The following is a 72,089-nucleotide window of genomic DNA, read 5'->3' as shown; positions in this document are numbered from 1 at the left end:
GATGTTGAAGATTATAATTTTGAATAAAGCATAATATATAATACAAGTTGAGGGCAAATGTCCAACATCGTAAAGTTAGTAATATATGAAATAATTATTCTCCTTATTTGGATGATGAATTATACTAGTATGTTTCTGTTTTCATTATTAAATTTTTGAGTAGGAATTTTGAATAATACTACGTAGAACTTAGTACTATACTTGGGTGTAGAAAACAAAAACTATCAATCTTGCCATATGAAACTTATTGCGATGTAATTAAAAATTTAGGCGTAAGAAATAATAATAATAATAATAATAATAATAATAAATATAATAATAATAATAATAATAATCTAACATGGTATCACATCTTAGGTTATAGATTTAGCTTCCACAAAAATTATTTGTCGATCTTGGAAAGTGTTCGTCCATCACCACCCTTCCGCCTAATATTGTTATTTACCACACTTTTGTGCGTACATGTTAGTCAACCATCACAAATAATTTCTCATCCTTTTTGCCTAATACAAATAAAAGTGTTATCTTTAATCTCTTAGTTGTATTTTTTCTTTTGCTTGAATTTCATACGAGCAATGGTACTCCAGTAGCACTAATATCGTCCCAATGGCTAAGGATGATGACGTTCCTCCGCCTGCTGCCTCTTCGGAATTTCACCCTGTTTTGGGAGTCACCAACATCAAAAACACGATCTCTTTGATTCTTGATCGCGAAAAGGTACAATATTCCAATTGGGTTGAACTATTTGAATGTCATGCTCACTCTTTTAATGTTCTTGATCATATAGATCCATATACTCCTAAACCTACAGACATATCTGAAGCTTTGTGGAAGCACTTAGATTCGATTGTGAAACAATGGATTTATGGAACAGTTTCTCATGATTTGTTGCAAACAATATTATGTCGCGGGGATTCGGCCCATCAACTATGGAATAAGCTCAAGGGGATTTTTCAACATAATAAAAACACCCGGGCTGTGTATCTTGAAAATAAATTTACTACCTTGCACCTAAATAATTTTTCTGTCGTTAATGCTTATTGTACTCACTTGAAAGTTTTGGCAGATCAATTGGCTAATGTTGATCAACAGGTGACGGAACAAAAATTAGTCTTACGTCTTGTTGCAGGTCTTGTGAATACTGATTTTGACATTGTGGCCACCATGATCCAACAAACTGACCCTCTTCCTACCTTTGAGAATGCTCGAAATCGCCTACTTGCTGAAGAAGAAAGACGTTCCCATGATACTAGTGGGTCACACAATGCATTTTTTGCTCAACCACCACAACCGGTGGCACCCCAGCCCAATCACCAGCCGGCACAACCACCGCGCAACCCCGGCAGTGGCGGCAGGGGAGGCGGCGACCGTGGCCGCAGCCGTGGCAGGGGGCGGGGCAGAGGGCGCGGCAGGGGTAATACTAATGGCAACAACAATGGACAACAACATGCCTAAACTCACCAACCCAATGCTCAAACCCATCAGCTACAATCTTGGGCCAACCCACCACAATATGTACCCATGCAGCAACAGTGGGCCTCAACATCTTTTCCATACCCTCAACATCCTGCCCAGTTCCAGCATGGCCCACACCATGCAGCCCAGCAGTACCAACAACAATATAGGCCTACAAATCAGCAACCTTCACTTCTTGGGCCTAGCCCAGGCCCACGACAGGCTTTCTTTACACAACAGGGCCTACCCCAACAGCAAGGCTACGTAACCGAGCCAATGACGCCAACAGAATTAACTAATTCTTTGCAAGATAAATCATGGTACATGGATTCGGGTGCAACATCTATCTCATATGACCAATAACGGAGGTACTCTCGTGCCCTTATTTAATATGAGCAATAATAATCATATTTTAGTTGGTAACGATCATCGCATTCTAGTTACAGGTTATGGTCATACTAACTTACCTCACCCGATACCGCCTTTAAATCTCCGTGACGTCCTTCTTGCCCCACAAATAATTTAAAATTTAATTTCTGTACGAAAATTCACCACTAATAATAAAGTTTCAATTGAGTTTGACCCAACTGGTTTTTCTGTGAAGGATCTTCGTACGGGGAATATAATCACGAAATGTAATAGCTCATGGGACCTGTATCCAGTCACCACCACCACACCATCCACTTGTCTTGCGACCACTCTCATGGCCTCATCACCAACCACTTGGCACAGTAGACTTGGACATCCGGGACAACAAGTTTTAAACTTTCTTAAGACTAATAAACAATTTATTTCATGCAATAAGGATCATGATTCTAATTTTTGCAATTCTTGTCAATTAGGAAAACATTATCGTCTGCCATTTCGTAATTCATTAAGTACTACTTCATCTGCTTTTGATATTATTCATGTTGATTTATGGACCTCCCCTATTCGTAGCAATAAAGGCCATAAATATTACTTAGTACTTTTGGATGATTTTAGTCATTTTGTTTGGACAATCCCGTTACAATATAAATCTCAAGTTTTTCAATCATTTTTGAATTTTCGTCAATATGTTCTCACTCAATTTGAACGTCCTATTAAATGTTTTCAATGTGACCATGGGTGGGAATTTGATAACGACCCGTTTAAATTGTTTTGTGTCAAAAATGGTATGATCTTTCGATTTTCGTGTCCTCACACCTCTTCCCAAAATGGAAAGGCCGAACGCATGATTAAGACCGTAAATAATATGTCTCGCACACTTCTTTTTCATGCTTCCATTCCTCCATCATATTGGGTAGACTCCTTAGAAACGGCGACATACTTAATTAATATATTACCCACTAAAACACTCACTAATAAAACTCCCGCCGAAGTTTTATTCCGTAAAATTCCCTCTTACGATCACATTAGGATTTTTGGGTGTCTTTGTTTTCCTAATTTATCGGTCACGACCCCACATAAGCTCTCCCCTCGGTCTACTCCATGTATATTTTTGGGTTATCCCACGAACCATAGGGATAAAAATGCTTAGACATCTCTTCTATGAAAATTATTATCTCCCGTCATGTCACCTTTGATGAGAATACTTTCCCGTTCCGGAATTTAGGTCAATTTAAGGATTCTGAATACTCTTTCTTAGAGTCAAACGAGCCCAACCCAATTTTCACACACATCTGGCGCCAAAACGTGACTGATGGACCAAATCAAGGCAGCCCAAGACTGCATCCTATGGGTGTTGATGGCCTGTCTCAACCGCGGTTGGGCCTTAGGCCTAAGCAATCCGCCAGGCCCAACCTACGTGCATCATGTCAGGTTATGATACATATGAACAACATAAATCATGCGGAAAAACCTTAATGCCAGGAATCATATTAATTGCACATAATCATATAATTAGTCTAGGATGCATACACTTTGCAGCGTGCCCTCCCTAGCTGCGCCCGAACCGAACAAGAACAAGTCTTTAGGACTCCAAGTGTCGTCCCTCCGTAGAAAGTCCACAGCACATCCGGATCCGCCTTAAGCTTGACCAACTAGAATCGCCCTTAAGGTACTTAGAATTTTCGGCTAAATAGGGCAAGTGTTTGGCTGATTTTTGCTTGAAAATCTTACCTTTGAATACTTGAATTCTTACCCATAAATTGTGAACCTAGGCACATATTTATAGAGTCATGGAAAGGGATTTAGAATCCTATTAAGATACCAATTAGTTTAATTAGAATCTCGTTAAAACTCTATTAAACAAATTCTATCTATTAGGATTAGGATTTAATCATAGAACGAATTCCAATAGTTTTAGGATTCGTATCGAACACAAACGTCGTACGACCACGAGCCTACCGCACGACCCGCGCAGGCCTTGCGGCCAACACGAGCATGCGTAGCTCGCAGCCCACGAGCGCGCGCGCCATGCCTTGCTGGGCCTGGCCTTGCGCTGGGCCTGGCAAGGCTTTGGCAGCGTGTGTGTTTGGGCGCTTGGCTTGCTGGACACGGGCCTGGCTTCGTGCTGGGCCTTTGTCTAGCAAGTCTCGTCCGATGCTAATTCGTACGATGCGCTTCCGATTAAATTCCCGATTCCGGAATTCTTTTCCGATACGAACAATATTTAACATTTCCGATTCCGGAATTAATTTATGTTTCGAATAAATATTTAATATTTCCGTTTCCGGAATTATTTTCCGACTCCGATAATATTTTCGTTTCTGCAATATTTCCGTTTCTGGCAATATTTCCGATTCCGGCAATATTTCCATTTCCGATAATATTTTCCGATTCGTACCATGTTTCCGTTTCCGGCAACATCTACGACTTGGATAATATTTATATTTCCGATACGATCCATATTTCTGTTTCCAGCAATATCATCGTTTCCGGAGTATTCATTTACTTGCCTTTGACGATCCCAGCTCCCACTGAAACCAAGATCCGTCGATTCCGAATATTCATAGATGGAGTATTTAATGCCATTAAATACTTGATCCGTTTACGTACTATTTGTGTGACCCTACGGGTTCAGTCAAGAGTAAGTTGTGGATTAATATCATTAATTCCACTTGAACTGAAGCGGCCTCTAGCTAGGTATTCAGCTCACTTGATATCACTGAATTATTAACTTGTTAATTAATACTGAACCGCAGTTATTAGACTTAACATTAAATGCATACTTGGACCAAGGGAATTATTTCCTTCAGTCTCCCAATTGTCCTTAGGGACAAGTGTGCATTTCCTAATTCCTTTGTCACTCGATGCTTGCTCTTGAACATAAGGTAAGAGTTGTCATCCTTATTATGCCCAAAGGTGTTTCTCGGTTTCAGAGTTCAACTGATCAAATAAACAGATAATCATAGCCTATGATTCATCTGAGCACGGCCATGCATTTTACAGTTTCTAGCTCTCCGAGTGGCCTTGTACAACTTTCAGCATCTCATCCCGATTTATGGGAGGACAATCAAAATCTTGCGATCTTGAGATTAGACTTCGTTTGATAGGTGATTACCTGAGCGTTGCCTTTATAGCCTCCTTTTACGGTGCGACGGTTGACAACGTCAAAGTAAGAAGTTCTCAAACAAGTAATCTCAATGACGTCAGAGGATTAGTGTCTAATAATTTTAATGAAATTTACTTATGACAGATTTTCATCTCTTACAGTAAAGTTTCATAGGTCTGTCCGATACTAGTCTTCCCAAAGTAAGTATCTATGCAAATGATTACGACATTGCCATGTCCACATAGTTTAAAAAATAGAACTACTAGTCATCTTGCATTCTAGTCGTCTAACGTTTTCTATGCGTCCATCTTTATAGAAAACTCCGACCAGGGACCATTTTCAACTTTTGACATTCAAGTTCACTTAGTCACAGGACTGGTCCTGACAGTCTATCTTGAATATATCGTCAATTTGAAGGGACTCATCATTTAATACTAAACCAAGATTAAATGGAATATGAAAATACATTTCATATATGATAAATGTTCAACCCCAATGTTTTACAACCATGGGGCTCGAACCCATCTTTAAAGAAAACTATGCTTGATTTCCAGTGCCACAATGTGAGTGTTGTTTCTCACTTGTTGCATAGGTTTAGTTATCATGCTTTGCCAATCTTAATATCCTTTTCATCGAATGTTCTTCGAGATAGATGATAAGATCTTTTGAGTTTTGTTTATTTTGTGATCTAGTCTTTCTTGCTACAATAGTGGTTCTACGCATTTTGCAATGAAAAACCATCAAGTCAACAGACATGTGATCTACCCAAGTTCAATGAAGAACTCTTTAACATAAACAACCCTGTTTTATTGCTTCTTAGGCAATAAGTACTTTTACTTCAACTGTATAGGTTGCTAGTGATGCTTTGTTTGGATTTACCTATCCAGGCAGTTCATAGATATGTGGAAGACTTTCCATCTGTATCTCACAACATAGAAATTAATATTTAATTTCCCACGCAACAACTCATGGTCTCCAATCCATGTTGCCATTTCAAAACACGATGCATATAGCTCGTTCTTGCCAATGGTTAACTCCAAAGGGCTCTCTCTTGATCCTTTGCAAGTGTTTATGCGTGTAGCATCAATGTTTAGCATATCTTTATTTCCTTGAATCAAGAACTATTCTTATGTACCTTTTCAAGTACCATAAGTTTTTCTTGATATCAATCTAGTTGATCTTCACTTAGATCAATAGAGATTGGTATATTTTTTTCATGCCTAAAGCCATACGATACATTTTTGGCGATCCTCATATTATATCATACATGATAAATTCTTTTGCAGAATAATTCCCAATTGAATTCTATTCATGTAACTTTAGCTCATCTAGTTTCAGTAGATACTAAATCCAGCTAAATTCTTTGACATATAATATAGGTTAAGAATCTCACTTAGATCCTTTGATGTTTAACTTAGTAAATGCTTATACATAGTTCAAACATCCTTTACTTAGATTTATTCATATGGGTCGAATGTCTCCAATGGAGTCTTTCGTGTTTGATTTAGTAAATGCCATTACTTAATCCAAAACAATATTATAAGATCTTTGTAAATAGATCTCAATACCCAATATGTACTAAGTTTCTCCTTGGTCCGTCATTGATGAATAATTTTCAAATCTAAGTCATTAGCATTTGAATGTTATTTCACAATAGAGAGATATGTGTATGATACACATAGGACCAATTAAGTTTTACGTACTCCCACTAAACTTCTTATATATCTATAAGAATCATGTACATTTTATGAAACTAAAATACTTATTTGCTTTACTTAAAATACAGCCCCAATTCCCAATTGCTTGCTTAAATCTGTACTTAGATTTCATAAGCTAGCATTCATTTCAAGCATTATTTGGATCCACAAATCCTATGACATGCCATGTACATAGTTTCTTCCAACATTTGATTGAGGAATACGTTTGTCATCCAATTTCCATATGTACCAATATGCAATCATTGCTTGATTATAGACTTGAGCATTACGATTATGCATGAGGTTTCAACACAATTCATGCCATGAATTTTCTTGTAACCTTTAGCAACTAATCTAGCTATGTGTGTGAACATAATTCCATGTTTGATGGTTTTTATCTTTAAAACCAATTTGCAACCAATAGATGTAAATCATTCTTGCAAATCAACAAAATTTCAATTTTGTCATCAGAACATTGAGTATGTTTTTATGGCCTTTAACCAATTAAACATTAAGTCTATATATGGCCTCTAACCATTTTAGGGAATCTATATTTCGTCATAGCTTTCTTACAAGTCACATACTCATTATTATCTTGATAATAGTTTGACTGTAAGTTGTAGGTTTCTTCACTATCTAATAGAAGAATCTCATAGTTTCAATGACCTGAACTCTATGTCTACTTGGTTATAGAACATCAAACAATAGAATATCAACAGGCACTTCGAGAGTCCTTTGAATATTCTGTTCTCCTTGAGGCACTTGTAAAGTCTTCTAAGAGATGTCTATTCTTTAAAGCCACTTCTAAAGTCCTTAAAGAATACGTGTTCGGATTTTCTAAAGAACTTCGAAAAGCCTCCGGAATGTCCGTTTATGTTTGTTGTTCGCCTCGAAGACTTTCGAGGTCTATTTTCTCCCACTTGTCATTTTGGAAACGAATCTCCAAAAGGACATTATTTCGAGCAAACAAACATTATGTTCTCAAAAATTCGTGGTAGAAACAATACCCTTGTGTCTCATTTGAATAAATCACAATGAAACATATATCTATACTTGGGCCATAGTTTGTTGAATAACAAACACTAAGCTCCCACTGAGTTTAGCAACTCTTTAGATATATAATTATTGAAAAGATATTCTGAAATTACTTTTCAATATCTTTGACGAATTTGGTTTAGTTTGGTGGTAGTTGAGCATTTTGTTTTAGAAATTATAGGAAAAGTCTTTATGATTCATCATTGATCGAATCAAGTATTACTTGACTTCGATCATTCCAACGTAGATATTTCCATATCTTATGGAGCTAGATCATGAAATTACAACACACAATCATTGATGATCATTCTTGGTATAAGTAATCATCAACATGATCTAACCTAGATCTTTATGATTTCTTGCCAAGTGGATTTTATACTTCTAAATCTTTGAACTAGCCAAACAGATTCAAACTTATATCACATTTGAGTAAATAAACCTATATTCACTCAAGTCCATGTGAAATAATAAAGTCATATAATCTTTCTTTGGCTTTGAACTCTATTGTCTAGGCGTTCTAACAATAGTTCATATCCTTTGTTACTTTCAACAAGTAAGACTAGCTTGTCTTGAATTGATTTAGAAATCAATCAACTTTCAAAAGTCCATCAAAATAGAGCTTTTGAATGTTAACTTGTTGATATGGTCTAAGTAACAATGCCAAAGATTAGTGGAACTCAAATCAAGAGATTGATTTGAACCTAGTAAAGTTTTTATTGTTAAAGAGTTGTTTGTTTTAATCAAGCATATTGACTCAACCCGTAAATGACCATTTCATTCAAATAAACAAACAAACAAGCATTGTTTTTGTTCTTCTGAATGTGAGTCTTTATGTGTTTGAAGCAGAAATTTAGGTATGCTGATTATGGAACAAAATAGCCATTAAGTTCCAGCCTTGAAATGACTTAAAACAAACCAGATGACCCTACAACTAATGTAGCATTGCCATGCTTCATTTCTCAATTGTAGGTCATTAGTGTAGCCTAGCTTCCATTGTTTGAGTTATTACCGAAGTAAGAACCTCAAGCGGTATATGATACCAAGGAAGTTTGATTTCTAGGACACTTCTCTTTAAACATAAACTTATAGGTAGAAACGGAATCGTAAATTCCTTTCATTTGTTCCTTGTTTTCCTATTTCTTGTACCCTTTCTTATAGTCTTAAGAATTGAATTCTCTAGTGTTGACTTTTATACTTTGTTAGTCATGTCCAATGTCATTCCAAAGTTCTTACCATTATTTTATGTTGAATATTCTTTTCAACTAGATGATCTTACCAGAAGCTTCTAAAGTTCTCTAAGCATCGATCTATTCGAATGTCTAGGGACTAGACTCATTCGAGAATTAAATGGACAAATATAATAGGTTGTTAACCATTGGTAAAGCTGAGCGTTTAAACTTAATGCTTTATGATCTCAAAACTACAGTGTATTTTGAATTCATAAGCACCAATCGGTTTGCCATTCGATTTTGATACTCGAAAACAACCATAAAAGTCGCTAAAAGAAACGTACATGTTAAATTGCTCATTTTCTCTCATTTCCGTGAATCGTTCTTGGATTCACTACCAATCGAGGATATTTAATGTTACCTTTCTAAAAGGATTTACTGCAGTGCAAGATATTTAATTATAAACAATAATTAAAACATACATTGAAGCATGCAAAGTCTAAACATTTATCATGAGTAATAACTTGCAATTTAAACAAGTCATTGGCATTTTATTCGAATTTATTGTTCCGGCAGGTGTGAATAAAATGATTCCAAGATCCTTAAATCATTGAAGAATTAAGCACATTATGTATTTTGACTCAATTCTAAAATATTTTAGGTAAGCAAAAGCCTTTTGCTAATAGTCTAGAAACTACTCTTGGTTGATAGGTACGTCTAAGAACTTATTAGGTAAACCTATCGAATTTTCCACGACATAAAAGGACTCCTTACTTATATCGTTGAGTTTCACCAAAACTAACATGTACTCACAATTATTTGTGTACCTTATGTTAGGTTATGATACATATGACATTACATAGATCATGCGGAAACAACCATTAACCCAGGACAACATATTATTTACACATAATCATATAGCATAATTTAGATGCATACTCTTTGTTGCGTGCCCTCCCTAGCTGCGCCCGAACCGAACAAGAACAAGTCTTTAGGACTCCAAGTGTCGTCCCTCCGTAGATAGTCCACAGCACGTCCGGATCCGCCTTAAGATTGACCAACTAGAATCGCCCTTAAGGTACTAGAAAATTTCGGCACTTTATGAGCAAGATGTGTGTTTTAATTTTCTCTCAAAAAAACTCACTTTTGAATACTTTGAAACTTGTGTATAAATTATGACCCCTAGGCCTTTATTTATAGAGTTATGGAAAAGGAATCGTAATCCTAGTAGGATACGAATTAATTGAAATTAGAATCCTACATGAATTCTATTTAATTAATTTATCCAATTAGGAATAGAAATTTAATCATACACTGACTCTTGTAGATTTAGGAATCACGCATGAGCACAAACTCACACACACACGGCAGCCACAAGGGCTGCCCATGCGCGTGCGAGCAGCAGCCCACGCAGCGCGGCCCACGCAACGGTGGCCTTGGCGCGCGCTGGGCCTGCCTTGTGGTAGGCCTGGGCGCTGCCTTGGCTGGGCTTGTGGCGCGCGCGTGCTTGCTGGGCGATGGCCCGGCTTCGTGCTGGGCCTTCGTCCGGCAGGCCTCGTCCGATGCTAATTCGTACGATACGCTTCCGATTAAATTTCCAGTTCCGGAATTTATTTCCGATACGAACAATATTTAATATTTCCGATTCCGGAATTAATTTCCGTTTCGAACAAATATTTAATATTTCCGTTTCCGGAATTATTTTCCGATTCCGGTAATATTTCCGATTCTGACAATATTTCCGTTTCCGGCAATATTTCCGATTCTGGTAATATTTCCATTTCCAATAATATTTTCCGATACGTACCATGTTTCCGTTTCCGGCAACATCTACGACTTGGATAATATTCATATTTCCGATACGATCCATATTTCCGTTTCCGGCCATATCATCGTTTCCGGAGTATTCATTTCTTGCCTGTGACGATCTTAGCTCCCACTGAAACCAAGATCCGTCGGTTCCGAATATTCATAGATGGAGTATTTAATGCCATTAAATACTTGATCCGTTTACGTACTATTTGTGTGACCCTACGGGTTCAGTCAAGAGTAAGCTGTGGATTAATATCATTAATTCCACTTGAACTGAAGCGGCCTCTAGCTAGGCATTCAGCTCACTTGATCTCACTGAATTATTAACTTGTTAATTAATACTGAACCGCATTTATTAGACTTAACATAGAATGCATACTTGGACCAAGGGCATTATTTCCTTCAGTCTCCCACTTGTCCTTAGGGACAAGTGTGCATTTCCTAATTCCTTTGTCGCTCGATGCTTGCTCTTGAACATAAGGTAAGAGTTGTCATCCTTATTATGTCCAGAGGTGTTCCTCGGTTTCAGAGTTCAACTGATCAAATAAACAGATAATCATAGCCTATGATTCATCCGAGCACGGCCATGCATTTCACAGTTTCTAGCTCTCCGAGTGGCCTTGTACAACTTTTAAGCATCTCATCCCGATTTATGGGAGGACAATCCCAATCTTGCGATCTTGAGATTAGACTTCGTTTGATAGGTGATTACCTGAGCGTTGCCTTTATAGCCTCCTTTTACGGTGCGACGGTTGGTCAACGTCAAAGCAACCAGTTCTCAAACAAGTAATCTCAAATCACTCAGGTATTGAGGATTTAGTGTCTAATAATTTAATGAAATTTACTTATGACAGACTTTCATCTCTTACAGTAAAGTTTCATAGGTCTTGTCCGATACTAGTCTTCCCAAAGTAAGTATCTATGCAAATGATTATGACATTGCCATGTCCACATAGTTCAAGAAACAGAACTACTAGTCATCTTGCATTCTAATCGTCTAACGTTTTCTATGCGTCCAATTTTATAGAAAACTCCGATTAGGGACCTTTTTCAACCTTTGACATTCAAGTTCACTTGATAGACATTTCTTAGTCACAGGACTGGTCCTGACAGTCTATCTTGAATATATCGTCAAGTTGAAGGGACTCATCATTTAATAAACCACAAATTAAATGGAAAAATGAATTCCTTTCATTTATTGTGAATGATTAACCAATAATGTTTTACAAAGATTTAAACTCTAAAACTTTAAAACATTAAACAGAGACTTCAAAGCCATTCTCCAATATGCTTGATTCCCATAGCTGCAGTGTGCGAGTTGTGCTTCGCTTGCGGCAGAGGTTTAGTTAATGGATCTGATATGTTGTCATCAGTTCCAATTTTGCTTATCTCGACTTCTTTTCTTTCAACGAACTCTCGTAGAAGGTGAAATCTACGAAGTACATGCTTGACTCTCTGGTGGTGTCTAGGCTCTTTTGCCTGTGCAATAGCTCCGTTATTATCACAATACAGGGCTATTGGTCCTTTAATGGAGGGGACTACACCAAGTTCTCCTATGAACTTCCTTAGCCATATAGCTTCCTTTGCTGCTTCATGTGCAGCAATGTACTCCGCTTCAGTTGTAGAATCCGCAATGGTGCTTTTCTTAGCACTTTTCCAGCTTACTGCTCCTCCGTTGAGGCAGAAGACAAACCCAGACTGTGATCTGAAATCATCTTTGTCGGTTTGGAAACTTGCGTCCGTATAGCCTTTAACAATTAATTCATCATCTCCACCATAGACCAGGAAGTCATCTTTGTGCCTTTTCAGGTACTTCAGAATGTTCTTGGCAGCAGTCCAATGCGCCTCTCCTGGGTCTGACTGGTATCTGCTCGTAGCACTGAGTGCGTACGCAACATCCGGGCGTGTACATATCATAGCATACATTATTGAACCAATCAATGATGCATATGGAATCCCATTCATTCGTCTACGCTCATCAAGTGTTTTTGGGCACTGAGTCTTGCTTAGAGTCATTCCATGAGACATGGGTAGGTAGCCTCGCTTGGAGTCCGCCATCTTGAACCTATCAAGCACCTTATTGATATAAGTGCTTTGACTAAGTCCAATCATCTTTTTAGATCTATCTCTGTAAATCTTGATGCCCAATATGTACTGTGCTTCTCCTAGATCCTTCATCGAAAAACATTTCCCATGCCAAATCTTGACAGAGTTCAACATAGGAATGTCATTTCCGATAAGCAATATGTCGTCGACATATAATACTAGGAAAGCAATTTTGCTCCCACTGACCTTCTTGTATACACAAGATTCGTCTGCGTTCTTGATGAAACCAAAGTCACTGACTGCTTCATCAAAACGTATATTCCAGCTCCTGGATGCCTGCTTCAATCCGTAAATTGACTTCTTTAGCTTGCATACCTTTTTAGCATTCTTTGGATCCTCAAAACCTTCAGGCTGTGTCATAAACACAGTTTCTGTTAAAACGCCGTTTAAGAAAGCAGTTTTGACATCCATCTGCCATATTTCGTAATTGTAATATGCAGCGATTGCTAACATTATTCGAATAGACTTTAGCATTGCAACTGGTGAAAAGGTTTCATCGTAATCCACACCGTGGACTTGCCTGTAACCTTTTGCAACCAATCTAGCTTTGAAAACTTCAAGTTTCCCATCCTTGTCCTTTTTCAGTTTGAAAACCCATTTGCTTCCAATGGCTTGGTAGCCATCTGGCAAATCGACCAAATCCCATACTTGGTTTTCAGACATGGAGTCTAATTCAGATTGCATGGCTTCTTGCCATTGCTTGGAGCTAGGGCTCGTCATAGCTTGCTTGTAAGTCGCAGGTTCATCACTTTCAAGTAATAGAACGTCATAGCTCTCGTTCGTCAAAATACCTAAGTACCTTTCCGGTTGAGATCTATATCTTTGCGATCTACGCGGGGTAACATTTCTAGATTGACCATGATTCTCACCAGATTCTTCTAAAGATCTCTGAGTTTCATCTTGAATGTCATCTTGAGCATTCTCTAGAGTTTGTTGTTCGACTCGAATTTCTTCGAGGTCTACTTTTCTCCCACTTGTCATTTTGGAAATGTGATCCTTCTCCAAAAAGACACCATCTCGAGCAACAAACACTTTGTTCTCAGATGTATTGTAGAAGTAATACCCCTTTGTTTCCTTTGGATAGCCCACAAGGATACATTTGTCAGATTTTGGATGAAGTTTGTCTGAAATTAATCGTTTGACGTATACTTCACATCCCCAAATCTTAAGAAAAGACACATTTGGAGGCTTTCCAAACCATAATTCGTATGGAGTCTTTTCGACAGCTTTAGACGGAGCTCTATTTATAGTGAGTGCAGCTGTATTTAGTGCATGTCCCCAAAATTCTAATGGAAGTTCGGCCTGACCCATCATTGACCTGACCATGTCTAGCAAGGTTCTGTTCCTCCGTTCTGACACACCGTTCCATTGTGGTGTTCCAGGAGGAGTCAATTCTGATAGAATTCCACATTCTTTCAGATGGTCATCAAATTCATAGCTCAGATATTCACCGCCTCTATCAGACCGCAGTGCCTTAATCTTCTTGCCTAATTGATTCTCTACTTCACTCTGAAATTCCTTGAATTTGTCAAAGGATTCAGACTTATGCTTCATTAGGTAGACATAACCATACCTACTGAAGTCATCAGTGAAAGTGATAAAGTAGCTGAAACCACCTCTAGCATTTGTACTCATTGGTCCACATACATCTGTATGGATTAAACCCAATAGTTCATTTGCTCTTTCTCCAACTTTAGAGAAAGGTTGCTTTGTCATTTTGCCAAGTAAACATGATTCGCATTTACCATAATCCTCTAAGTCAAATGGTTCTAGAATTCCTTCCCTTTGAAGTCTTTCTAAGCGTTTCAAGTTTATATGGCCTAATCGACAATGCCACAGATAGGTGAGATCTGAATCATCCTTTTTGGCCTTTTTGGTATTTATGTTATATACTTGTTTGTCGTGATCTAATAAATAAAGTCCATTGACTAATCTAGCAGATCCATAAAACATCTCTTTAAAATAAAACGAACAACTATTGTCTTTTATTATAAAGGAAAATCCCTTAGCATCTAAGCAAGAAACTGAAATGATGTTTTTAGTAAGACTTGGAACATGGAAACATTCTTCCAGTTCCAAAACTAGCCCGGAGGGCAACGACAAATAGTAAGTTCCTACAGCTAATGCAGCAATCCGTGCTCCATTTCCCACTCGTAGGTCGACTTCACCCTTGCTTAACTTTCTACTTCTTCTTAGTCCCTGTGGATTGGAACATAAGTGTGAGCCACAACCTGTATCTAATACCCAAGAAGTTGAATTAGCAAGTATACAGTCTATAACGAAAATACCTGAAGATGGAACGACTGTTCCGTTCTTCTGATCTTCCTTTAGCTTCAAGCAATCTCTCTTCCAATGCCCCTTCTTCTTGCAGTAGAAGCATTCGGATTCAGAAGTGGGTTGACTGACCTTCCTCTTTGCAGATTTGGCGCCAGTTTGCTTAGTTGGGCTGGCCTTGTTGCCACCTTTCTTAGCATTCCTCTTCTTTCCAGATTTCTTGAACTTGCCCCCACGCACCATAAGCACATCCTGCTTATCACTTTTGAGCGTCTTTTCAGCGGTCTTCAGCATACCGTGAAGCTCAGTGAGCGTTTTGTCCAGACTATTCATACTGTAGTTCAGTTTGAACTGATCATACCCGCTATGAAGAGAATGGAGGATGGTGTCTATAGCCATTTCCTGAGAAAATTGCTGATCCAGCCGACTCATATTCTCAATGAGTCCAATCATTTTGAGAACATGTGGACTTACGGGCTCGCCTTTCTTAAGCTTGGTCTCAAGAATTTGCCTATGAGTCTCGAATCTTTCGACTCGAGCCAGATCTTGGAACATGTTCTTCAACTCACTGATGATTGTGAAAGCATCTGAGTTGATGAACGTTTTCTGCAGATCCGCACTCATGGTGGCGAGCATTAGACATTTCACATCCTTGTTGGCATCAATCCAACGATTGAGGGCAGCCTGAGTGACCCCGTCGCCTGGAGCTTCGGGCATCGCCTCATCTAGGACATACTCCTTTTCTTCCTGCATAAGAACTATTTGCAAGTTCCTTTGCCAGTCAAGGAAGTTTTTCCCGTTCAACTTCTCCTTTTCGAGAATTGATCGAATGTTGAATGAATTGTTGTTTGCCATATTAAAAACTACAATTGAAAAGAATAAACAAATAAATAACCATTCACAGTTTCTCTTAATAAACTTAAATTCTAGCATACATGCATAATTCAATGTTTATTAAGCATTTTATTCAAGTTATGTGTTCCGGCAGGTGTGAATAAAATGATTCCAAGATCCTAAAATCATTGAAGAACTAAGCACAGTTTGTCGACTTAATCCTAGAACATCTTAGGTAAGCAAAAGCCTTTTGCTAATAGTCTAGAAACTATTCTTGGTTGATAGGTACGTCTAAGAACTTATTAGGTAAACCTATCGAATTTGCCACGACATAAAAGGACTCCTTACTTATATCGTTGAGTTTCACCAAAACTAACATGTACTCACAATTATTTGTGTACCTTGCCCCTTTAGGACCAATAAGTAACACCTCGCTGAGCGAAAACTATTACTAGATTGATGTAAAGGATATCCAAGCAAGTGTATATTTTGGCATGGCACCTTTTAACTCAATTTTTAAGTTTGGAACTTAAGGCTCTTACTATGTTGGTTAGATTTTAAGTGAACTAAAATCCTTAATCATGCAACATAATCAAGCTTTTGATCTCATGCATTTTAAGACATATTTAAAACAATAAATAACTTAAAACATGCATAAGATATTTGTGATCTAGTATGGCCCGACTTCATCTTGAAGCTTTGACTTCAAAGTCCGTCTTGAAAATCTCCGTGGGAGGCATCATTTTCTTCAAATAGGATAAGCTATAACTAATTACAACTATTTGATGGTTCGCAGACCATATTTGAATTGAAAAATAACTTTGGTGCTTTAGACCAATTACATTCAAATTAATGGTACGCAGACCATATTTTCTATCCTATTTGGGCCATACTAGTCACTTCATAACCTGCAAAACAGTACATATACAATATATACCATTCACCCATTCATTATCATGAATGGCCCACATAGCTGGTTAGTAAAACACATTATGCATCACGTAAACATTTGCAGCAATTAATCAAGGGCACCAATAATCTACCAATTATTCAGTCCTTATTAATTCTAATCAAGTTGTTTTAACCTTAAGGATTTGTAGATCTAATCAAGAGTTTATGACTAAAAAGCGCTCCCACTTAAACCAATAAATTCATATGCTTTACCAATTTTAAACATAAAAATGTATTTCTAGTCCAACCGGAAACATACAAATTTAATTAAAATTTAAAGCTCATATCAATTTATAATTGAATCCAAAAATTTAATTTAATTTCAGTCGTATTTAAATTAATTCATGATTTTAATTTTAGTAAAATAATTAGAATAAATAACATTTATTATAATTATAATATTCAAAATTAAAATCCAAGAAAATAATTCAAATTATTAATTTTAAAATTAATTAAAATTACGTGACCTGAAATTTTCAAATTAAACATTCAAAACGATCTAATCGTAACGCAAACACCCTACGCGTTGCACGCCCATGGACCGTACGCACACAGCCATTGCTGGCCATGTGCGCGCAGCCCATGCGCTCGTCGCATAGCTGCTGCTTCCCTATCGCAAGCCTCCGCACACATTGTGCTCGCTGCGCGCGCCAGCGCTCATCGCACGCGAGCTATCGCTCGCAGTGCGCGCGCGCGCGACATCGCTCGCTGGGCGCGCGAGCCATCGCTCGCTGGGCGCGCGACATCGCTCGCTGCGCGCGCGACATCGCTCGCTGCGCGCGCGAGCCATCGCTTGCTGGCGCGAGCCATCGCTCGCTGGGCGCGCGACATCGCTCGCTGGGCGGGCGACATCGCGCGCTGTGCGCGCGAGTGATGCTGGGCGCAGCGCTCGTGGCACGCGAGCTTGCGCTCGCTGCGCGCGAGGCTGCGCGCTCTTGTGCGAGGCAGCGCGCGTTGTGGCGCAGCTCGCTTGCTGCCCACACGCGACTGCCTTGGCTCGCCCTTCGCCCATGCCCATTCGTTCATTGCTCGTGGCACACGACACAAGGCAGGGCTGCTGCCTTGTGCTCGTGCACTACGCCCTTGCTCATTGCATTCGTGCCGCACGGGCGACGAGCTCCCTTGCTCGTCGTCGCATGCCCGCATTATACAACACCCCTTAAGGGTAACACGAAGCGTCCATTGCTTCGTGCGTGCAAGTTATATGAATGAATCGCATAAAAATTTAAAATTTATATTTAAAATTAATGACAAATTAATAAATATTATTAATTTCATAATTTTAGGGCGAAAAAATCGAAAATTTATTATCCAATTGATTTCCGATTGTTATGGATTCAAGTCTAGGTCATAAAAATTTAAAATTTATCGTAAATTTACAATTTTTATGGTGGTTTTTAATCATAGGTTTCTAATTAAATTACAATTAATTATGAAAATCAAATTAATTCTAAATTATTCTAATTCTCAACAAATTAATCATAATTACAAATTAGATTGCATAATTAACAAGACTAGGCATTCAAACTTGTTAAACATATGCAGTAGGTCAATCAAAAATTCAAGATTTATCAACAAGAATCGCAAATATTTAATTTAACATCTTAAATTTACGAAATTTTGCATTCGAAAAACTAAAACCTTCGAAAAGTCATAGTTAGGCTTCGAATTTGAGAATTCTGGGTTCGGCAGAAAAAAACTATTTTGTCAAAATTTTAGAATGCCTTTTACATGCGGAATTGACACAAAAATCACTCAATTCGGATGAGTAACGAAGAAACTGCCGAAAAACTGCGTACGTATAATTAAATAAACGCAATTTGCAATTAATTAACAATTACGAAAATTAATCACCCCTTTTAATTCTTGCAAATTTGTAATATTTAACCATGTTCATGCAATTTAGATTATGAAAATAATAAGGGGCTCGTGATACCACTGTTAGGTTATGATACATATGACATTACATAGATCATGCGGAAACAACCATTAACCCAGGACAACATATTATTTACACATAATCATATAGCATAATTTAGATGCATACTCTTTGTTGCGTGCCCTCCCTAGCTGCGCCCGAACCGAACAAGAACAAGTCTTTAGGACTCCAAGTGTCGTCCCTCCGTAGATAGTCCACAGCACGTCCGGATCCGCCTTAAGATTGACCAACTAGAATCGCCCTTAAGGTACTAGAAAATTTCGGCACTTTATGAGCAAGATGTGTGTTTTAATTTTCTCTCAAAAAAACTCACTTTTGAATACTTTGAAACTTGTGTATAAATTATGACCCCTAGGCCTTTATTTATAGAGTTATGGAAAAGGAACCGTAATCCTAGTAGGATACGAATTAATTGAAATTAGAATCCTACATGAATTCTATTTAATTAATTTATCCAATTAGGAATAGAAATTTAATCATACACTGACTCTTGTAGATTTAGGAATCACGCATGAGCACAAACTCACACACACACGGCAGCCACAAGGGCTGCCCATGCGCGTGCGAGCAGCAGCCCACGCAGCGCGGCCCACGCAACGGTGGCCTTGGCGCGCGCTGGGCCTGCCTTGTGGTAGGCCTGGGCGCTGCCTTGGCTGGGCTTGTGGCGCGCGCGTGCTTGCTGGGCGATGGCCCGGCTTCGTGCTGGGCCTTCGTCCGGCAGGCCTCGTCCGATGCTAATTCGTACGATACGCTTCCGATTAAATTTCCAGTTCCGGAATTTATTTCCGATACGAACAATATTTAATATTTCCGATTCCGGAATTAATTTCCGTTTCGAACAAATATTTAATATTTCCGTTTCCGGAATTATTTTCCGATTCCGGTAATATTTCCGATTCTGACAATATTTCCGTTTCCGGCAATATTTCCGATTCTGGTAATATTTCCATTTCCAATAATATTTTCCGATACGTACCATGTTTCCGTTTCCGGCAACATCTACGACTTGGATAATATTCATATTTCCGATACGATCCATATTTCCGTTTCCGGCCATATCATCGTTTCCGGAGTATTCATTTCTTGCCTGTGACGATCTTAGCTCCCACTGAAACCAAGATCCGTCGGTTCCGAATATTCATAGATGGAGTATTTAATGCCATTAAATACTTGATCCGTTTACGTACTATTTGTGTGACCCTACGGGTTCAGTCAAGAGTAAGCTGTGGATTAATATCATTAATTCCACTTGAACTGAAGCGGCCTCTAGCTAGGCATTCAGCTCACTTGATCTCACTGAATTATTAACTTGTTAATTAATACTGAACCGCATTTATTAGACTTAACATAGAATGCATACTTGGACCAAGGGCATTATTTCCTTCAGTCTCCCACTTGTCCTTAGGGACAAGTGTGCATTTCCTAATTCCTTTGTCGCTCGATGCTTGCTCTTGAACATAAGGTAAGAGTTGTCATCCTTATTATGTCCAGAGGTGTTCCTCGGTTTCAGAGTTCAACTGATCAAATAAACAGATAATCATAGCCTATGATTCATCCGAGCACGGCCATGCATTTCACAGTTTCTAGCTCTCCGAGTGGCCTTGTACAACTTTTAAGCATCTCATCCCGATTTATGGGAGGACAATCCCAATCTTGCGATCTTGAGATTAGACTTCGTTTGATAGGTGATTACCTGAGCGTTGCCTTTATAGCCTCCTTTTACGGTGCGACGGTTGGTCAACGTCAAAGCAACCAGTTCTCAAACAAGTAATCTCAAATCACTCAGGTATTGAGGATTTAGTGTCTAATAATTTAATGAAATTTACTTATGACAGACTTTCATCTCTTACAGTAAAGTTTCATAGGTCTTGTCCGATACTAGTCTTCCCAAAGTAAGTATCTATGCAAATGATTATGACATTGCCATGTCCACATAGTTCAAGAAACAGAACTACTAGTCATCTTGCATTCTAATCGTCTAACGTTTTCTATGCGTCCAATTTTATAGAAAACTCCGATTAGGGACCTTTTTCAACCTTTGACATTCAAGTTCACTTGATAGACATTTCTTAGTCACAGGACTGGTCCTGACAGTCTATCTTGAATATATCGTCAAGTTGAAGGGACTCATCATTTAATAAACCACAAATTAAATGGAAAAATGAATTCCTTTCATTTATTGTGAATGATTAACCAATAATGTTTTACAAAGATTTAAACTCTAAAACTTTAAAACATTAAACAGAGACTTCAAAGCCATTCTCCAATATGCTTGATTCCCATAGCTGCAGTGTGCGAGTTGTGCTTCGCTTGCGGCAGAGGTTTAGTTAATGGATCTGATATGTTGTCATCAGTTCCAATTTTGCTTATCTCGACTTCTTTTCTTTCAACGAACTCTCGTAGAAGGTGAAATCTACGAAGTACATGCTTGACTCTCTGGTGGTGTCTAGGCTCTTTTGCCTGTGCAATAGCTCCGTTATTATCACAATACAGGGCTATTGGTCCTTTAATGGAGGGGACTACACCAAGTTCTCCTATGAACTTCCTTAGCCATATAGCTTCCTTTGCTGCTTCATGTGCAGCAATGTACTCCGCTTCAGTTGTAGAATCCGCAATGGTGCTTTTCTTAGCACTTTTCCAGCTTACTGCTCCTCCGTTGAGGCAGAAGACAAACCCAGACTGTGATCTGAAATCATCTTTATCGGTTTGGAAACTTGCGTCCGTATAGCCTTTAACAATTAATTCATCATCTCCACCATAGACCAGGAAGTCATCTTTGTGCCTTTTCAGGTACTTCAGAATGTTCTTGGCAGCAGTCCAATGCGCCTCTCCTGGGTCTGACTGGTATCTGCTCGTAGCACTGAGTGCGTACGCAACATCCGGGCGTGTACATATCATAGCATACATTATTGAACCAATCAATGATGCATATGGAATCCCATTCATTCGTCTACGCTCATCAAGTGTTTTTGGGCACTGAGTCTTGCTTAGAGTCATTCCATGAGACATGGGTAGGTAGCCTCGCTTGGAGTCCGCCATCTTGAACCTATCAAGCACCTTATTGATATAAGTGCTTTGACTAAGTCCAATCATCTTTTTAGATCTATCTCTGTAAATCTTGATGCCCAATATGTACTGTGCTTCTCCTAGATCCTTCATCGAAAAACATTTCCCATGCCAAATCTTGACAGAGTTCAACATAGGAATGTCATTTCCGATAAGCAATATGTAGTCGACATATAATACTAGGAAAGCAATTTTGCTCCCACTGACCTTCTTGTATACACAAGATTCGTCTGCGTTCTTGATGAAACCAAAGTCACTGACTGCTTCATCAAAACGTATATTCCAGCTCCTGGATGCCTGCTTCAATCCGTAAATTGACTTCTTTAGCTTGCATACCTTTTTAGCATTCTTTGGATCCTCAAAACCTTCAGGCTGTGTCATAAACACAGTTTCTGTTAAAACGCCGTTTAAGAAAGCAGTTTTGACATCCATCTGCCATATTTCGTAATTGTAATATGCAGCGATTGCTAACATTATTCGAATAGACTTTAGCATTGCAACTGGTGAAAAGGTTTCATCGTAATCCACACCGTGGACTTGCCTGTAACCTTTTGCAACCAATCTAGCTTTGAAAACTTCAAGTTTCCCATCCTTGTCCTTTTTCAGTTTGAAAACCCATTTGCTTCCAATTAATTTCCGATTATCATGGATTCAAATCTAGGTCATAAAAATTTAAAATTTATCATAAATTAACAATTTTTATGATGGTTTTTAATCATGGATACCTAATTAAATCGTCAATTAATTATGAAAATCAAATCAAATGCTAAATTATTCGAATTTCAACAAATTAATTACAATTACAAATTAGGTTGTATAATTAACAAGCTTAGGCATTCAAATTTGTTAAACATATACAGTAGGTCAATCAAAAATTCAAGATTTAACAACAAGAATCGCAAATATTCAATTTAACATCTTAAAATTACAAACTTTTGCGTTCGAAAAATAAAACCTCCGAAAAGTCATAGTTAGGCTTCGAATTTGGGAATTCTGGGTTCGGCCGAAAAATAGTGTTTCTGTCAAAATTTTAGAATGCCTTTTACATGCGGAATTGACACAAAAATCACTCGATTTAGTTGACTAACGAATAAACTGCCGAAAAACTGCGTACATATAATTAAATAAACGCAATTTGCAATTAATTAACAATTACGAAAATTAATCACCCCTTTTAATTCTTTGCAAATTTGTAAAATTTAACCATGTTAAGCAATTTATAGATTATGCAAATAATAATAGGCTCGTGATACCACTGTCAGGTTATGATACATATGAACAACATAAATCATGCGGAAAAACCTTAATGCCAGGAATCATATTAATTGCACATAACCATATAATTAGTCTAGGATGCATACACTTTGCAGCGTGCCCTCCCTAGCTGCGCCCGAACCGAACAAGAACAAGTCTTTAGGACTCCAAGTGTCGTCCCTCCGTAGAAAGTCCACAGCACGTCCAGATCCGCCTTAAGCTTGACCAACTAGGATCGCCCTTAAGGTACTTAGATTTTTCAGCTAAATAGGGCAAGTGTTTGGCTGATTTTTGCTTGAAAATCTTACCTTTGAATACTTGAATTCTTGCCCATAAATTGTGAACCTAGGCACATATTTATAGAGTGATGGAAAGGGATTTAGAATCCTATTAGGATACCAATTAGTTTAATTAGAATCACATTAAAACTCTATTAAACAAATTCTATCTATTAGGATTAGGATTTAATCATAGAACGAATTCCAATAGTTTTAGGATTCGTATCGAACACAAACGTCGTACGACCACGAGCCTACCGCACGACCCGCGCAGGCCTTGCGGCCCACACGAACATGCGTAGCTCGCAGCCCACGAGCGCGCGCGCCATGCCTTGCTGGGCCTAACCTTGCGCTGGGCCTGGCGAGGCTTTGGCAGCGTTTGTGTTTGGGCGCTTGGCTTGCTGGACGCGGGCCTGGCTTCGTGTTGGGCCTTCGTCTAGCAAGTCTCGTCCGATGCTAATTCGTACGATGCGCTTCCGATTAAATTCCCGATTCCGGAATTCATTTCCGATACGAACAATATTTAACATTTCCGATTCCGGAATTAATTTCCGTTTCGAACAAATATTTAATATTTCCGTTTCCGGAATTATTTTCCGATTCCGATAATATTTCCGATTCTGACAATATTTCCGATTCCGGCAATATTTCCATTTCCGATAATATTTTCCGATACGTACCATGTTTCCGTTTCCGGCAACATCTATGACTTGGATAATATTTATATTTCCGATACGATCCATATTTCCGTTTTCGGCAATATCATCGTTTCCGGAGTATTCATTTACTTGCCTTTGACGATCCCAGCTCCCACTGAAACCAAGATCCGTCGATTCCGAATATCCATAGATGGAGTATTTAATGCCATTAAATACTTGATCCGTTTACGTACTATTTGTGTGACCCTACGGGTTCAGTCAAGAGTAAGTTGTGGATTAATATCATTAATTCCACTTGAACTGAAGCGACCTCTAGCTAGGCATTCAACTCACTTGATCTCACTGAATTATTAACTTGTTAATTAATACTGAACCGCATTTATTATACTTAACATTAAATGCATATTTGGACCAAGGGCATTATTTCCTTCACATCAGCAAGCCAACATGTTACGTGTGCACCTACTCCCTCATCACATCCATTAACCAACCAAACTCTTGTCCAACAAAGGTCTGACTCATTACAACAAGTGGCCCACCATGTCCCCTCCCCTAATTCATTTATTTCAGCCCAACATGCATCACCTAATTCGGCCCAATACGCCTCCCCTAATTCTTTTAATTCCTTTCTTCGTGGGAACATAAGTCATGTCCCATGTCTATTGGACCAGCAGGCCCCGTCCTCAGCCCAACTCCGTTACACCCCTCCTCCCCTTCGTGGTGAACGTCCAATCCAACCCACCAGACCGGCCCCGCCCTCACCCCGCATCACTAGGAGTCACCATGGAAATTTTAAACCAAATCCAAAATATGGACTCACTATTCAACCCATTGGCCCAAGCCTTACCCGCTCACCTATCCCAAAAATTCACAAGCACCCCTTGACTGACCGTAATTGGAATGCAGCGATGCAAGATGAATATGGTGCTTTATTTAATACTGGGACATGGGATTTGGTCCCTAGGTCTGCGGGGGTGAATATTGTGAATTGCATGTGGATATTTTCTCATAAAGAAAATGATAAAGGTGACTTACTACGGCACAAAGCTAGACTTGTTTGTGATGGCAGGTCACAGGAAAAGGGAGTAGATTGTGATGAGACTTTCAGCCCGGTGGTCAAACCGGCAACCATTCGCACTGTTTTGGGCCTAGCTATGGCTAGGCGTTGGTCTATTCACCAACTTGATGTCAAAAATGATTTCTTACATGGTGATCTCCAAGAAATAGTTTATATGCATCAACCACCAGGTTTTGTTGACAAACGAGCTCCCAAGTGTGTCTGCTTGCTTCGTAAGGCACTTTATGGCCTAAAACAGGCTCCTCGTGCATGGTACCAACGGTTTGCACATTTTCTAATACATATGGGTTTTGTCATTGCAAAAAGTGACACATCTTTGTTTACTTTTAAGTATGGTGATGATATGGCTTACCTATTACTTTATGTTGATGATATTATTTTATGCACATCATCTGATGCTTTGCGTGACAGATTGATCTCCCATTTGAAAACAGAATTCCCGATGTCTGATTTGGGTCCCCTTAATTACTTTTTGGGAATTAGTGTCTCCCGTACTCCTTCTTATATGCTTCTCTCTCAGCAAAAATATGCACAGGAAATTTTGGAACGTGCAGGCATGGGGACTTGTAAGCCTGCTGCCACTCTTGTTGACATTAATGCAAAACTTAGTGCAGATTCCGTTCCTCCTGTGGCGGACCCAACTCAATACCGCAGTCTGGCAGGTGCTCTACAATACCTTACTTTTACTCGCCCTGACATTGAAGGAAATAATGCCTTTGGTCCAAGTATGCATTTAATGGTAAGTCTAATAAATGCGGTTCAGTATTAATTATACAAGTTAATAATTCAGTGAGATCAAGTGAACTGTATGCCTACCTAGAGGCCGCTTCAGTTCAAGTGGATTAATGATATTAATCCACAGCTTACTCTTGACTGAACCCGTAGGGTCACACAAATAGTACGTAAACGGGTCAAGTATTTAATGGCATTAAATACTCCATCTATGGATATTCGAAATCGACGGATCTTGGTTTTAGTGGGAGCTAAGATCGTCAAAGGCAAATAAATGAATACTCCGGAAACGATGATATTGCCGGAAACGGAAATATGGATCGTATCGGAAATATAAATATTATCCAAGTCGTTGATGTTGCCGGAAACGGAAACATGGTACGTATCGGAAAATATTATCGGAAATGGAAATATTGGCGGAATCTGAAATATTGCCGGAAACGGAAATATTGTCGGAATCGGAAATATTATCGGAATCGGAAAATAATTCTGCAAACGGAAATATTAAATATTTGTTCGAAACGGAAATTTATTCCGGCATCGTAAATGTTAAATATTGTTCGTATCGGAAATGAATTCCGGAATCGGGAAATTAATTGGAAGCGCGTCGTACGAATTAGCATCGGACGAGCTTGCTAGACGAAGGCCCACGTCCAGCAAGCCTTGCGCGCCTCACAAACAGCCCAAGGCCACCAGGCCTAGCACAAGGCCAGGCCCAGCGCGCGCCTAGGCTACGGGCACCAAGTAGCACGCGTGGGCTTCATAGCCTCGTGGGCTTTGCGTATGCGCGGGCATGGCCTGCGCGCATGCGGGTCATGCTCGTGTGCGTTTGTGCTTGCATACGAAACCTAAATCGTGTTGGATTCGTTTATGATTAAATTCCTATTTCTACTAGATAAATTAATTAATAGAGTTTAAATTAAATTCAAATTAATTAATTCGTTTTCTAGTAGGATTCCAATACCTTTTCCATACCCTATAAACAGGTGATTAATGCTCACAATTTATAACGAGTTTTCCAAGTATTCAAGAGAGTTTTTAGGCATAAAAATTCATTCATCTATTTGCTTCATAATAGCCGAAAATACATAGTACCTTTGGGACGATTCTAGTTAATTAAATCTAAGGCAGATCCGGACGTGTTGTGGACTTTCTACGGAGGGACGACACTTGGAGTCCTAAAGACTTGTTCTTGTTCGGTTCGGGCGCAGCAAGGGAGGGCACGTTACAAAGAGTATGCATCCTAAATTATGCTAATTGTTATGTGGCAATTAATTTGGAATCCTGGCTTTAATGGTTTTTCCGCATGATTTATATTCAGTTATATGTATCATAACCTAACAAACATTGCCTATGCGGTACAACAGGTGTGTCTTTTTATGCATGATGCACAACCATGATTGAATCCAAATATAAATCCCGTTAAGTGAAAAGAAGATGCACAACCATGATTGAATCCAAATATAAAACTAATTAATATCCTCATAATTTATTCTAAATTACACCAAATTCAACTCCCACAACTACAATGTATAACTACATTTAATACCAAGCACAATGCACACTCTCCTCAACAAGCAACCAACATTTGGCAAAAAGAGGCATATCATCAATAGCTTGAGAGGGAGAGAGAAGAAATAAAGAAGTATTACTTGATTTGATGCAAAATTCTTCTTCTTGCACTCATATGATGTGTCATTCATTTGTAGCAAAATACCATATTTTTCTTGTAAAATAGAAATTGGAGTGAAGAGATGGAAGGTACCTAATCGAGCATCATATTCAAAGGACTTGTTAGTTGAACTCATCATAAAAAAATATAAATCAATGCATCTCAAATAAAACCATCGTTATTAATGCTAAAATAAATAAAAGAAAAAAAGGAAAAGAAGAAATAAAAGAAAAACAAACAAGAAATTGCCTTTGTTTTCGATCTTTGGCTAGCTAGACCTTAACTAGTAAATAATAAACTCCTAAGTAGCTTTTAAAATGCAATTGAAAACATTTAAGAAAATACAAAACAAAAAATAAGGAGAATATTTATGGTGAAAGAAAGAAGGATAACATTAATTTATAAAATTTTCTAAAATAAAAATTAAAAGATCTAAAATAAGTCCTAACTTTAAAAGAAGAAGTAAAATTAAAAGTAAAAGTATCAAAAGATTTTGGGGACTGTTTTGGTAAATCAAAATAACATTTACATCAAATTCACCAAAAAGAGAATCATTGCTTGGAAATTGGTTATCCGGATCATGCATAGGAGTGCAAAGAGGTAGAGGTGAAGTGAAATTGGGGAGAGGAAGGTTAGGATATGAGTGGATAATATCATGAGTTTTCGACAAAGGGACATGATGAAACTCAAAAAATGGATGCTTAAATGGCAAAGAATCATATATCTCCTCACTCTAAATAACTCCAAAGAAGGCTCTTCCTCTATTTCACAATATTTTTCTTTATCTTTCCCAAATTTCTCAATACTCTTCTCGACTTCGTTTTCATTCTCTACAAAACTCAAATCATCATCATCACCTACCAATATAGAATATTGGTTTCAAGATTGCAAAACTGATTGGATATGAGCATCTATCAACCTTTGTTGTTCGACTATTTCCGACAAACTATCATTAAAGGATTTAATTAACTTGTCATTACGCTCGTTAATCTTAGTTTTTGCCTCTATAAAGATTGTTAATACATGCTCTAATCTTGACTCTGATGATAGAGGTTCATAAGAATTTTGAAAGTCAAAATGGGGAAAGGGTTCATGATATGCCATAAAAGGCTCGTCATAAGAAACATATGACAAATCATAAGAATTCATGCAAAAATTAATTAGGAGAATTTTGATAATATGCATCACCAAAACTCGTAACATGAGGATCCAAAGTGTTATAGTCATACACCCCATCATGATCAAATGAACCATCTCCATCACGGTTATGCCACTCCATGAATTTGATCAAACCCAATTGCAAACATAAATTATATAATGAAAGAAAAGGAAATGAACACAAATATTCACAAAACCTAGACTCATCAATCAATACTTAGTCAATGTCAACAAAATTCCCCAGAAATGGCGCCAAAATTTTGATGAGGCCAACGTCAAGCCTACCAAAACATAAAAACCTAACTTGGTCTATCTAAAAGGTAGAAAGGGAAAGCAACGGTCGATCCACAAGGACTAAGGGGAGCTCCGATAAAATATTGGCATATGATAAGCTAGGCCACGTCTTTTTGGGGTGATGATTTTTGGGTTAAAATGAACAACTTTTAAAAAAGGACATTGAGAAAGGGTATCGGCCAATCAAATAATTCACAAACCAAGAAATCAAAATGAGAAAGAAACAAAGGGGATCAATTGAGGGGAATCGTTCATCCAAGGGTACTCTAACTACTCTTTCAAGCTAGTTAGATTGGCTTAATCTCCAATCAAAGACCTATTTTCATGGCTAAGGCATTCAACTAAGCATATCCATAGACATGATGAACATAAATAATCAAAGATAGTCCACTAGACTATGTAGTCCCTGTCTTCATGGTCCTCCAAGCCTAATGATCGATTTGAGGCAACCCCTTAACTTCATCTTTCAATCCTTCACTAAGGGTACCTAAATAATGCCTTTATAATGGCCAATCACGCAAGAATTCATGAAATAACAAATCAATCAACCAAATTCATCCAAAGTTAAAATCCCATGTTCAATTTATAGGATCATAATCTCATCAATGGCTTCAACCCATTCCAAAGTAAAACAACTACTTACAAATCATTCTAAATAGGAAGAAGAAATATATCACAACTAATCACATGAAATACAAACCTAATCTAAGACAAACAAGTAATTAAAAGTGAAACAATATAAAAATAAATAAATTAAACGTTAAAACAAGAGATAGAGAAGAAACTCTCATTAATATTGCAAGGAGTCTCAAAATCTTCAAGTTTCCTTCTTAGATTATTCAAAATCCAAGCATTCAACAAGTTTTTCTCACTTTCTCTCTCTAAAAACCCTAACCTAAGATAAAATATCCTAATACATGGCTCTTCCCTTTGAAAATGTATTACAATGACTATTTATACCAAGCAACATAGTAATATCCGTCAAAAGATAGTATTCGCAGAACAGGTCATCGCGGCCGGGACGGGGTGTCGCTGCCGCGAAGGCAAAGATGGAAAAAAATGCAGAAACTTCTAGTAGCAAGATCCCGGCCGGGGTAAAAGATGTCCCGGTCAGGATGGAACTTCGCGGAGAATCGTACATACCCTGCTTCGAACGGCCATACCGACTTCGTTTCTTGTCCTAATAAGGCGTGTGACCACTCATTGGAAAGATCTTGGAATAATATTTCATCTCCAATTTAAATCACATGTGAAAATATTACGCAAAAAAGTAGTTATGGTCATTTTAGTTTGGCTGCTATGCACAAGCCTTGCAAAACTCTTCCAAATGGCTTCATTTCTCTCCGTTGTACCCTTTCATTCTTTGTGCTTGGCGTGAAGACGTTCAAGATACAAACCTACAACATTAAACACAAGTGAGTTGTGCCAAATCCTAGAAAAGTGACAAAATTAACTAAAATTTACAAAAGACCTACAACTATAACAATTTTCCAAAACTAAGCAAAATAAGCTAGAAAATGCACAATGAGGATGGAAAAATGATCAAAATGGAAGAAAATAAACACTTAATAGTTGAAAAAACTACCACTTATCAATAATCACTTGAAAATATATCTTATGAGGTTACTATTCTGGGTAGCAGTTAAGTAGGGCAGTTATTATAAATAAAAGTTACTAAAAATGGAAACATGGATTTTGGGATTGCGTCAGTCAGGCACAGGTCGTTCGTCGTATACTTAGGAAAGCGTAGACAAGAACTGTTTGGTTTCAACATGGAACTCACCGCTTTGGGCCTAGGGAAAAATGTAGGCGTCTACAGTTTGTCTCCACTTTGATTGGGTTTGATTTAAGACGATAATTAAAGTATTGCTAGACATAGTGCTTCCAGGAACTTAGTCTGAATGAGATCAAGTTTTGGCGAGTGTATCACAAGCCTGCTATTGATAAAATTTGACTTAAGGGTCATCACTAGGAATGTCAATAATTCCCCCACAAGTCATCGTGAATTTATTGACCTGAACTGATACTTCTCACAGAGGCATTTAAGATGTTCAGAGTACCAATTGAGTTTTTCAAAAGCAGTAACAATACACTTAATGATAGAGAAGATTTAGAAATTTTCAAACTAACACACGTTATTTGATAGAGAAACAGTCACGAAACTCTTTGCTTAATTAACCACGTCTTTTGGGGAAGAAAAATACGGTCACATAACTCTTTGGATAACACACGCCTTTTGGCAAAGATAAAGACGGTCAAAAAACTCTTTTAGATAACACACGTCTTTTGGCGAAGAGGATGACGGTCACATAATTCTTTTTTAGGTTAGCACACGTCTTTTGGCGAAGAGGAAGACGTTCACATAACTCTTTTTGGATAACACATGTCTAACAAATTTCTTTTTTTTGGCTAAAACACGTGTTTTGGCGAAGTGGAAGACGATCACGAAACTATTTATGTCTAACACACGTCTTTTGGAGAAAAGGAAGACGGTCACAAAACACTTTTTTGGCTAACACACGTCTTTTGGCGAAGAGGAAGACGGTCACATAACTCTTTTTAGGCTAACACACATCTTTTGACAAAGAGAAAGATGGTCACGGAACTCTTTTATCATTTTTTAGAGAAAATTGAGAAAACTCACGAACTCTCGTTTTTTAGGAAACGAAAACTTGTAATTTATTTATTTTTTGAAAATAAATGAATTAAGAGAATAATATGATGTTTAAAAACTGTACCTGAATGGGTTACAGTTATTTCCCGAAATTTCGTTGTCTGCTGGTGGACTAACAAAATAAGCTATTATTTTTGAAAAAATGATATTTTGAAATACTGTTACTCTTTCCGCGGGGAAGAAATAGAGTAAAGTTAACGGTTATTCGTGGTATACGAACGGCGAAGTGGCCCAATTTTTTTTTTCCTGCAGGGAATAATCGTGCTTCAGATATTTCTGGCGCTGCAATCTATGCGTTAGAACTTTCTAGCACTTGAGCCTGAAGCGCTAGAATTAGTTTCTTTATATTCAGGGTTCGCGAAATAGTTCACCATTTATACGCTGCTTGTTGTTCGTTTTTTTGCACTTCCTCTATACGATTCAACAATATTTGGCCCTATTTTGTTGTTTGTTTCATCAAAATTATTCCCAAGTCATCCCAAATCATTAATGTGTAAGTAATTTCGGATTTTAATTGAGTTTTGATTTGATTTTGGGTAAAATTCATTTTGGACCCATTTTTTGCAATTGTTAGCTTGCATGTGATGTTTATAACATGTATAAGTGTTCTAGAAGTCAACAAAAGAAAAATGAGGGTTTCACAACCTACTTTGCTAGATGGAGGGACCAGGCGGCCCAGCTAATCAATAGGCCTCCCGAAACAGAATTGGTCCAAAAATTCATTGACAACCTGGACCCGGCTTACAGACAACACCTTAGGTACCTGGGACTCGACACTTTCAAAAGAGTTTATGATGTGGGAATAAAGATCGAGGACGACCTCGCCAAAACCATACAGAGCAAACCCACATATAAGACCAACACCTATAATCGGGGTAACACATCCCAAGCCCAAGAAGTCCATGCTGTAGAAGAGGCTCCCGCCCGAAGAAACCCTGTAAGATGGGTCCGAGACCGAAAGTTTGCCCCACTCGGGTCAACTTTGGTACAAGCCTTTGAAAGACTAACCAATCAAGGAAAGTTGAGACCTATAGGCCCCACCCGTGACCCTCCTGTCAAAAACAAATATTGGGTCGAAGGTACTTACTGCAAATTCCATCAAGGAAATGGGCATGACACTGAAAACTGCTGGACTCTAAAACATACGATCCAGGACATGATAGAGGATGAAGTAATACCTCTCCCTAACGTTGGCAAACCCAACAACAACAAGAGCCCACTCGGCTCTTAGTCACATCTCTCTCGACCAACCAGAGAATTTCAACCCCACGGTGTATATTACACCTCAAGGTGCACCACTCGCTGTGGTCCCTATGGATCGAATCGAGAGGGAAGTGTGCGGTGTGTGGAACGATGATGCTGAAGATATTTACCTATCTCAAGTCTCGGGCCAAGACCTCTTCACTGAAACTTGGCCCGGGTATGCTCTCATTGACACCACCCCTCAGGAGCCCGAGGTCGACAACCTCACCCGATCCGGAAGGATATACCAACCGGATATTCACCCACCTCCTATGGTCGACATCCCGGTCAGGCAAACTCTTGAGAACGGGCGGCACGCCACCGTCGCGGAAGTCATTGAAAATCCTCTCCTGAAACAACTAAAAAGAACCAAGGCTGAGATTACCATCTGGGATCTTATGTGTACTTCAAAGGAACATCGCGAAAAGCTTATTCGCTCACTTGACCTCATCTCAGTACCTACAGATATCACACCTGACTCATTGGTTAGCCATGTCAAGAGAGATGCCGGAGAAAAGGCCATAGTTTTCACTGATAAAAACTTACCCAAAGAGGGGAGTGCTCACAATAAAGCCCTTTACCTAGTGGTTGGATGCAAAGGACAAAACATCCCCCTAGCGCTCGTAGATAATGGTTCGGCGGTTAATGTCTACCCATTGCGAACCGCCCATTGCTTGGGGCTAGGAAACGATGATTTCCAAACCTCCACGCAAGGGGTACGAGCTTATGATAACTCCCGAAGGCCTGTATTGGGAAAAATCAACCTTACCATACAAACCGGGCCTGTGGCACGCACCACGGAGTTTCAAATTATCGACATTAAGCCCACTTTCAACCTCCTCTTGGGGCGACCTTGGCTCCATGACTTAGGAGGTGTGGCTTCTACCTTGCACCAAATGGTTAAACTTAACCATAACGGGGTAATACTAGAAATCCGCGCCCCTCCTCTCGACGTCAGTTGTACTATGGTTGGAACGGCCGAAACTGCAGACGACCTTTATGGGTTTCAAATGGAAGAAACAATCCAGTTCATCGAAAATTATGATCCAGCATTCCTAGACCCGCATGCATCCCGAGTCATCCCTAGAATGCTGTTAGCTCAAGGCTATTTTCCAGGAACCCCATTGGGCATAAGGAAGAAGGAATGCACATTCCATCCTTTTCCTGACAAATCTACTCCCTTTGGCTTAGGTTATGAACCAACGGAGGAAGATATTGCTGACCGCCTATCTAGGCTACGCCTTAACAAAACCAAACAAACCACCCTCCTTCCCCCATATCAAAGGACCCTTAACGGGATGTTCATTCGGGAAGGAGAAGAACACCCATGCTGTGATTTCCCTGAACCCTTCGTTCAGGATGGCTTGCTAAAACCCGGATTTGAAATTTTCCATGACTGCCACACCTTGGATGAGGCACCCCACCTCACCAAGACTAAAACAGCTGAAATATTGGACAATCAGGCTCTGTGGACATTGTTTAACAAATCGAGGCCTATGGAGGACGAGACTGTGATGACTACCCTAGCTTTACAAGATGAAGGTTTCGATCCAACCCGGTTAATCTCTCCTGCATCAACACTAGAAGAGGTCGAGAACGGATGGGTGAAGACATATTAGTGGGTCAACGCAAAAGGAATGGAATTCAAGATGAGTACCGGTGAAGGACCGAAGTTTTATGAGACTAAACCCCAGGCTTGAGCCATATAGAACACCATTAGTAAAAAGCGCCTAGTAGTTCTTTAGATTGATAGAAAAAAAATAATAGAGACTTTAGATGATTCTAAGGCCCTTTAGAATATGGGTCAGTTTTATTTCAGTGTGTTTTCCTTATTTTCCGAATCAATAAAGGCGTAATATTTCTCCTAAATTTTTTTTATTCTAACACTAAACACCAAATGCAAAATACAAAAATAAAGAGGCGGCGCACTCTAGGCCCAACAAGCAAAGCCCACTCGGTTTTGAAATAGTGCCATGGGAATCAGTTCCCGAAACCCACAAAATAGACCACACTATCCCATCCCCAAAACCTAAAAAGCCAACCAGTGTCATCATAAGAGCCAATCCATGCAACCCAAAATCAAGGAAATCAAAAATTTAAAACAATGCAAATGTTACCAAAAAAAAATAGATTCATAAACATAGATTCCATCATACCCTTCACTAACAACCCACCTCCAAAGCCTACACAAAGATCTTCATAAATTCCGCACCCTAACTCCATTTTCAAAACTGTTTTGAGTCACTAATAGAAAAAATTAATCTGGACAAAAGTGCATTTCACGCTAACAGTCAAAAAAGCCTCCAATATTAACTTTAACTATGAAGCAAAATATCAAGGCACAAAAAAAAGAAAGAAATAGAAATAATCGCAAGAACATGTGAAGCAAAGCGTCAAAAACTGATCGCCCAAGTCATTTTCAGCGCCCAGGGCTGGGCGCCGAAATTTCTGACGCCCCAGCCTGGGCGTTGAAACTCTCTGCCTGCCAAAAGTTTTCTTTTTGAAAGTGCTCGTCATTTTATCCGCATACAACGGAAAAATAACAAACACTTGGGGGGTACAGTACGTATCCAAATAGGTTTACCAAGAATATAGCTATACCAAGAATATAGCTATACAAATTGGTCGAATTTTACGCAACCTATGGCAAAAAAAACGGCAGATGAAAATAATGGCAAATACTTCACTCATTTGACCAATTAAGTAATATGTTTCCACTTCAGGACATATCTACCGAAATCCGGCATACTAGAACTTATTCTAAAGCTAGAACTACGCGCGACCTGATTCTGACAAGATACGTAGGCAATCCTTACCAAGGATTCAGTCCAAATAAAAAAATATTCTTTGCAATAAGTGTTAGACATATATAAAAAAGAGGAGAAACAAAAATAAATAAAAACTAAAAATACGCCTTTATTAAAATATAATAAGAAGGAAAACAAAGTGCTAGGAATAAAAAACAAACACAACTGAAATAAATAAAGGGCACCTACACCCTAGCAAAGAACTACACTACTCTAGTTCTTCCGGATCATCAAATAAAGTCTTGTAGAGAGCAATGTTCGCAGGATCCACCCCCATAGTCTTCTGCGCTGCCCCAATATCAATCTCCATAAGAACCGGCTCCTGGACACTAACTTCCAAAGATGTCAAGGCTTCAGAAACATTCTCAATTATAGCCCGCGCAGCCTCGAAGGCACAGGTAATGGTGGGAGAAGGGTTATTATCATCAACTAGACTAGCCACTGTTTCTATAGGCGGCTGAGCCTTTCTAACCCATACATTGTTCCGGCGACGATCTCCGCGAAAGCTTGCATTTCTTTTAACAACAGCAGGCCCCTTCATGTTAGGCATCTTTTTAGGCCTGAAACTGGAACGAGGAGGAACTTCCTTTCGCTTTCGATCATGACGAGCTTTCACAGTCTTAAAACTATAGGTACGAGGTCTGGCAGAATCAGGACCCTCATACTTAACACGAATACGAGGTATCAAAAGCTCAGCCGGCTCCCCATTTCGAGCCTCGGTCCTCACATATTTGTCATCGGAGCTCATCCACAACTTGTAGTTTTCAGAAAGACCCACAAAGCCATTTGTAGCTACGGCCCAACACGGGAAGCCATCATAATACTTGGCCCACGCTAGGACCCGTGTTTGTGCAAAAGCCGCTACCTTAGGTGGTACCGTATCAGAAAAGGGGATAGTCTGCCTTAAACCATATTGACGCATGACTCGGTAAAGGAAAATATAAATGGGACGAGATAGCCCCAACAAAGAAACATAAACCGATACATCAGACCCCCCTGTCATGGTAGTCAAACCCCACCATGGTACCACCCACTTAATAGAACAAATGCCATAAGTAAAAAAGGAGGTCCATTCGGCCTCGTCCTGGCCTTGGTGCAAGTATTTTCGGTTACCCAAAGCTATAGGGCGATAATGTTTAGGATCGGCAGGAGCTTCCAAAAGTCTAAGCCGTTCCGCAAGCCAAATCTGCAAAAACAGGTACGATCGAATCAAAAGAATGAAAAGAAAGGAAAAAAGGTTCCTGGGGCGCAGTTTCAACGCCCAGGACCAGGCGCCAAATATTCCAGCGCCCAGCCCTGGGCGCTGAAACTCAGCCCCAGGCAGAAAGAAATATGTGCAAAAAAAAACATACATGTGCGCAAGGAAAAGATCGATTACCTGCAGCAATAGAGGGCTCCCCTTAAAATATTCAGATTTGGCGCCCTTCTTCAGTTCATCCGCACTCAGCAAAGTCTCAGCAACAACCAACGGCATAATAGAATAGCAACTTTCCATCTGGCTAATCAAGGGGATCAACCTTATGTCACCGAACTCACCATTGTTATTCGACAGCAAATAATGATTCAACAAGCAAAATATAAGGGCTCGAATATTCAATTTCTGTTCAGTCATATTCTTGCTAGGCCTAAAATGATGTTTTACAAATTTTGCCAAGTTAACCTTATCATCTACAACAATTTCAGCAAACATGTTATCATCTAGCCCTAGGAAAGCCCTTATGGTTGTTTTACCCTCTTCAATAGTGCCAGGGGTAACAGGAATAGCATTAGTAGGATAATCAAGGATCGCAGCAAATTCATCAGGCAAAGGACATATTTCATTGCCCCGAAAGGAAAAAACATGATGATCGGAGTCCCAAAAGCTTAGGGCAGCATGCAGAAAATTATAATCAATATTAATTTGTTGTAAGCCTAAAAATGCCTCTAAGTGGTATTCTTTTAACAAAGCTTTTTCTGCGGGAGTAAGGGCTCGTAGCCAACGCCTAACAGTCCGTTGGAGTGAGAAAGTAGGGATCGACATGGCAAAAGCAGTAAATAATTAGAACACAGCAAAAAGAGAGAGAATTTGAGAGTGATGGAAAATAAGGACGTATCTAGCCCCTATATATAGCTGAACGCATCCCATGACATCCTGATCCCATTCGGAAACGTTAGGAAATCCGAAAGTCAAATATTACCAGGAAAGGACTTTCAGCGCCCACGCCTGGGCGCCGAAATGTTTGACGCCTGAACTTGGGCGCTGAAAATGCAGCCCAAGGCCCAGATTTCACAAAGCACGGAATAGGAAAAGACTTAAGACCGTGTTGCTAAAACACGAGGCCCTATTGCAAGAAGGATCAAGCCCAAAGCACCTTTAGCTCCCAAATAAGCAAAAAATAATAACATTAAAACTTGGTCGAAACTTAGACTCGTCTCAGAAAATGGTCATGTACACTTTTCAAAAAAAAAAAAAAAAAAAGAGCAAGTTAAATATCATGGTCATTTTTCGAAACACCAAAAATATGTGTCGTCAAGTCATTGGTTTTCCAAATAGAAAATGTCTGTCTGTCAAAGGGATAATCCGGGCCAAGCTAAAACCGGATGTCGCCTGAAAACTAAAGTCGCACTCCACGGCTTCGCTAAAATAGCACACTACTATAGGAGGTCGCTCGCACATACGAGCGTGACCCCAAACATGATTACAAGATACAAAAAACGACGGACGAACTCCAACGCTTGGGGGCTCGAAAAAAATGGACTCCAACAAGGAGCGCGCAATCAAAATCACATTCCCAGACTGCGCCACACACCATATCATGTTTGGATATCTCAAAAAAAAAATATTGTTAAACAAAAATATACAAAGTGTGGACCCACTTATAGGACACATCTAATCAGGAAATATTACGACCCACCAACAGGTTGTAATCACAAAAGCCCTTCTACATAGGCAAAATAAGAAATTTAAAATGGGCTCGCCCACCCTCAGCGGGCGGGGTCTGCGTCACTAGCCGCGCAGGTCCTTAGTTTTCGACAAAAAAAATAATAATAATAAAGTCTTCAAATTTAAAATAGGCTCGCCATCTTCAGCCGGCGGGGTCTACGGCGCAAACCACGTAGGTCCTTATTTAAAAAAAAAAAAAACAAAATAAAATTTCAAAAACAGATTCGTCCACTTCTATCGGACGGGGCGTCCACCCTCAGCGGACAGGCTCGCCATCTTCAGCCGGCGGGGTCTACGTCACAAACCGCGTAGGTCCTTATTTTCAAAACATCAAAATAGATTCGTCCACTTCTATCGGACGGGGCGTCCACCCTCAGCGGACAGGCTCGCCCACCTTCAGCTGGCGGGGTCTGCGTCACTAACCGCGCAGGTCCTTAGTCGCTGCAGCGATAACCTTTTTCGGTTTTTCCTTTTTCCAAAAATTAAAGGATTGGTTTTCCGTTTTTCCAAAAAAGAACGATGTGCTGGATTTTCCTTCGTTTTACGTCCTATAAAAACAAGGGGGTTTTCTCGTTTAGCTAGCCCTGAAAATGAGAATCTTTAAAAACGTTTTACCTCGTGATTGGGCTTGGCCAGGCCCAATTACACTTTACAGCTTTGATTTCGAAAACATCTGTAGCTACTCCCAATGACAAAGTGAGGGAGTTTCTACGCACCTTTAGATCCTTCCAATGACAAAGTGAGGAAGTTTCTATACTATCAGTTGACAAATCCCAATGACACGTGAGGGATATGTCGACGCTTCAAGTGATGACCCTTGAGTCAAATGTTATCACTCGGGGGCTCGTGAGACCCTCGCAAAGCAGGTCACATACACTATGGCTTGTGTGACGTGTTGGAAATTCTCATTGGGAAACACAAAGGAAAAAAGGGTGAGTGAAAATTCAAGAGTCCCACATTGGAAAAACTCTTCATATTCCTCTTGTTTATTAATTGGGGAATGAGTGTAACTCTTGTTTAAGAAAGTGTGAGAATGGTATGGGTGGACACATCACACACACGCGCGTGCGCGCCGGGCCGGGCGCGGGCCGCGGGCCTTGGGCCTTGGGCCTTGGGCCTTGGGCCTTGGGCCTTGGGCCTTGGGCCTTGGTACTTGGTACTTGGTACTTGGTACTTGGTACTTGGTAATGCGGTTCGCGGGCGTGGGGTGGGTTTTGTGGGTCAACCCTGTTCTTTTTGGTAACTGGACCGGTTTGCGCAAGTCACTGTTACGGGAATCTGTATTGATTACGTAACCATTGGATTAAATGCCATTAATTACGTCCGTTACTATGATCAATGTTTTTGACCGTTTTCTGGCTGTTGCAACATTCATTCCCTCAGCCGTTTTTGTCTGTTGCAATGCTTTCCTTCTAATTATTTAAATCAGAGTTTCAGTTCCCTTCTCACAAAAAATCATACACACAAAATACGAAAACACATTCTTACTCTCACACAAAATTGCTCTCGGTTTTGGGCATACGTTCTGACTCCATCCGGCTTTGTGAGTGCACACAACGTCGGAGTTGCGCTAATCCTGGAGGGCGACCGCATTCTGTTCTACTGCACCGGGAGGTAGCGCGGAATCGTCTTTTAGGACAGTGGGTGTCCACGACGCAACAATTGTTCTTCGTTCAGTTCATCGAATCAGATAAGTTTGTTCTAATTTTCGCTTTAATCGCAACAATCTAAAAGACGATTCTTATGGCTTTGACTTCCAAATTCATGATTCCTGATATGTCTAAGTTAGAACCTCTTGATGGCAAGAATTATAAACGTTGGGCTGTTAGGATGCGATTCTATTTAGAACAAATTGAGATTGCTTATGTGCTTGATGATGTTGTCGAACCTGATGATGAAACTGAATTGCATGCTTTTGAGTTGAAATTTGCTAAAGATGATAGGACATGTAAGGGCATGTTGCTGCATCATATGTCGAATACTTTGCTTGATATCTATATGGGGTTTAATCATGCTAGGGATATTTGGGATGCATTAGAAAAGAAATATGGAACTGATGATGCTGGTACTAAGCGTTATTGTGTCAGTAAGTGGTTAGCTTTTCAAGTCCAAGATGATAAACCAATTATTGATCAGATTCATGCTTATGAAAATATTTGCATTGCTATGGCTGCCGAGGGTTTGAGTATTTGTGATATTACCCTTGCTATAGTTTTAATTGAGAAACTCCCACCCTCTTGGAAAGATTTTCGTAATCAGTTAATGCATAAGAAAAAGGACCTTACCTTAGAGGAGCTTGTAGGTCACCTGAAAATTGAGGAGGAAAATCGTATTAAGGATAAGGGTCAATCTGTGTTTTCCGGGTCTGCTAAGGCTAACCTTGTAGAACCTAAGCCTCATGCATATTCTGAAAAGTTTAAGGGAAAGGGAAGTCCTTTCAAGCCTCAAGGGAAACCAATGAAGTATAAGTTCAAGGGCAAGTGTTTTGAATGTGGGAAAACTGGTCACAAGTCTGTAGATTGCAGATCCAAGAAGAAGTCGGATCAGAACCAAGCCAACCTTGCTGAAGCTAATGAAGTTTCTAATCCAAACCATTTTGTTGCTGTTGTTTCAGAAGCTAACTTGACAGGTAATGTTGCTGAATGGATCGTTGATACTGGAGCAACGAGACATATCTGCACCAACAAAGACATGTTCACTACCTACGAAAAAACTGATGGTGAAAATGTCTTCATGGGTAATTCAGCTTCTGCAACTGTTCAAGGCAAAGGGAAGATCGTTCTCACTCTTACCTCTGGAAAACTTATTACTCTTACCAATGTGTTGCATGTTCCAGAAATGCGTAGGAACCTGATTTCTGGTAGCTTGCTAATTAAGGCTGGATTGAAGCTTTCATTTGATTCTGATAGGCTTGTTATTACTCATAATGGGGAGTTTGTGGGAAAGGGTTTCTGTAATGGGGGTTTATTTACTCTTGATGTCAAACTTGAAATTATGAATAAGAATGCTAGTACTTCTTCTGTTTATATTGCTGAGTCTATTGATTTATGGCATGCAAGGTTGGGTCATCTTAACATTGCTTCAATTAAAAGGCTTAAACAACTTAACTTGATTCCCAGTTTTTCTAAAACTGATTTTGCAAAATGTGAAGTATGTGTTGAGGCCAAGTTTGCAAAGAAGCCATTTAAATCAATAGATAGACAAACTAAAGTACTAGAGCTTGTTCATAGTGACTTGGGGGATTTTAAAAATTATGAGAGCAGGGGTGGTAAAAGGTATTATATTACTTTTGTTGATGACTGCTCAAGATTCACCATGGTTTATCTTCTCAGGTCAAAAGATGAGGTTGAGGAAATGTTCCTCAAATACAAGGCCGAAGTGGAGAACCAACTTGATAGGAAGATCAAGAGACTTAGGAGTGATAGGGGTGGTGAATATGACCCTAACACTCTTAAGGCATTTTGTGAGCAGAATGGGATCATTCATGAGACAACGGCTCCCTACACACCCGAGCAGAACGGGATTGCTGAAAGGAAGAACAGAACATTGAAGCACATGATGAATTCTATGCTTATTAGTTCTGGGTTTTCTGATAACATGTGGGGGGAAGCTATATTATCTGCTTGTCATGTTTTAAACAGGGTACCTCACAAGAAGCTAGACAAGACTCCATACGAAATATGGAAGGGTCGTGCACCTAACCTAAGTTATTTGAAAGTGTGGGGGTGTCTAGCAAAGGTGGCTATACCCAGCTTCAAAAGGGACAAGATTGGTCCTAAAACGGTTGATTGTATTTTTATTGGTTATGCTTACCAAAGTGCTGCATATCGTTTTCTTGTTAAAGGTGCTAACAATTCTTATGCAGGTGGTAACATCATTGAGGCAAGAGATGCCGAGTTTTTTGAAACAGTATTTCCTTTGAAAATATCTTGTATCAATGATGTGCCTTCTTCTAGCACTTCTTCTAGTATGCCTGTTGTTGCTCCTCCCACCTCTGATGTGAATTCTGAATTGGAGCCAAGGAGGAGCAAGAGGGCAAGAAAGGAAACCAGTTATGGTGATGATTTTATTACTGCTTTCTTAACTGAACCTTACTTGATTGATGATGACTTTGTTTATGTCTTTATTTTGGAAGATGATCCTAGGACCTATGAAGAGGCTATGAAATCTGTTGATGCAGTGTTTTGGAAAGAGGCAATAGATAGTAAACTTCAGTCAATCCTAAGTAACAATACTTGGGAGTTGGTTGATCTGCCTAGGGGTTGCAAGCCCATTACTTGTAAATGGATCTTTAGGAAAAAATTGAAATCCACTGGATCCATTGACAAGTATAAGGCTAGAATTGTGGTAAGGGGATTCACCCAAAGGCATGGTATTGATTATTTTGATACTTATTCTCCTGTCACTAAAATTGCTACTATTAGAACTTTGATTGCTCTTGCTTGCATTCATGATCTTGTTGTGCATCAAATGGATGTTAAAACTGCATTTTTAAATGGTGATTTGGATGAGGAAATTTACATGGTTCAACCGGAAGGGTTTGTTGTTCCTGGTCAAGAGAATAAGGTTTGTAAATTAGTCAAGTCCTTGTATGGGCTTAAGCAAGCTCCAAAGCAATGGCATGACAAATTTGACAAGACTATGACAGGTAATGGGTTCCATGTAAATGAAGGTGATTCTTGTGTTTACTCTAAGCATGATTCTGATGGTTGTGTGATTATTTGTCTTTATGTGGATGATATGTTAATTTTTGGGACTAATTTGGATCGAGTAAATGAGACAAAAAGTTTTCTAAGTTCTAAGTTTGAAATGAAAGATATGGGTGAGGCAGATGTGATTTTAGGAGTGAAAATCAAGAGAACTCCAAATGGCATTTGTCTTAGCCAAGCTCACTATGTTGAAAAGTTACTTAAAAAATTTAACTCTCTTGACGTCGATCCAGTTAGGACTCCCTATGATCCAAGCATCCACTTAAGGAAAAATAATGGTGATCCTGTTAGCCAATCTGAATATGCTAAGATTATTGGTAGTGTTATGTTTCTGATGAACTACACTAGACCTGACATTGCTTATTCTGTGAGTAGATTAAGCAGGTATACTCATAACCCAAGTCATGAACATTGGGATGCTTTGAAGAGATTGCTCAGGTACCTTAAGGGTACCATGGATTGGAGTTTGCACTACTCCAAGTTTCCAGGAGTTTTGGAAGGCTATTGTGATGCTAACTGGGTTTCTGGCAATGATGAAATTAACTCTACCAGTGGTTATGTTTTCACCCTAGGGGGTGGAGCTGTGTCTTGGAAATCTTGTAAACAATCTTGTACTGCTATGTCTACTATGGAATCTGAGTTTATTGCTCTTGAATTGGCAGGTCATGAGGCAGAATGGTTGAGAAATGTGCTTGCAGATATTCCGCTGTGGGGGAAGCCAGCTCCTTCAGTTGCACTTCATTGTGATTCGCAAGCGGCTATTGCTGTGGCAAACAACCATGCCTACAATGGGAAGAAAAGGCACATTCGTTTGAGGCACAAGGCCATCAAAGAATTGTTGTCAAGTGGGGTGATATCACTAGACTATGTAAAGTCTGAAATGAACATTGCGGATCCGTTAACGAAAGGCCTATGTAGAAAACTAGTTTTGGAAACATCGGAAGGGATGGGCCTGAAGCCCGTTGAATGAATTGTAAAATAATGAACTCCTACTCACAGAGTTCAAAGGACGACATTATTGTTATAATTCGGAAGCACAAAATTTTATTTTTTGTCCATCCCCTAGATGTTATAATGTGCTTGCTACAATAGGAAAGAGGTTGAGCATACGGCTCTTAATGAACCCATACCATATGTTTGGTGGTGTGAATGTAGCTCACACTTGATGGGATTCACCTACGTAGGTGTGGAAGTGTGGCCGCTTCCTATGAGAATTGCGATGTGGGCTATTCTCTAGAGCACCTATGAGCATATCCAGGTCGGACGTATGGCCAGTATAAGGCGTCACTTTATTCGCGGAGTCAGAATGTCATACATATTCAGTTGCGTGCTTTAAGTGACGGGTTTCTATCTCCCTATCAAGTTCAATACGAAAGTCACTTGGTAGGAAAGAGATCATAGCTTAAATATCACTAAGTGTTAATTCAAGTCGAAAGACATTGACACCTATTCAATTGTTTTGTTTGCCCAAAACCAATATCCTTCTCCTTTCTTTTCTTTCTTTTCCGCATATTCGAACCTGTGGGGGATTGTTGGAAATTCTCATTGGGAAACACAAAGGAAAAAAGGGTGAGTGAAAATTCAAGAGTCCCACATTGGAAAAACTCTTCATATTCCTCTTGTTTATTAATTGGGGAATGAGTGTAACTCTTGTTTAAGAAAGTGTGAGAATGGTATGGGTGGACACATCACACACACGCGCGCGCGCGCCGGGCCGGGCGCGGGCCGCGGGCCGTGGGCCTTGGGCCTTGGGCCTTGGTACTTGGTACTTGGTACTTGGTACTTGGTACTTGGTACTTGGTACTTTTTTTTTTTTTTTTTTTTAATAGGTAAGAAGAATGGACCCTAACTGAACCAGCACCTAGCACAGGTTAACCAGTCCAGCTCCGCAGGTCATCGCTTGAGCCACTCCCAAGCAATTGGCAGTTGATGGGGCTCGAACTTGTGACCTCCAAGTCACAAGATGAGTTCCCCACCAACTCCACCAACTTATGTTGGTGTTGGTACTTGGTACTTGGTACTTGGTACTTGGTACTTGGTAATGCGGTTCGCGGGCGTGGGGTGGGTTTTGTGGGTCAACCCTGTTCTTTTTGGTAACTGGACCGGTTTGCGCAAGTCACTGTTACGGGAATCTGTATTGATTACGTAACCGTTGGATTAAATGCCATTAATTACGTCCGTTACTATGATCAATGTTTTTGACTGTTTTCTGGCTGTTGCAACATTCATTCCCTCAGCCGTTTTTGTCTGTTGCAATGCTTTCCTTCTAATTATTTAAATCAGAGTTTCAGTTCCCTTCTCACAAAAAATCATACACACAAAATACGAAAACACATTCTTACTCTCACACAAAATTGCTCTCGGTTTTGGGCATACGTTCTGACTCCATCCGGCTTTGTGAGTGCACACAACGTCGGAGTTGCGCTAATCCTGGAGGGCGACCGCATTCTGTTCTACTGCACCGGGAGGTAGCGCGGAATCGTCTTTTAGGACAGTGGGTGTCCACGACGCAACAATTGTTCTTCGTTCAGTTCATCGAATCAGATAAGTTTGTTCTAATTTTCGCTTTAATCGCAACATGACGCACTCCGTCTAATACTTTGACCATCGTCTTACTCCAAGACTCAGTCAAAGTGGGGGCTAACTGTAGACACCTACTTTTGTCCCCGTTCCCGCAAGGGAAAGGTTCGATGATGAAAGCATAAAAACTCCACTTGACAACACATCTCCTATAAAATAAACGAATCTCGATTCCCCATTTCATTTCACCCGAAACCTGCTATTTATGAAAACCTGCTAAAAATAGTAACTGCCGTAAAAGGTAGCTTCTAAAAGTGGCAAATCATAAAAGATAGAACCCTGTCATAATTAGGTGTTGCATTCCAACATAAGTCCTAAGTGAAATAGAAAACCGCGACGTATTAATTAAAATCCTAACGAACCTAGAGTTCGTAACGGGCCCAGACGCATTCCGTCATAAAATTGATACGCGCTAAAAGACTCGAATTAATCTCAAACTCTACGGATTTCAGGAATCCGAATCTGACTAAAGAAAACAGCCCAGACCCTATTTTCAACGCCTGGCTCTGGGCGCCGAAATCTTCGGCGCCCAGGCCTGGGCGCTGAAAATACCTGGGTACGTGTTTTTTTCCTAATTCTTTGTGGATTAGAACTCTGCAATTCTATCTTTCCACGAACTCTTCCCTATAAATAGGCCCCTAATTTCGACGTGACAACACACAACACATAATTATATTCTGAGTATTGACTCCAACCCTTAGCCTAAGCCTCTCGCTGCGAAACTGTTCACGCGTTCTGTCGCAATCGATCCATAAATCGAACAGAACGTATCCTGTCCCATAATTGAGATTCGTTAAATAAAAAGGAGAAATAGCAAAGTCAAAGTGGTTAGTTTTATGAGAACCGTGACGCACCTCTCAAGGGTGCGTCGTAATGTGTCCCTTTTCGATGATTTAACTGCTTTCCTCGCCCTTTTTATGAACTGTTAAACTAACCTAATCTGATTGTTCTATCACGCCTAACAAATATAATATTTTTGGGAAATCGGATTATCATGCTAGGTCCCTTAATGCTATTTAAATCATATAATCACGATCGAATTAGTATTATATGTTACATATTGCTAAAATCAACTCAGATTAGTTTAATAGTTAACGCATGTCCCTTCAATTATTTATGCTGAGCTAGTAAGGATATCCTGCCTCTGGAGTTATCGACGAGCGAAGTACTCCTCTCGGTAGTTACAGTCCCCCGAACCCTCAATCTCTACCTTGCGGGTGTATATTGAGAGATCCCCACACCAGGGATCACAAGGGAACCTACGGCCGTCGTGGTCAAACATAATTGCACTCCCTTATGTCACGATAACCGGGTTTTATCAGTTTTTCTCATTGTCGTTAAACACTGAATGGCGACTCCTATATTACTAGTCAATTGGGTGTATACTCACAGGAAATCCAATTACACTTGATTGAATAAAAAGAATCGTCACACCCACGAGGGACAAGGTCACGCATTAGCCTCGCGCTTTTTCGACCCCCTCACAGGAGGGGTGCATGTATAGGAAAAAATTGAAACGAGTTATCATATTCCTTATATCAATAGAATTGCATCCTTCCACACAATTTCAGAAAACCAATAACATGATCTATAAACCTAGTAATGTAAAAAAGAAGCGATAAATCGAACATTTTACCAGAGTCGCTGACAGTTGTGAGAACCTGAACCTATGGTTTTGCTGCTATGATTTTTTCCCCTTTTATTTTGTTCTGATATGTGCAGGGATTTTAGCACTTCCTGCTGTGACAAAAGATAAAGGTAACCAAATTAGCAAAGTGACAATCTAATTAAAAAGAAAAAATAGGAGCTTGTGTAGGCTATTATAAGAAGAAAATCAAATCAATAACATTAGTACATAACCTTGTTGCTAGGGTTTATTATGTAATTATCAGTCTTATCTGTAAAAATTGACTTATTACTAAATTAAAATTCTCATCAATCATAAAAATACCCAAATCAGATAACACAAATCATACATTCAATTCCAATTGCCCCTAAAATCAAGAGTATCAATTCACGAGTTCCAAATATCAAAGATATACGACATAAAATTAAGTTATTGAAAAAAGTATTAAATTGAAACATGCAACTCCCAATTCACAAACAACAATAATATAGAATCAGCCATTCGCAACTACGCTCTAAACAAAAAAATAGCAAATCGAAATCAATTGTCTTGAACCAGAATTTGCAAACAAAAAATTAGAATTTCTAAAACCATTAAACACAAAATTCACAGAAAAATCAACATAAGGAAACAATAAAGAAAGAGAAACATACCGATCGAATTTGTAAGAAATTCTGCAGCCTTTAGGTCCAACTACTTCCAAATCTTCAAACACGCACTAGCTATTGAGAAGAAGCTTAAATATTGAACGAACTCAAAGAATTGAGAAGAAGCTTCAATATTGAACGAACTCAAAGAATTCGATCTGTTTCTTGGAAGAATAGAGAAATGTCGATTTCATTTGGTGGGTTGGTCTTTGAGAGTTCATAAATTTTAGGGTTTGGTACTTTGGTACTTTTCTTTTGAGTAAATAGGTCTGGAGGTCCCTAAACTTTGCCAAAAGGAGCAGTTAGGTCCCTCAAGTTTCAAAAGGAGCATTTAGGTCCCTCAAAATGGATGGAAACCGCTGCTTTTTGACTTCTGTTACTAACGTCTGTTAAATGAATTAAAAATAAAGGCAAATTAATATACAGGGCAGAAAAGGACAAAATAACAGTTACTTTTACATATTAACAATAAATAAATAAAGGGAAACCCTTTTAAGTTAGCTTTTTACAAAAAACTAGCAGTTCAAAGTATTTAACAAGGCCATTTGTACCCAAATTATTCAACACTTAATAAAATAAAACAAAGGATCAACGCTTCCTACTAATCAAATCCCCCAAATTAACACACCCAACAAGCATAGGTTAATCAACAACATTTCTCAGAGACAATTTATCAAACACCTTGTGTGCACACCCAAGTAACTTACATTTCCGGTAAAATTCATCCGAGCTCAAACCCATAAACTCCATGCATCATCATCATCTTCAATCTCATGTTTAATCAGCAAGTCAGCAACTCATACATGAAATCTAACGAGTCTACGACTAATGAGGCAATATTAGGTACTTCCGTTTTTCTACAGTCTAATGAGTGTCAATTTGTCTTAGAGTTAGTGTAAAATGTGATACTTTACAACTAAGGTGTGTTTTGGGAGCTTTGTAAGGCCGTAAGGATTTGCATCTCCACCATGTCAATATGTCGTACTTAATTTTAGGATAATGCAACACCCTTATGGGCTGTATATAAGGAGCTAATACTTGCTATCACATTTGGTATCATAGATTGGTAGGAGAAAAAGATAATGAGCCTCTGAGTGTTGGCATCACACCCTTCAATATAATCTGTTTAATTTTGCAAATTTATTTCTATTGTGGGTTTGCCTTGTCTCCGTTTTTTAGGCTTAAGCATTGAGGGCAATGACAAATGTGAAATTACAATGGAATTGTTGGAGAAATCCAGAAATTAAGAAAGAGAAGCAGATTGAAGAGAATCCATAATAAAATAAAAGATGAGAGAGAAAGAGAGAGAAAAAAGGTAGAAGAAGAACTAGTGGTAGTAGCAGACATCTGGGAGAAGAGAATTTGAAACTTTAGAGTTGTGGAAGAACAACAATTAGCTGAAGTTTATGGCGATAATTGCTGAAAATTTGGAGTAAATTTGCTTGGGTTACTCACTAAATTCTATTTGATTAGAGTTGTGGAAAAACCTCGAAAAGGGGAATATAAAGGGTGAAACGTGTAAATGGAGAAAAAGCCATATGAAAAAGCTAAGTAAGTTGAAAAGGCTAAGTCATAATTAAAATCAGCTGTTTTCATTTATTTATACACGTGTAAATTAATTTTCCTTTTCTTTAAAGCGGTTTTATTATTATTTTATTGAACTTAACAGAAAATGAAACGGTGTTAACAAAAGTAGCTGATTCCATCCATTTTGAGGGACTAAAATGCTTCTTTTGAAACTTGAGGGACTTAACTGCTCCTTTTGCCAAAGTTTAGGGACCTCCAGTATAGTTTACTCCTTTTCTTTTTTCAGTTTTGGAAGGGAAATCAGCCCGCGAATAAATCCAGAGTTGCTTTTGAACAGTAACGACGACAATCTTCTTTTTCTAATTTGTTTTGTTAAATATAAACTAGTATAGTACCCGTGCGATGCACGGTATTTATAATCTATACATAAATTTGTATTAAATCTGTTAGGAAAATATAGCCAAATAGAGATTATATATATTCTCCAAATTAAAATTAGTTACTGAAAAGTTTATCATTGCTCATTTATCAAACCAATTAAAACAAATAAGAGTACATAGATAAAATTATTTTCATTCTTATTAACCACTTGTGTCAATCATAAAGTTATCTCATCACTCCTTACTTCGATAGTAATACCCACTTAATACTCGCAAAATCTCTCAATCAACTTTATTACCCGATCTCTTAACACCTACCTACACCATTTACTTTACTAAGTTAAAGATGACTTTTAGGAGAAGCGGGGCCTGCACACCCGTGCCCGCCTACAGTTCTCATACCCATCTCCTCCATCCACGATGGAACGATACCCACCCCTCTCAATCCTCGTCTCGAGATGTACAAAATAAAATTCATCCCCTCTTCATCACCCACCTCGCATGTATCTACACCCGCCTCAAACACACACCTAGAATCAACTTTGGTAAAAGAGCTTTTAATTTTACAACTCTATTCTAGAGTCTTTGACAATTTATTTGTCTAATTAGAGTAATTATATTGAGTAAATAAACAAAACATTATAATATATAAGTTAGTAGTAAATTTTATTTAATATATTCATAATCAATAATTAAGGATTAGAGACGCGGGTGGGTCCAATTTAAAATTCATTATTGCCCCGTCAACCACGCGTATACATCACCCACCAAACTTTCCTCCATCCCTGCGCACTTGGAGAGGATCCACGGGGGGATTTTCCGAAAAATCCGTCCCACTAACAATCTGACATCACTATATTCGATAAAAAAATCCACTTTTTCTTCCAACTAACTTTTAAATATATTGACATAAGTTTATTACGATGTATTTTAATTGATTGTATTAGCTATAATATTGTTAAAAAATATATATTTAAAAGTGACATAGATAATTAAGATTGGGTGAGTGTTCTCAAATCAAGCAATTCAACCTCGCCCCATCACCAAAGTGGGTACATGTTATCCTTATACCCGTCTACCAACAACAAATCTCTATTTGTTAGTCAGCATTGGTCAACATTAGGCAATCATCTACGATTATCTTTGTCGTAAGTCCAATCTAAAATTGAAACTCGCGTCATCTCAATTGTGATGTACTATTTACATATATAAATTTAATTTTGCACAAAATTTTAATGTGACATTGCAATCATTTGTACATTAAGATATAAAAAATATTTTTTTATTGCAAACATATTAATCATCTAAATCTTATGATTTTGGAAATAATTGATTACGATTAGTCAAAATTTCAATCAATATGCCCTTTAAGACTTCAATAATATGAGCGGATAAATTGTTATCCGTGCTTCGTACAAAGTATTACGATAATGAGAATTTGGCAAAATTTGTTTTTGATATTTAAGATTAAGTATAGGCCAGAGCCCGTCATTAAAAAGTATGTGGCTATGGGTCTCATTTTGTTAGTTAACACCGGGCCTATAAAATGTTTGAAACAACCTTGTTAAATATATTAAATCAAGAGTTATCATTTGTTATGCATATCCAGATTTATTATATGAAACAAATTCTTAAAAAGTTGATATTATTATAATAGTTTTATTGATAGTACATGTTCAACTATTATAAGATTTTCTATGTCGATCGGTTATTATAAATTTCATGCAAAGATTTTTCTTTGGATTACAAATAATAAACGATCAAAGGTAAACATTCATTTTACATTATTCACATCCATTATACGTAGTATGACACAATTTATAAACAAAACATGATATTCGACTATTTACGTTATAAGAGAGGAAAATCAAAGAGTGACATTTTTCATCACCACGTTAATTTACCTCTCTTTTATTATAATATATGGAGTACTCCTTCCGTTCTCGAATATTAGTCCTATCTGAAATCTTGTGACTATTCACAATTGAAGAAAATCTTCTAATTTATTTCGAATACGTATTTCAAAACATATTTATGTGAGATTTTATTTTAATGTTTGGTTTAACAATATCAAAATTTTATACTTTTTAACATACGTATTTGGAGATATTTACGTTTAAATATTGAGTTGAAACGGGTGAAAAGTCAAAAGATGACTAATATTTAAAAACAAAGGGAGTATATAGATATATATTTAAATTAGGAAATTTATTGACATAAGTAAATAAGTACTTCGTAGTATCATCGATTATTACCATAAGTAATTAGAAAATTTTAGGAAAAATATACGAATTATATTAATTAGTACGCAATAGAGTAGTAGATAGATTAGATTACGCAAGTTTTATGAAAATTACATAATTACTATCAATGACGGTGATAATTGTTGAAATTAGTTGCTAAATATAATACATATAAAACAGTAGAATAATTGGCGGTTATATTTATCGATTTTAGTTGTTTAAATATTATAGAATACTATAGTAATTTTTTTATACACTCTTATAATCTTATTTAGTCTTGATTGATTCTCTTATTTATTTGTATTTTAATTATGTAAGTACAAATCAGTAGACTACTCTTAAATTTTTATAAAATACTACTATGTACTCTATAAAATGGTTTAATTATTCGTAGTACATTATAATATAACAAACACCATGAGTGACACGTGTCATTTCCTTGTGCAAATTTTCCCACCAACTTTTGACAAATTTGTCTATAAAACGTTCGTAATATATAATTAGGAAATGGTTATTAAATTAATAAATCAAGAGTGTATACTTTTGTAAGATAAAAAGTTCATGATTTTTAATGGTGCTAGAAATCAAAACATTAGTAGATACATAGTACATGCCCAAGTAAAATGTGAATATATATTTTAAAAATTTAAGTTATTTTTTAGACTTGGCTATATATTTCATTTCAATTTTTTTTACCTTATTTAGCTAGCTTGATATACTGCTATAGGAATGATTAAGTATGTGTTGGTTTATTTTGATGAAATGAATACATCTTTTGTACTAATTGATCGTATTTTTATGTGTCATTTAATTATGTTGAAATAAGAATTTTCCTAATCGATATTGAATATATTATAAATAAATTAGTCCACATTTTAAGGAATGAGTTTCCGTATTTCTTTATTTATATGATGTTCTATCTAAATCGAGATTTTATATCGTTGGATAAATGTCTACAATAGTAATGTTTCCTTTTATAAAAAAGTAATCTTAAATTGGTATATTATATGAAAGTATAGAAAAAATAATTTACACAATATTTTCCATGTATAGAGTGAATTTTTTAAAGGAAAATAGAATCAAATATTCTTATGAGGTGAAAGTTAACAAAATAATTATAGAATGTTTTATTTTTTATAATTTTTTTATATCTAAAAGAGAGGCCAATCAATAAGTGACATTTGTCATCACCACGTTGATTTCCTCTCTTTTAGTATAATATATAGATGAGAGTTTTGGAATAAGTGTTTAGTTTGAGGCATACAGCCATACACTATTTCGAGCAACACTTGGCTTCTTGTTAATGCGGAGTACACAAGTCTTTTAACGAAAACAATTTCACTTCGTCGTTATAATTTTGTCGTTAAAAATCTAATTTCTAGTAGTGTAATATCGCTGGAAATTTATAGGGTTGTTGAAGGCATCGTTATTATTTTATGGCGCAAGTAGGTCATGCTCTGCTAATTTATGGCGCATAACCTTGGTTTTTTATTTTTTTTATTTTTTGTCCATTGCGCGAAACAATTTTCTTGCGCTCTTTTGCAGTGCGCTGGAATTTTGTAGCGCAGATAAAGAATGCGCTGAAAGTTTCTAGCGCATTCTCCAGGGCTGCAGAATATATAATTCCTTTATTTCGATTCGTAACTTTTTTTCGTTTTTTGTGACGCTTTAAGCGTTTTTGATGACTTTAGTACTGTTGTTGACCCTAAACTACGTGTCTGGTTAGTTAGCTTCACATAGCACATAAAATTTCTACACAAAACTAAGAGTAAGCATGGATTCAGATACGAATGCGCATTTAGTTTAATGATGAGTCTTTAAAGTATGATAGGTTGGGTGTCAAAAGTGTACCAAATCTATCGTCAATTCCCCAACAGACTCCGGTTGAAGTAGTCGGGTTCATGAACTAAATTTATCAAGCCCTATCCGGTGTATGCTAGAGTGGCACATACCGGGAATGCACCTGGGAGATAAACGATTTAATTTGGTGGATGTGCTACATTGCGAAAGTGTTGAGTGGACAACAACCGAAGCGCGTGCACCCCGGGCCGATAGGTGTCCTTATTCCCAACTTCCGAGATGTAACATGCTAAGGAAGCCAAGATTGGTATGCGGTTATGTCGCAATAGTTCGTCACATTAAATACTTCAGGTTGTCCGAACTTAATAAGGAAGAAATGCGGCCTACCGTTCGGTTTCTGCCATACAGCTTCATCACCGACGCACTATTTGTAAAAGTACTTCAAAGTTGTCACCAGCGTAGTCGCCACTGTGAGGGAGTCAAAAAATAAGACGAGCGTACTCTTCCGAAGAAAATGGCTCGAGACTTTCCCCTCGGGGTGTGGCAATCATATTAAATAAAATGGGGACTAACTACATGCGTTAGCCTCTTTTTTTACTAGTCTTTAGGAGTCGCCATTCAATTTTACAAATACAATGAAGAAAACTGAAAAAACCCGGTGATCGTGATATGCCCAAAAGGCGAGCATATTTGATCACAAAGGCCATAGGTTCCCTTGTGATCCCTGCTATGGAGATCTCTCAACGTACATCCAGCGGAGTAGAGATTGAGAGTTTGTGGGACATTTACTTATACGGGGATTGACCAGCATTAGCCCACATGCGGTCCTTACTAGTTCAATGTGACGACAAAAGGGACATGCGTTTAGACTACATTACTAATCTGAGTTGGTTTTGATGCACATATAATTAACTAAACAACGTCAAAAGAGTGATTTAGATTGATTTAACGTGCTTAACAATAATCATATTTGTCAAAGAATTATGTTATTAGGCGTGAGTAATATAACAGATTTAGGTTAACAGATCTATAAAAGTGATAAAAGTGATAAAACATAGATTTCAGGTTACAGTATACCGTAGGCTATACTACGGTTCTCTAGAACACTAACCACTTGTCTCTATTAGCCTTCCTTTTCTGCGTTGAACTTCCTGATAACTGACTGGCTGTTTGGTGAGATTCCTCCAGAGTTTCCTTTGAATTCCTTAGCTTAGGCTTGGGGTTCGATTAGAACTTCAGCAGGATTAAGACTGGGATGAGCAATTATGCGGACAAAGTCTGCTTAACAGTGTGTTAATACGGCAGACGATTGTGAATACGGGGCAGAGTGCAGCTTCGGTTAATACTCAAGCTTAGGATATTTTGTGGTAACTTTATTGTAATTGGTGATCGTTTCCGGATTTTAGATGGTCGTATTTATAGTGTAACCAGTTGAAATAAGATAAACATCTAAAGAGTCCGAGTTTTTGTGAAAATCAAATTGCAGCGCCAGAAAAAAGTGGCGTTGGCCTGTTATGCGCTAGAATATTATAGCGCTGAGTTCTGATGCACCAGATTTGTTTGTGTTGACTCATTGACAGCTCATCAGGAAGTCTATCCTTGTCGTGACTGGCTGAGAACCAAATTGTAGCGCCATAATTTTATGGTGCTGGTGTTTGGAGCGCTGGATTATTGCAGCGCATGTATGGCATGCCCTAGAATTTTCTAGCGTTGGTGTTTGCTTTCCGCGGGATTCTAGATTTTTCGGTTTTTATTCTTAATTTCTATCGCATACACGGTGTCAACTCTTCAATGATACCCATTGGAGTGCAACTCTTATCCTTCCCTCAAGGATTAATCGTAATACGACATAATTACTTAATAATCGCGGTTACTATTCTGGATAGCTGTTAAGCAGGGCAATTACTATAAATATCATTTACTAAAATTGGAAATATGTGTTTTGGGATTGTGTTAGTAAGTCAAAGGTCGTTCGTCGCGTACTTAGGAAATCGTAGACAAGCAGTGTTTGGTTTCATAATCGAACTCACCACTTTGGGCATAGGACAAAGGTAGGCGCCTACACTTTGTACTAATACTTGTTTATTTAACTTATATGTTCTATTGGAACTTATCTGATTGATCTAAAATTATAGAACCTTAAACTAATTTATATAAGGTCTTATAAGTCGAAAAAAAACACTCCCTAAGTGAAAATTTTAATTTTTAACCAAATAATGTTACTCATTTCCTTTGAAATGTTTATACATGGGAAAAGATTCTGCTTAAGAAATTCTACTCTCCACGATCAAGAAACGACCTCCAAGTTAGATTAAAGAGGATTTATTCGATCTGAATTTATGTTTTCTATGTATAGAATTAGCATTTTTTTCTACATTTACACATTAAACACGTGATTGAGTAAGGATATAACAGTAAATACAAAAAAAGATTATATTAAGTTCTCTGTTTTTTATTAGTCGCAACCAAAGAAACTTTTACACTATTCACATACTCTTTTTTACCATCTTTGATAATTTATAAGTAAGTTAAAACATATTCTTATGAGATCTTGTTAAATATACTGCGTTCTGACCATGTTTGATCATTGTTTTAAGGCAAATACGTAAGAGTATAAAAGAGAATCCGAAATAGAACAAAGGTTACTCAAAAGTTAGCTTACGTATGTCGCAATTTAGAAGGTGGACTATAGTGCACAATGAGCATGTTGTACCTTAAGAACACTAATATATAATTAAAAGTACATCTGGTTACGTGAAAAGAACATGAATGTATTTTGTATTTATATTTTAATAAATAGTGAAATAATATATTATTTTATATAACAAAAAAGTGAAATATTATATCGCATGTTCTTTTGTCGCAGTGTCTTGTTCTTTTACTTATGGACATATGTTCATTTGGTGCACCATACTCACTGTGCACCATGGTGCATAGTCCACGGATTGTACGTAAATAGATATTGAAAATGACGTAAATAGACTAATTATACCATGTTCTATATACTTCTACTTTACACCCATAAAATAGCATGAGACAATCATACAAGTAGAATAATTGGCACATAAATAGTTTCACTACAATTATGATATTAACTAAGCTAAACAAAAAATGAGGTGCCTACCTAGGAAACATACGCTCTTCTTTCCACCACCACCATTCATTCTTACTTATACTCACATACCCTCTTCAGTTTTCTTCTCTTTCCTTGCGCTGGAATTTTGTAGCGCAGCCAAGGAATGCGCTGAAAGTTTCTAGCGCATTCTCCAGGGCTGCAGAATATATAATTATGTTATTTCGATTCGTAACTTTTATTCGTTTTTTGTGACGCTTTAAGCGTTTTTGATGACTTTAGTACTGTTGTTGACCCTAAACTACGTGTCTGGTTAGTTAGCTTCACATAGCAATTAACACGAAACTAAGAGTAAGCATGGATTCAGATACGAATGCGCATTTAGTTTAATGATGAGTCTTTAAAGTATGATAGGTTGGGTGTCAAAAGTGTACCAAATCTATCGTCAATTCCCCAACAGACTCCGGTTTAAGTAGTCGGGTTCATGAACGAAATTTATCAAGCCCTATCCGGTGTATGCTAGAGTGGCACATACCGGGAATGCACCTGGGAGATAAACGATTTAATTTGGTGGATGTGCTACATTGCGAAAGTGTTGAGTGGACAACAACCGAAGCGCGTGCACCCCGGGCCGATAGGTGTCCTTATTCCCAACTTCCGAGATGTAACATGCCAAGGAAGCCAAGATTGGTATGCGGTTATGTCGCAATAGTTCGTCACATTAAATACTTCAGGTTGTCTGAACTTAATAAGGAAGTAAATGCGGCCTACCGTTCGGTTTCTGCCATACAGCTTCATCACCGACGCACTATTTGTAAAAGTACTTCAAAGTTGTCACCAGCGAAGTCGCCACTGTGAGGGAGTCAAAAAATAAGACGAGCGTACTCTTCCGAAGAAAATGGCTCGAGACTTTCCCCTCGGGGTGTGGCAATCATATTAAATAAAATGGGGACTAACTACATGCGTTAGCCTCTTTTTTTACTAGTCTTTAGGAGTCGCCATTCAATTTTACAAATACAATGAAGAAAACTGAAAAAACCCGGTGATCGTGATATGCCCAAAAGGCGAGCATATTTGATCACAAAGGCCATAGGTTCCCTTGTGATCCCTGCTATGGAGATCTCTCAACGTACATCCAGCGGAGTAGAGATTGAGAGTTTGTGGGACATTTACTTATACGGGGATTGACCAGCATTAGCCCACATGCGGTCCTTACTAGTTCAATGTGACGACAAAAGGGACATGCGTTTAGACTACATTACTAATCTGAGTTGGTTTTGATGCACATATAATTAACTAAACAACGTCAAAAGAGTGATTTAGATTGATTTAACGTGCTTAACAATAATCATATTTGTCAAAGAATTATGTTATTAGGCGTGAGTAATATAACAGATTTAGGTTAACAGATCTATAAAAGTGATAAAAGTGATAAAACATAGATTTCAGGTTACAGTATACCGTAGGCTATACTACGGTTCTCTAGAACACTAACCACTTGTCTCTATTAGCCTTCCTTTTCTGCGTTGAACTTCCTGATAACTGACTGCTGTTTGGTGAGATTCCTCCAGAGTTTCCTTTGAATTCCTTAGCTTAGGCTTGGGGTTCGATTAGAACTTCAGCAGGATTAAGACTGGGATGAGCAATTGTGCGGACAAAGTCTGCTTAACAGTGTGTTAATACGGCAGACGATTGTGAATACGGGGCAGAGTGCAGCTTCGGTTAATACTCAAGCTTAGGATATTTTGTGGTAACTTTATTGTAATTGGTGATCGTTTCCGGATTTTAGATGGTCGTATTTATAGTGTAACCAGCTGAAATAAGATAAACATCTAAAGAGTCCGAGTTTTTGTGAAAATCAAATTGCAGCGCCAGAAAAAAGTGGCGTTGGCCTGTTATGCGCTAGAATATTATAGCGCTGAGTTCTGATGCACCAGATTTGTTTGTGTTGACTCATTGACAGCTCATCGGGAAGTCTATCCTTGTCGTGACTGGCTGAGAACCAAATTGTAGCGCCATAATTTTATGGTGCTGGTGTTTGGAGCGCTGGATTATTGCAGCGCATGTATGGCATGCCCTAGAATTTTCTAGCGTTGGTGTTTGCTTTCCGCGGGATTCTAGATTTTTCGGTTTTTATTCTTAATTTCTATCGTATACACGGTTTCAACTCTTCAATGATACCCATTGGAGTGCAACTCTTATCCTTCCCTCAAGGATTAATCGTAATACGACATAATTACTTAAAAATCGCGGTTACTATTCTGGATAGCTGTTAAGCAGGGCAATTACTATAAATATCATTTACTAAAATTGGAAATATGTGTTTTGGGATTGTGTTAGTAAGTCAAAGGTCGTTCGTCGCGTACTTAGGAAATCGTAGACAAGCAGTGTTTGGTTTCATAATCGAACTCACCACTTTGGGTATAGGACCAAGGTAGGCGCCTACACTTTGTACTAATACTTGTTTATTTAACTTATATGTTCTATTGGAACTTATCTGATTGATCTAAAATTATAGAACCTTAAACTAATTTATATAAGGTCTTATAAGTCGCAAAAAAACACTCCCTAAGTGAAAATTTTAATTTTTAACCAAATAATGTTACTCATTTCCTTTGAAATTTTTATACATGGGAAAAGATTCTGCCTAAGAAATTCTACTCTCCACGATCAAGAAACGACCTCCAAGTTAGATTAAAGAGGATTTATTCGATCTGAATTTATGTTTTCTATGTATAGAATTAGCATTTTTTTCTACATTTACACATTAAACACGTGATTGAGTAAGGATATAACAGTAAATACAAAAAAAGATTATATTAAGTTCTCTGTTTTTTATTAGTCGCAACCAAAGAAACTTTTACACTATTCACATACTCTTTTTTACCATCTTTGATAATTTATAAGTAAGTTAAAACATATTCTTATGAGATCTTGTTAAATATACTGCGTTCTGACCATGTTTGATCATTGTTTTAAGGCAAATACGTAAGAGTATAAAAGAGAATCCAAAATAGAACAAAGGTTACTCAAAAGTTAGCTTACGTATGTCGCAATTTAGAAGGTGGACTATAGTGCACAATGAGCATGTTGTACCTTAAGAACACTAATATATAATTAAAAGTACATCTGGTTACTTGAAAAGAACATGAATGTATTTTGTATTTATATTTTAATAAATAGTGAAATAATATATTATTTTATATAACAAAAAAGTGAAATATTATATCGCATGTTCTTTTGTCGTAGTGTCTTGTTCTTTTACTTATGCACATATGTTCATTTGGTGCACCATACTCACTGTGCACCATGGTGCATAGTCCACGGATTGTACGTAAATAGATATTGAAAATGACGTAAATAGACTAATTAAACCATGTTCTATATACTTCTACTTTACACCCATAAAATAGCATGAGACAATCATACAAGTAGAATAATTGGCACATAAATAGTTTCACTACAATTATGATATTAACTAAGCTAAACAAAAAATGAGGTGCTTACCTTGGAAACATACGCTCTTATTTCCACCACCACCATTCATTCTTACTTATACTCACATACCCTCTTCAGTTTTCTTCTCTTTCCTTGCGCTGGAATTTTGTAGCGCAGCCAAGGAATGCGCTGAAAGTTTCTAGCGCATTCTCCAGGGCTGCAGAATATATAATTCTGTTATTTCGATTCGTAACTTTTATTCGTTTTTTGTGAAGTTTTAAGCGTTTTTGATGACTTTAGTACTGTTGTTGACCCTAAACTACGTGGCTGGTTAGTTAGCTTCACATAGCAATTAAAAATTCTACACGAAACTAAGAGTAAGCATGGATTCAGATACGAATGCGCATTTAGTTTAATGATGAGTCTTTAAAGTATGATAGGTTGGGTGTCAAAAGTGTACCAAATCTATCGTCAATTCCCCAACAGACTCCGATTGAAGTAGTCGGGTTCATGAACGAAATTTATCAAGGCCTATCCGGTGTATGCTAGAGTGGCAGATACCGGGAATGCACCTGGGAGAAAACGATTTAATTTGGTGGATGTGCTACATTGCGAAAGTGTTGAGTGGAAAACAACTGAAGCGCGTGCACCCCGGGCCGATAGGTGTCCTTATTCCCAACTTCCGAGATGTAACATGCCAAGGAAGCCAAGATTGGTATGCGGTTATGTCGCAATAGTTCGTCACATTAAATACTTCAGGTTGTCCGAACTTAATAAGGAAGTAAATGCGGCCTACCGTTCGGTTTCTGCCATACAGCTTCATCACTGACGCATTATTTGTAAAAGTACTTCAAAATTGTCACCAGCGAAGTCGCCACTGTGAGGGAGTCAAAAAATAAGACGAGCGTACTCTTCCGAAGAAAATGGCTCGAGACTTTCCCCTCGGGGTGTGGCAATCATATTAAATAAAATGGGGACTAACTACATGCGTTACCCTCTTTTTTTACTAGTCTTTAGGAGTCGCCATTCAATTTTACAAATACAATGAAGAAAACTGAAAAAACCCGGTGATCGTGATATGCCCAAAAGGCGAGCATATTTGATCACAAAGGCCATAGGTTCCCTTGTGATCCCTGCTATGGAGATCTCTTAACGTACATCCAGCGGAGTAGAGATTGAGAGTTTGTGGGACATTTACTTATACGGGGATTGACCAGCATTAGCCCACATGCGGTCCTTACTAGTTCAATGTAACGACAAAAGGGACATGCGTTTAGACTACATTTACTAATCTGAGTTGGTTTTGATGCACATATAATTAACTAAACAACGTCAAAAGAGTGATTTAGATTGATTTAACGTGCTTAACAATAATCATATTTGTCAAAGAATTATGTTATTAGGCATGAGTAATATAACAGATTTAGGTTAACAGATCTATAAAAGTGATAAAAGTGATAAAACATAGATTTCAGGTTACAGTATACCGTAGGCTATACTACGGTTCTCTAGAACACTAACCACTTGTCTCTATTAGCCTTCCTTTTCTGCGTTGAACTTCCTGATAACTGACTGGCTGTTTGGTGAGATTCCTCCAGAGTTTCCTTTGAATTCCTTAGCTTAGGCTTGGGGTTCGATTAGAACTTTAGCAGGATTAAGACTGGGATGAGCGATTGTGCGGACAAAGTCTGCTTAACAGTGTGTTAATACGGCAGACGATTGTGAATACGGGGCAGAGTGCAGCTTCGGTTAATACTCAAGCTTAGGGTATTTTGTGGTAACTTTATTGTAATTGGTGATCGTTTCCGAATTTTAGATGGTCGTATTTATAGTGTAACCAGTTGAAATAAGATAAACATCTAAAGAGTCCGAGTTTTTGTGAAAATCAAATTGCAGCGCAAGAAAAAAGTGGCGTTGGCCTGTTATGCGCTAGAATATTATAGCGCTGAGTTCTGATGCACCAGATTTGTTTGTGTTGACTCATTGAAAGCTCATCAGGAAGTCTATCCTTGTCGTGACTGGCTGAGAACCAAATTGTAGCGCCATAATTTTATGGTGCTGGTGTTTGGAGCGCTGGATTATTGCAGCGCATGTATGGCATGCCATAAAATTTTCTAGCTTTGGTGTTTGCTTTCCGCGGGATTCTAGATTTTTCGGTTTTTATTCTTAATTTCTATCGCATACACGGTTTCAACTCTTCAATGATACCCATTGGAGTGCAACTCTTATCCTTCCCTCAAGGATTAATCGTAATACGACATAATTACTTAAAAATCGCGGTTACTATTCTGGATAGCTGTTAAGCAAGGCAATTACTATAAATATCATTTACTAAAATTGGAAATATGTGTTTTGGGATTGTGTTAGTAAGTCAAAGGTCGTTCGTCGCGTACTTAGGAAATCGTAGACAAGCAGTGTTTGGTTTCATAATCGAACTCACCACTTTGGGCATAGGACAAAGGTAGGCGCCTACACTTTGTACTAATACTTGTTTATTTAACTTATATGTTCTATTGGAACTTATCTGATTGATCTAAAATTATAAAACCTTAAACTAATTTATATAAGGTCTTATAAGTTGAAAAAAAACACTCCCTAAGTGAAAATTTTAATTTTTAACCAAATAATGTTATTCCTTTCCTTTAAAATGTTTATACATGGGAAAAGATTCTGCCTAAGAAATTCTACTCTCCACGATCAAGAAACGACCTCCAAGTTAGATTAAAGAGGATTTATTCGATCTGAATTTATGTTTTCTATGTATAGAATTAGCATTTTTTTCTACATTTACACATTAAACACGTGATTGAGTAAGGATATAACAGTAAATACAAAAAAAGATTATATTAAGTTCTCTGTTTTTTATTAGTCGCAACCAAATAAACTTTTACACTATTCACATACTCTTTTTTACCATCTTTGATAATTTATAAGGAAGTTAAAACGTATTCTTATGAGATCTTGTTAAATATACTGCGTTCTGACCATGTTTGATCATTGTTTTAAGGCAAATACGTAAGAGTATAAAAGAGAATCCAAAATAGAACAAAGGTTACTCAAAAGTTAGCTTACGTATGTCGCAATTTAGAAGGTGGACTATAGTGCACAATGAGCATGTTGTACCTTAAGAACACTAATATATAATTAAAAGTACATCTGGTTACGTGAAAAGAACATGAATGTATTTTGTATTTATATTTTAATAAATAGTGAAATAATATATTATTTTATATAACAAAAAAGTGAAATATTATATCGCATGTTCTTTTGTCGTAGTGTCGTGTTCTTTTACTTATGCACATATGTTCATTTGGTGCACCATACTCACTGTGCACCATGGTGCATAGTCCACGGATTGTACGTAAAAAGATATTGAAAATGACGTAAATAGACTAATTAAATCATGTGCTATATACTTCTACTTTACACCCATAAAATAGCATGAGACAATCATACAAGTAGAATAATTGGCACATAAATAGTTTCACTACAATTATGATATTAACTAAGCTAAACAAAAAATGAGGTGCCTACCTTGGAAACATACGCTCTTCTTTCCACCACCACCATTCATTCTTACTTTTACTCACATACCCTCTTCAGTTTTCTTCTCTTTCCTTGCGCTGGAATTTTGTAGCGCAGCCAAGGAATGCGCTGAAAGTTTCTAGCGCATTCTCCAGGGCTGCAGAATATATAATTCTGTTATTTCGATTCGTAACTTTTATTCGTTTTTTGTGACGCTTTAAGCGTTTTTGATGACTTTAGTACTGTTGTTGACCCTAAACTACGTGTCTGGTTAGTTAGCTTCACATAGCAATTAAAAATTCTACACAAAACTAAGAGTAAGCATGGATTCAGATACGAATGCGCATTTAGTTTAATGATGAGTCTTTAAAGTATGATAGGTTGGGTGTCAAAAGTGTACCAAATCTATCGTCAATTCCCCAACAGACTCCGGTTGAAGTAGTCGGGTTCATGAACGAAATTTATCAAGGCCTATCCGGTGTATGCTAGAGTGGCACATACCGGGAATGCACCTGGGAGATAAACGATTTAATTTGGTGGATGTGCTACATTGCGAAAGTGTTGAGTGGACAACAACCGAAGTGCGTGCACCCCGGGCCGATAGGTGTCCTTATTCCCAACTTCCGAGATGTAACATGCCAAGGAAGCCAGGATTGGTATGCGGTTATGTCGCAATAGTTCGTCACATTAAATACTTCAGGTTTTCCGAACTTAATAAGGAAGTAAATGCGGCCTACCGTTCGGTTTCTGCCATACAGCTTCATCACCGACGCACTTTTTGTAAAAGTACTTCAAAATTGTCACCAGTGAAGTCGCCACTGTGAGGGAGTCAAAAAATAAGACGAGCGTACTCTTCCGAAGAAAATGGCTCGAGACTTTCCCCTCGGGGTGTGGCAATCATATTAAATAAAATGGGGACTAACTACATGCGTTACCCTCTTTTTTTACTAGTCTTTAGGAGTCGCCATTCAATTTTACAAATACAATGAAGAAAACTGAAAAAACCCGGTGATCGTGATATGCCCAAAAGGAGAGCATATTTGATCACAAAGGCCATAGGTTCCCTTGTGATCCCTGCTATGGAGATCTCTCAACGTACATCCAGCGGAGTAGAGATTGAGAGTTTGTGGGACATTTACTTATACGGGGATTGACCAGCATTAGCCCACATGCGGTCCTTACTAGTTCAATGTGACGACAAAAGGGACATGCGTTTAGACTACATTACTAATCTGAGTTGGTTTTGATGCACATATAATTAACTAAACAATGTCAAAAGAGTGATTTAGATTGATTTAACGTGCTTAACAATAATCATATTTGTCAAAGAATTATGTTTTTAGGCGTGAGTAATATAACAGATTTAGGTTAACAGATCTATAAAAGTGATAAAAGTGATAAAACATAGATTTCAGGTTACAGTATACCGTAGGCTATACTACGGTTCTCTAGAACACTAACCACTTGTCTCTAGTAGCCTTCCTTTTCTGCGTTGAACTTCGTGATAACTGACTGGCTGTTTGGTGAGATTCCTCCAGAGTTTCCTTTGAATTCCTTAGCTTAGGCTTGGGGTTTGATTAGAACTTCAGCAGGATTAAGACTGGGATGAGCGATTATGCGGACAAAGTCTGCTTAACAGTGTGTTAATACGGCAGACGATTGTGAATACGGGGCAGAGTGCAGCTTCGGTTAATACTCAAGCTTAGGGTATTTTGTGGTAACTTTATTGTAATTGGTGATCGTTTCCGGATTTTAGATGGTCGTATTTATAGTGTAACCAGTTGAAATAAGAAAAACATCTAAAGAGTCCGAGTTTTTGTGAAAATCAAATTGCAACGCCAGAAAAAAGTGGTGTTGGCCTGTTATGCGCTAGAATATTATAGCGCTGAGTTCTGATGCACCAGATTTGTTTGTGTTGACTCATTGACAGCTCATCAGGAAGTCTATCCTTGTCGTGACTGGCTGAGAACCAAATTGTAGCGCCATAATTTTATGGTGCTGGCGTTTGGAGCGCTGGATTATTGCAGCGCATGTATGGCATGCCATAAAATTTTCTAGCGTTGGTGTTTGCTTTCTGCGGGATTCTAGATTTTTCGGTTTTTATTCTTAATTTCTATCGCATACACGGTTTCAACTCTTCAATGATACCCATTGGAGTGCAACTCTTATCCTTCCCTCTAGGATTAATCGTAATACGACATAATTACTTAAAAATCGCGGTTACTATTCTAGATAGCTGTTAAGCAGGGCAATTACTATAAATATCATTTACTAAAATTGGAAATATGTGTTTTGGGATTGTGTTAGTAAGTCAAAGGCCGTTCGTCGCGTACTTAGGAAATCGTAGACAAGCAGTGTTTGGTTTCATAATCGAACTCACCACTTTGGGCATAGGACAAAGGTAGGCGCCTACACTTTGTACTAATACTTGTTTATTTAACTTATATGTTCTATTGGAACTTATCTGATTGATCTAAAATTATAGAACCTTAAACTAATTTATATAAGTTCTTATAAGTCGAAAAAAAACACTCCCTAAGTGAAAATTTTAATTTTTAACCAAATAATGTTACTCATTTCCTTTGAAATGTTTATACATGGGAAAAGATTCTGCCTAAGAAATTCTACTCTCCACGATCAAGAAACGACCTCCAAGTTAGATTAAAGAGGATTTATTCGATCTGAATTTATGTTTTCTATGTATAGAATTAGCATTTTTTTCTACATTTACACATTAAACACGTGATTGAGTAAGGATATAACAGTAAATACAAAAAAAGATTATATTAAGTTCTCTGTTTTTTATTAGTCGCAACCAAAGAAACTTTTACACTATTCACATACTCTTTTTTTGTTAGGTTATGATTCATATGACAAAACATAAATCATGCGGAAAAACCATAAAGCCAGGAAAGCATATTATTTACACATAATCATTCAGCATAGTTTAGATGCATACGCTTTGTTGCGTGCCCTCCCTAGCTGCGCCCGAACCGAACAAGAACAAGTCTTTAGGACTCCAATTGTCGTCCCTCCGTAGATAGTCCATAGCACGTCCGGATCCGCCTTAAGCTTGACCAACTAGGATCGCCCTTAAGGTACTTAGAATTTTCGGCTATTGTAGGCAATTATATGACTGAATTTTTGCTCTCAAAAATCACTTTGAATACTTGAATACTCGATATAAATTATGAGCCCTTAACTCATATTTATAGACCATGGAATAAGTAATTGAATCCTACTAGGATACGAATTAATTAAATTAGAATCCTAGTAGAATTCTTATTTAATTAATTTATCTTTTCGGATTAGGAATTTTAATCATTAAACAAATCCTATACTCTTTAGGTTTCGTATGTGAACACAAACTCTACACGAGCATGACCCGCAAGCGTGTAGGCCATGCCCGCGCACAACCCACACGGCCGCTCGGCCCACGCGAGCTACAAGCCCACGCGAGCTGCAGCAATGCTCGCAGCCCATTGCTGCGTGCCCTGCGCGCGCTGCCATGGCCTGCTGGGCCTGGCCTTGCGCTGGGCCTGGCGTGGCCTTGGTTGTTCGTGTGGCGCGCTTGGCTTGCTGGGCGATGGCCTGGCTTCGTGCTGGGCCCTCGTCCGGCAGGCCTCGTCCGATGCTTATTCGTACGATACGCTTCCGATTAAATTCCCGGTTCCGGAATTCATTTCCGATACGAACAATATTTAATATTTCCGATTCCGGAATTAATTTCCGTTTCGAACAAATATTTAATATTTCCGTTTCCGGAATTATTTTCCGATTCCGATAATATTTCCGATTCTGACAATATTTCCGTTTCCGGCAATATTTCCGATTCCGGCAATATTTCCATTTCCGATAATATTTTACGATACGTACCATGTTTCCGTTTCCGGCAACATCTACGACTTGGATAATATTTATATTTCCGATACGATCCATATTTCCGTTTCCGGCAATATCATCGTTTCCGGAGTATTCATTTCTTGCCTGTGACGATCTCAGCTCCCACTGAAACCAAGATCCGTCGATTCCGAATATCCATAGATGGAGTATTTAATGCCATTAAATACTTGATCCGTTTACGTACTATTTGTGTGACCCTACGGGTTCAGTCAAGAGTAAGCTGTGGATTAATATCATTAATTCCACTTGAACTGAAGCGGCCTCTAGCTAGGCATTCAGCTCACTTGATCTCACTGAATTATTAACTTGTTAATTAATATTGAACCGCACTTATTAGACTTAACATAGAATGCATACTTGGACCAAGGGCATTATTTCCTTCAGTCTCCCACTTGTCCTTAGGGACAAGTGTGCATTTCCTAATTCCTTTGTCGCTCGATGCTTGCTCTTGAACATAAGGTAAGAGTTGTCATCCTTATTATGTCCAGAGGTGTTCCTCGGTTTCAGAGTTCAACTGATCAAATAGACAGATAATCATAGCCTATGATTCATCCGAGCACGGCCATGCATTTCACAGTTTCTAGCTCTCCGAGTGGCCTTGTACAACTTTTAAGCATCTCATCCCGATCTATGGGAGGACAATCCCAATCTTGCGATCTTGAGATTAGACTTCGTTTGATAGGTGATTACCTGAGCGTTGCCTTTATAGCCTCCTTTTACGGTGCGACGGTTGGTCAACGTCAAAGCAACCAGTTCTCAAACAAGTAATCTCAAATCACTCAGGTATTGAGGATTTAGTGTCTAATAAAATTAATGAAATTTACTTATGACAGATTTTCATCTCTTACAGTAAAGTTTCATAGGTCTTGTCCGATACTAGTCTTCCCAAAGTAAGTATCTATGCAAATGATTATGACATTGCCATGTCCGCATAGTTCAAGAAACAGAACTACTAGTCATCTTGCATTCTAATCGTCTAACGTTTTCTATGCGTCCAATTTTATAGAAAACTCCGACTAGGGACCATTTTCAACCTTTGACATTCAAGTTCACTTGATAGACATTTCTTAGTCACAGGACTGGTCCTGACAATCTATCTTGAATATATCGTCAAATTGATGGGACTCATCATTTAATAAACCACAAATTAAATGGAAAAATGAATTCTCTTCATTTATTGTGAATGATTAACCAATAATGTTTTACAAAGATTTAAACTCTAAAACTTTAAAACATTAAACAGGGATATCAAAGCCATTCTCCAATATGCTTGATTCCCATAGCTGCAGTGTGCGAGTTGTGCTTCGCCTGTGGCAGAGGTTTAGTCAATGGATCTGATATGTTGTCATCAGTTCTAATCTTGTTTATCTCGACTTCTTTTCTTTCAACGAACTCTCGTAGAAGGTGAAATCTACGAAGTACATGCTTGACTCTCTGGTGGTGTCTAGGCTCCTTTGCCTGTGCAATAGCTCCGTTATTATAACAATACAGGGCTATTGGTCCTTTAATGGAGGGGACTACACCAAGTTCACCTATGAACTTCCTTAGCCATATAGCTTCCTTTGCTGCTTCATGTGCAGCAATGTACTCCGCTTCAGTTGTAGAATCCGCAATGGTGCTTTGCTTAGCACTTTTCCAGCTTACTGCACCTCCGTTGAGGTAGAAGACAAACCCAGACTGTGATCTGAAATCATCTTTATCGGTTTGGAAACTTGCGTCCGTATAGCCTTTTACAATTAATTCATCATCTCCACCATAGACCAGGAAGTCATCTTTGTGCCTTTTCAGGTACTTCAGAATATTCTTGGCAGCAGTCCAATGCGCCTCTCCTGGGTCTGACTGGTATCTGCTCGTAGCACTGAGTGCGTACGCAACATCCGGGCGTGTACATATCATAGCATACATTATTGAACCAATCAATGATGCATATGGTATCCCATTCATTCGTCTACGCTCATCAAGTGTTTTTGGGCACTGAGTCTTGCTTAGAGTTATTCCATGAGACATGGGTAGGTAGCCTCGTTTGGAGTCTGCCATCTTGAACCTATCAAGCACCTTATTGATATAAGTGCTTTGACTAAGTCCAATCATCCTTTAAGATCTATCTCTGTAAATCTTGATGCCCAATATGTACTGTGCTTCTCCTAGATCCTTCATCGAAAAACATTTCCCAAGCCAAATCTTGACAGAGTTCAACATAGGAATGTCATTTCCGATAAGTAATATGTCGTCGACATATAATACTAGGAAAGCAATTTTGCTCCCACTGACCTTCTTGTATACACAAGATTCGTCTGCGTTCTTGATGAAACCAAAGTCACTGACTGCTTCATCAAAACGTATATTCCAACTCCTGGATGTCTGCTTCAATCCGTAGATTGACTTCTTTAGCTTGCATACCTTTTTAGCATTCTTTGGATCCTCAAAACCTTCAGGCTGTGTCATAAACACAGTTTCTGTTAAAACGCCGTTTAAGAAAGCAGTTTTGACATCCATCTGCCATATTTCGTAATCGTAATATGCAGCGATTGCTAACATTATCCGAATAGACTTTAGCATTGCAACTGGTGAAAAGGTTTCATCGTAATCCACACCGTGGACTTGCCTGTAACCTTTTGCAACCAATCTAGCTTTGAAAACTTCAAGTTTCCCATCCTTGTCCTTTTTCAGTTTGAAAACCCATTTGCTTCCAATGGCTTGGTAGCCATCTGGCAAATCGACCAAATCCCATACTTGGTTTTTAGACATGGAGTCTAATTCAGATTGCATGGCTTCTTGCCATTGCTTGGAGCTAGGGCTCGTCATAGCTTGTTTGTAAGTCGCAGGTTCATCACTTTCAAGTAATAGAACGTCATAGCTCTCGTTCGTCAAAATACCTAAGTACCTTTCCGGTTGAGATCTATATCTTTGCGATCTACGCGGGGTAACATTTCTAGATTGACCATGATTCTCACCAGATTCTTCTAAAGATCTCTGAGTTTCATCCTGAATGTCATCTTGAGCATTCTCTAGAGTTTGTTGTTCGACTCGAATTTCTTCGATGTCTACTTTTCTCCCACTTTTCATTTTGGAAATGTGATCTTTCTCCAAAAAGACACCATCTCGAGCAACAAACACCTTGTTCTCAGATGTATTGTAGAAGTAATACCCCTTTGTTTCCTTTGGATAGCCCACAAGGATACATTTGTCAGATTTTGGATGAAGTTTGTCTGAAATTAATCGTTTGACGTATACTTCACATCCCCAAATCTTAAGAAAAGACACATTTGGAGGCTTTCCAAACCATAACTCATATGGAGTCTTTTCAACAGCTTTAGACGGAGCTCTATTTATAGTGAGTGCAGCTGTATTTAGTGCATGTCCCCAACATTCTAATGGAAGTTTGGCCTGACCCATCATTGACCTGACTATGTCTAGCAAGGTTCTGTTCCTCCGTTCCGACACACCGTTCCATTGTGGTGTTCCAGGAGGAGTCAATTCTGATAGAATTCCACATTCTTTCAGATGGTCATCAAATTCATAGCTCATATATTCACCGCCTCTATCAGACCGCAGTGCCTTAATCTTCTTGCCTAATTGATTCTCTACTTCACTCTGAAATTCCTTGAATTTGTTAAAGGATTCAGACTTATGCTTCATTAGGTAGACATAACCATATCTACTGAAGTCATCAGTGAAAGTGATAAAGTAGCTGAAACCACCTCTAGCATTTGTACTCATTGGTCCACATACATCTGTATGGATTAAACCCAATAGTTCATTTGCTCTTTCTCCAACTTTAGAGAAAGGTTGATTTGTCATTTTGCCAAGTAAACATGATTCGCATTTACCATAATCCTCTAAGTCAAATGGTTCTAGAATTCCTTCCTTTTGAAGTCTTTCTAAGCGTTTCAAGTTTATATGGCCTAATCGACAATGCCACAGATAGGTGAGATATGAATCATCCTTTTTGGCCTTTTTGGTATTTATGTTATATACTTGTTTGTCGTGATCTAATAAATAAAGTCCATTGACTAATCTAGCAGATCCATAAAACATCTCTTTAAAATAAAA

At 38.2% G+C, this 72,089-nt stretch overlaps 2 protein-coding genes across 2 annotated transcripts; one reads left to right on the top strand and one right to left on the bottom strand.

Moving 5' to 3' along the window:
- Positions 1-606: 606 nt before the first annotated feature.
- LOC130463297 (uncharacterized) lies at positions 607-2,491 on the top strand. Its single transcript, XM_056832388.1, has 2 exons — positions 607-1,823; positions 2,060-2,491. The coding sequence occupies exon 1, from the start codon at positions 607-609 to the stop codon at positions 1,453-1,455; it is 849 nt and encodes a 282-aa protein (XP_056688366.1). The 3' UTR covers positions 1,456-1,823; positions 2,060-2,491.
- A 33,255-nt stretch (positions 2,492-35,746) lies between these two features.
- Positions 35,747-48,183, bottom strand: LOC130466305 (uncharacterized). The gene is made up of 4 exons (XM_056835175.1): positions 48,154-48,183; positions 47,510-47,610; positions 37,040-37,160; positions 35,747-36,847 (listed from the first exon to the last, which is right to left on the bottom strand). The coding sequence occupies exons 3-4, from the start codon at positions 37,154-37,156 to the stop codon at positions 35,870-35,872; spliced, it is 1,095 nt and encodes a 364-aa protein (XP_056691153.1). The 5' UTR covers positions 37,157-37,160; positions 47,510-47,610; positions 48,154-48,183; the 3' UTR covers positions 35,747-35,869.
- Between the last annotated feature and the right edge of the window lie 23,906 nt (positions 48,184-72,089).

Source organism: Spinacia oleracea, chromosome 1 (genome assembly GCF_020520425.1).
Source record: "Spinacia oleracea cultivar Varoflay chromosome 1, BTI_SOV_V1, whole genome shotgun sequence".
Lineage (NCBI taxonomy): Eukaryota > Viridiplantae > Streptophyta > Magnoliopsida > Caryophyllales > Amaranthaceae > Spinacia > Spinacia oleracea.
This window is presented reverse-complemented; position numbering and strand designations above follow the sequence as displayed.

Coding starts and splice junctions, on each gene's coding strand:
- LOC130463297 (XM_056832388.1), top strand. CDS start 607: ATGGCTAAGGATGATGACGTTCCTCCGCCTGCTGCCTCTTCGGAATTT.
- LOC130466305 (XM_056835175.1), bottom strand. CDS start 37,156: ATGGAAAGTTGCTATTCTATTATGCCGTTGGTTGTTGCTGAGACTTTG. Junction 36,848..37,039: donor GGAGCCCTCTATTGCTGCAG/GTAATCGATCTT, acceptor CTGTTTTTGCAG/ATTTGGCTTGCGGAACGGCT.